The sequence below is a fragment of the Passer domesticus genome, chromosome 2 (genome assembly GCF_036417665.1).
Source record: "Passer domesticus isolate bPasDom1 chromosome 2, bPasDom1.hap1, whole genome shotgun sequence".
NCBI classification, from domain to species: Eukaryota; Metazoa; Chordata; class Aves; order Passeriformes; family Passeridae; genus Passer; species Passer domesticus.
The window spans coordinates 59,315,549-59,376,496 of record NC_087475.1 but is presented as its reverse complement, the minus strand read 5'-3'; the positions used below and the strand labels follow the sequence as shown (position 1 = coordinate 59,376,496).

At 36.8% G+C, this 60,948-nt stretch overlaps 1 protein-coding gene and 2 long non-coding RNA genes across 4 annotated transcripts; 2 read left to right on the top strand and 1 right to left on the bottom strand.

The window, feature by feature from the left end:
* The first annotated feature begins 434 nt into the window (after positions 1-434).
* On the top strand, positions 435-8,560 carry LOC135293955 (uncharacterized). Its single transcript, XM_064408657.1, has 2 exons — positions 435-610; positions 6,816-8,560. The coding sequence occupies exon 2, from the start codon at positions 6,837-6,839 to the stop codon at positions 8,136-8,138; it is 1,302 nt and encodes a 433-aa protein (XP_064264727.1). The 5' UTR covers positions 435-610; positions 6,816-6,836; the 3' UTR covers positions 8,139-8,560.
* A 7,539-nt stretch (positions 8,561-16,099) lies between these two features.
* LOC135295454 (uncharacterized) lies at positions 16,100-22,005 on the bottom strand. Its single transcript, XR_010357559.1, has 3 exons — positions 21,891-22,005; positions 17,326-17,387; positions 16,100-16,203 (listed from the first exon to the last, which is right to left on the bottom strand). It is a non-coding gene; the product is annotated as an uncharacterized LOC135295454 (long non-coding RNA).
* LOC135295453 (uncharacterized) lies at positions 21,398-32,176 on the top strand. 2 transcript variants are annotated; one of them, XR_010357558.1, is made up of 4 exons: positions 21,398-21,516; positions 25,735-25,849; positions 27,818-27,972; positions 32,052-32,176. It is a non-coding gene; the product is annotated as an uncharacterized LOC135295453 (long non-coding RNA). The 2 variants fall into 2 exon arrangements; XR_010357557.1 differs by lacking the exon at positions 32,052-32,176 and having other exon boundaries at positions 27,818-28,618.
* The last annotated feature ends 28,772 nt before the right edge of the window (positions 32,177-60,948 follow it).

Here is a 60,948-nt window from a genome sequence, read left to right as displayed (position 1 = left end):
ACCCCTAGCCCTGCCCGGTTCGGCAGAGGAGAGCTGTCCCTGGACCCTTCGCGGAGACCCCAATAAAAGAACCCTGCGGAACCCATACAGCGCTGCTCCTCTCTCTCTGCGTCTGCTGCGGCTATACCCAGGGTGACGGCCCCAGGCATGCTGAAAGAGCTGAAATCACTAAAGAGCTGAGCTGCAAATCACTATAGCTGCCTGGGCTGCCTGAACCCCCGCTGGGCGATCCTGGACCCTCGTTGAGCTATCCTGGACAACCGGCCTCCCCGCTGGGCTTCTGCCCCTGGGGGCCATAGCTGGCGGCCCGAACAGAGCCGACGCCCGAACAGCGGGGGGCCCCTGGGCCAACATCTGAACCGCCGCGATAGCCTGGCCGCGGAACTGAATGCCGGACCTGGCATTTCAGAGGAGCAGCATTTCTTCGTGAAATTGTCACTGCCTCCGCTCGCCAGAGATCCTGGAAGGAGAAGCTCTTCGTTTTAGAAGGACTCTCCTGGACAGGACGTCAGCCGACCCGCAACAACGACACCTGGGCACGCGAGTGTTCGCGGAGGCTGATGAGCAGACGACCCCCAGCAGAACTTTGACCCACAACAGGCTGAAAAGTGTAAGTTTAACACAGCCTCTCTTGCGCGCAAAAAATATTTTTCCTTGGGTCCTTTTTTTTTGGTTTTTTTCTTTTTTTTCTCTTTTTTCTGCTGGCGGGAACTGAAAAATGGGATCAAAGCTTAGTAAACGATCCCAGAACGAGAGAGATTTATATTCCCTAATCCTAGAAATCCTATCTTCTAACAACTTTTCTTTTTCTAAAGGTAACCTTTCAAAAACTAACCTGAAACGTTTTATAAAATGGATTCTCTGCCACTTCCCAGATACTAATACACAGACTATTACCTTAGACTCCTTTTGGGATACAATTGGGACCACGATATATAAGTTTCAAACTAACCAAGACTTTTCTGTAACTCAGTTTTTACCTATGTTTCACGCTATAACTAAAGCTGTAGAAAAAACTAACAAAAAGACTTTAACTGCAGGGCTAACTTCTGTCGAACGAAACGAAAAGTTCTTATCTCACTTAACAGAAGCGCCTATTTCAAATGCTAATGGAGGAGATAACACCCCCTCCACCCTGGATTCCAGCACTCCGCTGGGTCCTAGGGTCCCGCCATCTGCGCCGCAACCACCCGACCCCAGGGCGCCCACGGCCCCTGCCCACCCCCTCTTCCCCCCCGCCTTCCCCTCGGGAGCCACATCCTGCGCGCCTCCTTGCTCTGTGTTATCTCCGAGAGCATCTGCGCCAGTTCCCGCCGGGACTGACCCAAACCCCACCCCTCCCCCTGTTCCCCCCGACCCTACTGGGGCCACCCCCACCCCCCTTGCCGTCCCTCCTCTCCCTGCCGCGCCCGCCCCCACTCCCTCCGCCGCCCTCGCCCCCCCCGCTACCATCGCGTCTTTCCCTGCCCCCGGCACCGTCCCTGCTGCGGCACGGGATCAGCCCGCCTGGGTACCCGCGCCCCCCCCCCACCATCGCGCTTTTGCCTGCCGCCGGAATCGTGCCCACTCACGTATCCGCCCCTGACCCAAGCCACCCTGTATCCGCCGCACCCTCTTCCAGTCCCGCCGCCTCTTCCATCCCGCACACCCCCTGCCCCCATACCCTCGCTGCGCAACCCCATACCCACGCTCCGCAGCCCCCGGTCGGGACCCCCCAGACTTCCCTCAGTTCTGCCCCCCCTCCCCACGCCCCCCAGTCCTGTGCATGCTGTATCACGCATTGCACGGCCACCCCGCCATGTGCCACGTGTAGCCACGTCCTGCCATGTGCTGCCTTATACCCGGTCCAGCCACAGGCACCTCTGCCAAATGCAGCTCCAGCCAGCCATAAGAAACATAAGGCACGACCTGATAGCTCTCACTTCTCGTCATCTGATGACAGCAGTGACAGCGATTCTGATTTGGAAATAGAATATGTAGATCCTTGGGCAAAAATAAAAATGGAAGCCACACAGGCAGGGGACTGGCAATTAGCTCAGAGAATTACTGCCTTTCCAGTAGAATATAAGAAGGGAAAAAAAGGAGGTGCCACTAATAGAAAGACATGGGAACCTATTACAAATAAAGAACTTGTGCAATTAAGAAATACAGCCACAGAACATGGTAGAAGTTCACATATTTTTAGAAATTTCCTAGAAGCTACGTTCTCAGCACATGTTCTGGTACCCCACGATATTAAAAATATTGCCCAGTGCCTCCTTTCTCCCGCCGAGTACATGCTTTGGGAAAGGCATTGGAAAAAGCAATTAAAAACATTATCAGATAACTATGCTGCAGATGCTGATAAGCCAAATTTTACACTCGAACAGCTGGCTGGTGAAGGGGATTTGCAGAAACCCTCTGACCAAGCTGATACTTTACCTAAGGCAACATTACAAGACGTGGCTATAGCAGCAAAAACCTCTTTATTTCTCACCCCAGATGATTCTACCCCTACCCACCATTTTTCTACTATCAAACAAGGAATAGATGAAAGCTTTATCAAATTTGTGGATAGAATTAAGGATGCTCTGGAAAAACAGATAGAGAGCACAGAGGCAAGAAAAGAACTGTTGTGTAAACTTGCCATGAGTAATGCGAATGAAAAATGTAAAACAATTCTGAGAGCCTTACCCATGGACATAGAACCTACCATAGAGCAAATGCTGGAAAGCTGCACACGCCACCTGTCCACTGAAGACACAGTGGCCCAAGCAGTTATTAAGGGTATTGCAGAAGGAGTTTCTAGTGCATATGCAGTAATAGCTTCTAAAGATCAGGTCCGCTGCTACCACTGCGGAGATTTTGGACATTTTATAAAGGACTGTCCAGAGAGGTCACCTCCCAGGTACCCTCACAATTTCCACCAAAGGCCCCAGAATCAGCAGCACTATCAGCCGCGTCCGGGAAACTTCCATCGGAGCGTGGTGGGGCCCCACGCAAGGACACCAAATCAAAGGCCACCCAGACCCAGTCACGCACCATCCCAGGAGATTCCAGACCACATGAGGAGGATCCAACACACGGAGCAATACCAAAGGGAACGCGCCGTCAGCTGGTAACTGCACTGTCCATTGACTTTAAAAATAACAATGTTTATTGTGTTCCCACAGGCAAACGTGGACCAAAAGGAGGTCCTTCTAACATCCTAATTATAGGTGATTCTCTCCATAGCCCAAAGGAAATATTTGTTGTTCCAGAAGTACAAACAGTGCACCCGGGACAAGAAATCTTTGTCCAGGTGTACTGCACAGACTTACCATATTTTCTTCCAAAGGGTACCCCATTTGCACAGGCCTTTCTACTCCCTAAGAATCACAGGGAACAGCTTCCTCTCAACCCCACAGCAATGTGGATACAAGTTGTGGGACCGAGTAAGCCTGTCATCGAGTGCGGTCTTACCTGCAGAGGAGAGAAGTTCCACCTACCAGGGATGCTGGACACCGGTGCAGACGTGACCATCATCGCCCGCTCAGAATGGCCAGCACACTGGGAGCTACAACCTGTGGCAGGCATGATCACAGGGATCGGTGGAGCTACAGTTTCCATGCGGAGCAAGAACAACATCCTCGTCGAAGGGCCTGAAGGCAAGTTGGCAACCATCCGCCCATTCGTGGTAAGGGCCCCCATCACCTTGTATGGACGGGACATTTTATGTCAGTGGGGAGCCTCCCTACGTATTCCCAGTCCGGATTTCTAATTGGGGCCACTGAGGAGCGCGCACTGCCAGACACTCCTCGTCTCACCTGGAAATGCCATGACCCGATCTGGATCGAGCAGTGGCCCCTCTCTAAAGTCAAACTGCGCGCACTACATGCCCTTGTGGATGAACAGCTCGCCAAAGGCCACATCGTAGAGACCACCAGCCCTTGGAATTCTCCAGTCTTCGTACTACAAAAGCCTGGAACGGACAGGTGGAGGCTCCTCCACGATCTTCGAAAAATCAACGAGGTCATCGAGGACATGGGTCCCCTTCAGCCTGGCCTGCCCTCACCATCGATGCTGCCTAGAGACTGGACACTTGCTATCATTGATATTAAAGACTGTTTCTTCAGCATCCCGCTGCATCCCCAGGACGCTCCACGGTTTGCTTTCTCCGTTCCCTCTCTTAACAGAGAGGCTCCACTCAAAAGATATCATTGGCGTTTTCTTCCACAAGGACTAAAGTGCAGTCCAAGTATATGCCAGTGGTATGTTGCTCACATCCTGTCTCCTGTTCGGAACCTATTCCCAGGTGCGATCATCCATCACTATATGGACAATATCCTGGTCTGTGCACCAGAAAAAACGTACTTGGACAAAGCGGTTAAAAGGACTATTGAAACCGTAGAAAAGGCAGGATTTGAGATCCGTGAGGACAAAATACAGTACACCAATCCATGGACTTACCTTGGACTCCAGATCCGGGAAAGGACCATCGTACCCCAGCAGCTCGCCATCCGAGACGACCCAAAAACCCTGAGAGACTTACACAGTCTGTGCGGATCCATCAACTGGGTACGTCCACTGCTAGGAATTACAACAGAGGACCTCGCTCCACTGTTCAGCCTTCTTCGGGGCAAGGAGAATCTGGACTCTCCATGCACTCTAACACCAGAGGCCCGAGATGCCATCACCAAGGTCCAAGAAGCCCTGTCTTCACGCAAAGCCCATCGTTTCGAGCCCAGCCTGCCTTTCCAGTTCGTCATTCTGGGAAAAGCACCTAGGTTCTATGGACTGATTTTCCAATGGGACACTCAACTTCGAGACCCTTTACTAATCCTGGAGTGGATCTTTACAAATAACCAACCCACAAAAACCATTACCACCTTCCAAGAAATTATGGCACATTTAATAAAAAAGGCTAGAACTCGCCTCCGTTCCCTTGCAGGGTGTGAGTTCACATGCATTTATTTGCCAATGACCACTGGGGATCTGGAACATTTGCTCCAGACCAATGAGAGTCTCCAGTATGCCTTAGATAGCTATACAGGCCAAATTTCAGTGCATATCCCAAAACATAAGCTTTTTAATCGTGACGTGACATTTCATCTGACTCCAAAATTAGTCCAAAGTAGGACACCTCTCAAAGCTCTAACCGTCTTTACAGATGGCTCAGGGTCATCCCACAAGTCGGTAATGACATGGAGGGACCCTAAAACCCAAAATTGGGAATCTGACATAAAAATAGTGGAGGGATCTCCACAGATTGCGGAGTTAGCAGCTGTTGTCAGAGCCTTTGAGAAATTCAAAGACGAACCTTTTAATCTGGTCACAGATTCAGCTTATGTTGCTGGCATAGCTATGAGAGCAGAACATGCTCTTCTCAAAGAGGTTTCCAATCCAAAGTTATACCAATTGATTTCCACATTAACACGCTTAATTTCCCACAGAAAACAACCTTACTATATAATGCATGTGAGGTCACACACTGACCTCCCAGGTTTCATTGCAGAAGGGAACAGGAAAGCAGACACCTTAGCCATGGCAATAGAAACTGCTAATGTCCCTAACATCTTTGCCCAGGCAAAGTTGTCACACTCATTTTTTCATCAAAATGTGCCTGCCCTTATCAGAATGTTCAAGCTCTCAAAAGATCAGGCAAAAGCTATTGTTGCCACATGCCCGAACTGTCAAAACTACCAGATACCATCTATGGGGACGGGAGTCAATCCCCGAGGTTTAAACAGCTGCCAGCTGTGGCAGACAGATGTAACCCACTTTGCACCTTTTGGAAGGTCAAAGTACGTGCATGTATCGGTTGATACATTCTCAGGAGCAGTATTTGCATCAACACATACAGGAGAAACTGCGCAGCACACCATAAAACATTTTCTCCTCGCATTTGCAACCCTGGGAGTACCAAAGGAGATCAAAACAGACAATGGACCTGCCTATACCTCTCGTAAGTTAAAAGAGTTCTTCAGTGAGTGGGGAATACAACACAAGACAGGTATACCTGCAAACCCCACAGGACAATCCATCGTGGAAAGGACACATCAGACTCTCAAAAGAGTCCTCAATCAGCAACAGAGAGGAACAAAAATCACTTCTCCAGTTGAAAGACTTTGCAAGGCTCTCTATGTCATCAACTTCCTGAACTGTACAACCTCAGAGCCTGATCCACCAATACTTCGCCACTTTGCAAATACCACCCAAGCAAAGCTCACAGAGAAACCACCTGTGCTGGTGAAGGACCCAGAAACACATAAAGTCTCTGGACCTTTCGATCTCATCACGTGGGGAAGAGGATACGCGTGTGTTCTGCTACCATCTGGTCCAAGATGGTACCCAGGGAAAAACATAAAACCATACCTAGGCACTGCAAATACCACTTCCACAAGCAGTGACAAGAATCCTCCTGAGTCAAACACAAGACCTCCTCAAAACCAGACCAGCTCGGCCTGGAGACGAAGACGTCGCCAAACGTCCACAAGTGGAGGAGACGACTGTCCCATCACACAGCAGCAGACAAACCAGAAAGCTGAACAACATTCTGTGGCATCAAGCCCTAGACCAGGCACAGCCTGAAAACAAAACTGTTCTTTGAATTAGATGTTATTACCCTTTTTACCCTAAAAAACCCTATTGTCCCTTTTATCTACCCTTACCAAAAGCCTCTAACCTTTTACCCACTCCCCCACCCTTAGTACCATAGAAAAAAAACAAAAAAAACCAGTAAAAAACTAAAAATAAAAGGGGGGAGGTGGAAGGAACAGAGGAAAGGAACAAGAAAGGAACCCTAACCCTCCCCTCCTACCATAAAAATAACAAGTTTTGCTTATATTCCCTATCAGAAGCCCCATTCCTGCCCAAAGATGAAAAATATCTCCGTTGGCGCTGTCCTCACTGCTGCCTGGATGTTCCTCACCGTGCCGTGTGCCGTAGGTTGGATCGGCCCACAGCCGAGCCATAATGTCTGGGTAACCTTAGCAAGAACATTAAAACAGGATAACATGTGCTTATCCATGGGGAGCATTGATAACCCACTTTCCACATGTCTAGTAGGAATTCCTTTTGTAGCCGATGATTGGCCCGCCTATAATTCAGAGCTTCTCCGCACCACAGGTAAGAGACCCCACCAGGTAGAAACTTGGGACGAGTGGACAAAAATACTGCCCAATGCTCTTGAGGAACCTCAAGAATTGGATCTATTGGGGTCCTCTAAGGCCACATTCTGTGTCAAATTTTACTTTAGACGTCCAAAGAATAATTTGCCTGAAATTGATCTGAACAAAAACACATACCGAAAAGACATATCACCAATTAACAAAGCCTACAACCCTCACGATTGGTGTAATTACACTGCTCGTGTGATCTCTGTGTCCTCTCTCCATCCCAAAATTCTACCCAAGGGAACGTTTCTCATCTGTGGTGACAGAGTATGGGCTGGAATCCCCTCACGACTCCAGGGAGGTCCCTGTACCCTAGGAAAACTTTCCACCCTTACTCCAAATATCACCTTGTTGCACAATTGGAAAAAAGAGAGCGAGTTAAAACGCCACAAAAGGTCCTACACAGCATTTGATGAAAATTGCGATCCCAAATTATACGATTGGAACAAACCTAAAAAGATAGCGGTCTCTATATTCCTACCATGGGTAGCTGCAGCTAAGGCCCTGGGTGACATAAATCACCTTGGGTGCTGGCTCAGTAAGCAGGCTAACGCTACTTCTGCTGCCCTGAGCGATCTCTTAAAGGAAGAAGAAACCACAAGACACGCCTCACTCCAAAATCGAGCAGCGATTGACTTCCTGCTGCTTGCCCACGGACATGGCTGCGAGGACTTCGAAGGGATGTGCTGCTTCAATCTCTCTTCACGCTCGGAATCCATCCACGCCAACATCCAGAAACTGAAGGGACTTGTGAAGGACTTAAAAGTAGAACAGACCCCAGACTGGGTCAATGACCTCTTCGGTCAATGGGGATTAACGGGATGGGTTGCATCTTTGGTTAAGGGAATGTTGTGGATTTTTCTTGTAATTGTCATCGTGTTACTTATGTTCTCATGCCTTGTCCACTGTTTTAAAAGAACCATAGGGAACGCCTTTTTTCTAAATACAGAAAGTGGAGTTGTAGCAGGCACAAGGCCTGCAAGGCCCTGGCGAACAGAAGCCTGAGCTAGGAAATACCAAAGTCAGCATGACTAAGGATTTTAGAAGCCCCTCTCTTCCGCCTTCGGACCCTGTTATCTCTCTGTAGACTCATAGGCCACTTTTTCCCCTGACCCTTACTATTGGACAGTTTTCAATCCCCCTATAAGGTATAAAAACCCCTAGCCCTGCCCGGTTCGGCAGAGGAGAGCTGTCCCTGGACCCTTCGCGGAGACCCCAATAAAAGAACCCTGCGGAACCCATACAGCGCTGCTCCTCTCTCTCTGCGTCTGCTGCGGCTATACCCAGGGTGACGGCCCCAGGCATGCTGAAAGAGCTGAAATCACTAAAGAGCTGAGCTGCAAATCACTATAGCTGCCTGGGCTGCCTGAACCCCCGCTGGGCGATCCTGGACCCTCGTTGAGCTATCCTGGACAACCGGCCTCCCCGCTGGGCTTCTGCCCCTGGGGGCCATAAGGGACTCCAAAGGGGGGAAAAAAAACAAAGAAAAAAAACCAAAGCAAAATAAAATGTTTCTCAAAAAGTTTTATGTAAAATAACTGCTGTTCAAGTAACATAGTATGCAGAATATAACAAGCATGTGCAGCTTTAGAAAAGATATTATCAGCTTAAATATATCCTTTCACATCCCACATAGATTTTAATGGAATGCCTGTCAGGTGGGGTACTTTCCTGGAACCGGTTGCATTCCACAACATTCTCATGAGATTTTTTGTAAGGTGACACTCCACAGATGTGAAAGATTATGTCTATGAAATAATATCACATAATGTGAAAAAAGAAAAGGCAGGATCACAATTTTATCTAAACAGGTACACAGCAGTAGCAAACCAGTGAGCAGCAGTAGGGCATGTACATTGGAAAACATAGCTTCCACCATTGTGAAATGCTAATTGTATTGAAATACTAACAAAGCATTATTCATACAGGGACACATAAAGTATATTTGCCTATTTAGCACCTGTCAAAAACTAAGTTCATACACTTAGTGCCCAAATGAGTTCATTATGCATTTTATATTTTCTCTCCAAACAAATCCTCTCTCCATAGATGGTGGTGTATATGTGTGTCAAAGAGGGTAAATTGAAATATTTGGTGTTATAAATCAAGTGTAAAAAGTGGTAAGACTGTACAGTCTAAATACAGGTAAAATTATTTTTAATGTTTTTTCTATTCTGATCTATTATATGGGGTATTTACCTTAATGTAAAGAGTTAATACCATTGATTTTATAACTACTACTAAATTAGACAGAGACATAATTCCAGTTCTGAACTTCTGACACAGGCATAAAGTGGATATACAACATTTCCAAGAATCATACTAAATATTTGTTAAATGTTTACAATTCTTACAAAGGATGAAAATTTATTTTGTACCTTCTGCAACTGATGTTGCATTCATGGGTGGGAATAAATTTAGCTTTCAGCAAATGAGTCCTTTAAAATAGAGAAACTAATATTAATTCTAATATTGTTATGCATAACAGTGGAATTAAAAACAGAGCCCTTGATGCACAAACAGAACTGTTATTTGTGCCACAGAAGAGCTCATGGACTGAGAAACATCTATTTTAACAACATTAGAAGTTAAAATGCCTGTAAATTGCAAAGGTCCTGTTCTCAATTTTAGAATTCAGTTTACAGAGAAGTATAATTTACTACTCTATTGCTTGTTTCCAGAGATGGAGGACATTAATATGGATTTAATAGGGATTTTGGAATGAGTGAGAGTGTTTTTCCCAACTCAATGAAAAGAACTGCCAACACTTGGCTGATGTGATTACTTTACTGTTGTTTGGATTTCGTTGTACATATTTACAGTGAATAATATGTTAGTGAAGCTATAGCTATTCCTAAGCGTCATCTTAGTATTTGAAATGGAAATAAAAATTTAAATAAAATAATTTTTCCTTTGAAATTAGAAGTGCTTTGTTTTCTAAAAGTAATGAAATAACTGAATTTAAAAATGTCACGGAAGATGAAAGGTGGTTAAAGGACTCTGGATATAGCCCCTTATTGGAGGAAGTTCTGTTGCTTAGCAACAAAACTCATAAAGTGTTAGGTTCATAAAGCACTGATTAATTAAAATACTTAGTAGATAGTGAACAAAGTCATAAATTGCACTTGAAAGGCTGTATTAAACAACTGGGTGAAATATTTCAGGTAGCAGCTTCAACATTCACTTAAAATTGGAGCCTATGATCAGACTTCCACGACTTCCAGTGGGGGTCTAAAGCTGGACACTGCTGCAGATTTCAGTGTAAATTTATCTCTGTTGAATATCCAATATGATAAAGGCTTACTATCTTACTTTGAAAGATAAATCTGGCTACTGTGAGTTTTGAGAAATTAATTCACAAGGACTGCTTTGCTAAGATCATAGAAATATGATACCTGATTTTTGATTATAAGTCAAATAAGAAAACTAAACAAAGGTTGTATTTTTATATATCAGTTTCATATTCTGATGCTGAATAAGCTGAAAACTGTTGTAGAATAAGAGAAGAATGGCTTATATTGTAATTCAATTGAGTAATTCCAGAAACATTTTAAAAGTTTCAACTATGTAGGAGGAACTTAAATTGAGGGAGCTTCAGACATAAAAAGATAATAAATTAAATACACTCTGGGGAAAAAAAAAAAAATTGGTTTTACAGTATCAAATGCCACACAGGATCATGAAAAATTAGCCAAGGAAGCCTTATTAGAAGCCCTGTACAGAAGTCTGATTCTGCTAAACATTTACATCACTGCAGGTTCCATAATGTCAGAGGAAAGAAAATGGAAACGAAAGGAAAAAAAAAAGCACTAAACATAATTGTTAGCAATTGGGGTAATTCAAAGATCAAAATGACATGAACATGAAAATGACAACAGACTCCTAGAAACCTTCATTGAGATAGGACTGCTTCAGCTATCTGTATTTGAAAAAACCCAACCCAATCCAAAACCAACAAACAAACCAAAATACCCACAAACACAAGCTCTGTGTGTGAAAGATTGTTCTTGCAGCAGGTAGATACGTATGAAGTTTTGGAAATTAGTCAGGCCACAAATTTGGTGGGCGGGAGGAGTGGTGGGGTGGAATGTTAACTTCTTCACAGCCTTTTCCTGTAGAAGACAGAAACCTCTACTTTGGGTAAGAGATAATCAGGAACTAGTTTTTGTGATTTGTTACCAAATATGTACAAAATATCCCTAGATTCTCATTACAAAATCAATGTAAAAAGAAAATGTGATTAACTCCACTAGTAGGCTACCTAGTCTGCACATAGACAACATTGGCAGTTCAAAACCTCTTGGGGAATTTCAGAAATGAAGCCAAACACCTGTTGAGCAAAGTAGTTTGAGTTTTGACATTTTGAAGTAAAGAATTAGACTCTAGATGGTATTAGACAGTTATCCTCTGATCTGAGGTCAAAGAAGGAGACATAAAATATGCCAAAATTTCAGAGAGCTAAATAAGAATAATGGTAATAATAATAGTAATAGTAATAATAATAAATAATAGTAGAACAATAAGATTGCATTATATATGCAAAAAAATATCTTCACAACCTCCACTACATCTTACCTTCAATTTCAGCTGACATGAACTTCAAAAATTTTTAATTACATTGTCTTCTTCAAAATAATGAAGAATTAAAATGAGCTTATGACGGTATATACCTATGAGAAAAGTATTTATAATTTTTATTAAATTATGCTATATTGTAATTGTGTGCTAAACTTCATAGATTAATTAATTAACTGATTTTTCCATCTATATTTTTAAACTTTAGTAGGGACTGCTTCAACAAAATTATCTTGAGAGAGCAAACCAGGAGCTCTGCAAACACTTGCAGCTGTACTTTTTGCACTGTCTAGAAGTATACTGAATAACATACATTGGCTTAAAAATGAACTACAGCATCAGCTGAATTGGCTGTTTCTACCTTGGTAGAATTCTGCTTATTTTGTGCTTGAGAGACTTGGGAACTGAAGGGTGGTGAGAGCAAAAGGGGATTGGAGGGATGGTTGTGTGTGGAAGGCAAATGTGAGATAAGCAAAGCTTGCATTCCCTTCCACTGGAATCTGTGCCTAGTTTCTTCATCCTTTTGAAATAAGTTTGCACTGCTCAGTTCTACAAGCCTTACGCCTGCTGAGAAGCACTTAATAGTGAGAGGAGGCTCCTGGGTATCAATGAAACTACTCAGAAGAGCTATGCTACTCAGGCTGAGTAAGGGCTGCAGAATCAAACTCACAAGAACAAGCCCTGAAAGATGTGCTGTTAAAGCAATTAGACCTGTAAGCAGGATAGCTCCCCTTCTGGGATTTTAGTGTGAAAATGAAGGTCTAATAACATTTGTTTTCATCATGTTGACTTGCTGAGCCAGTCACCATGGAAAGACATGATAAAAAAAAATAAGGAGGAAGACTAAAAATAGTGCTAGGAGAACACAGTGGCAGAGACTATCTTAAAGCTTCTGGGAGGGAGGACACGGTTGACTAAATCAAGCAGTGTGTTCTCACTATAGTGCTAATAAATAGTACAAATTTGTGACTATTGTTTGGGAGATGAAAAATAAACTGCAGGTGGGATGACTCTTGCTTTCTGGAATATCTCTCCTTATGTTTCCATTTCTTTTATTAATATATCTGCTATTCAAAAGTGTACATGAATAAATATAAAAATTAAATATTTATTAAATAATTGCCTATTCTTTCTTGGTTTCTTTTTAACAATTTTGCTCTCACTCTTTAGTAGTAACTTTAGTTTACTGTATTGCATTACATGCTTATTAATATTCTACAAAATGGAAAAGTTAAAAAAAACCCAAAAGGTCCATAGGGATTGACACCTTGAATGCCACTAACTCAGACAATGAATGTTTAGAAGATAGTGCCTGCTTTTAAATACTGACATTACTTTTCATATATACATATATAGATGTCTATAAACAGTATATATAGACAAATATATGTTCACAGAAATACTTGCAGATACTGATTCTTATCATATTAAGCTGTGTAGGTGACAAAAAGGACATGCTTCAAGGTATGGAAGCAGAGGACTTAAAGTTATAATTCTGTTATGGAATCAACAGAAATAAACAACAATAGAATTTCATGGCAGCGAGGTCCAGCAATGTTAATAATAATGATTTTGCATCATATCTTATCAATACCTCAGCACATGCTTTCTGATTAAATATGTGAAAATCTATACTTCAGCAGCTTTTTTTTTTTACTTTTGAAAAATGTAACTTATTTCAATAAATCAATGAGTGTTTGGTGGAGATTTTGTTATGTGAACCAAGCAGAATCTTAAAAAGGGAGAACAATATGTTAAAAGAAATTTGTTCTGAAAAAAGAATGCTTTGATACTGGAGACAAGCAGCACAGCAGGAGCTTAAACAAACGAAAACAACCTTGGTGTGTGCTATTCTTCTCTAGTGACAGCTTTGTGGAGGGCATCTAGCTGTTAGAGAGCAATTTAAGAGAAGGATCTGGCAGCATGTAGCATCATCGTATCACAACAAAGAAAGAAAATGAGATCTTGCTCTTTTTTTTTCCCATGAAATTCATACTGATAGTCTCTGTTTTCTATGCTGAATGCATTTATTTGGTGCATGTGTGCAGTGGTGTAGGGGGATACTTTTGCAGTAGTATGTATTAAATTTATACTCAAGAGAAGTTCCTGCCCTTCTGGAATTGTTTGTACTGGTTTGTTTTTAATGGAGTCACTCAATAAGGAATTTGCGGTTGGAAAGATTGAAAAGGAGAGATACATTTCCCAGGGAGGGAAAGCAGCTTCAGAGGCAGAGACACAATGTTCCTTCTTTTAACCCTGCAGAAAGAAACAGTGGGTGACTCAGGGGAGAACATGGGCATACTTCTTACTGGAACACTAATAACATTCCCCCATTTTGCATCACTCATTTGCTTGATGACAGTTGTTTCTCCTCAAGTGTTGCCAATCCTCCCTCTGTGCAGGGGGGACACAGTGTAATTCCCTGCAAGAAGCAGAAGGAGTAAGGATGAAATTTCTTCACACCTTACAGTTTTTCATATGGTACCTTTCCAAGGTCTTTGCCACCAGGGACCTGTAGCATAATGCAAGGCAGGAATGATTTTCTCCTCTCTTTCTCTCCCAAATAATGTTACAAGTATGCTGCTTTGCTGTCTGAAATTTCTTGATTTTCTTTCTTTTATTTGTTTATTTCCTTCCTAGCTTGTTAGCAGATGGTGTCACACTACCCATAGAATTGCTAGTCCTGCTCAAATACATTTTTCCTTTAATACAAGCCACCTCTGTCCCAATTCTATGTTACAGTTAGGAAAAGAAGTGTCATTTGTAAAAAATTATACACTATTTCTGTAAAAAGAAAAAAAATACTTTAAATGTTTTTTGCAAGAATCCAAGACATACAAACAAACCTCTTTAGTAATGCTGATGCTATCAGTCCCAATGAAGTTGTTACAAGTTTGAGATAATACTAGAGTTTACTGGATATATTGATTATATAATTCAGTTTTATAATTTCTTTTCATGTATGATTTTATCAAGAGTTTTATGCATTGCAGTTTCTTTGCCTTAATTTTTTAACCTAGAAAATAACAGCAATCAGAAAAAAATTAAAATAACAAATTCCAGCTCCAAAATTAATGGGAAACATTAAAAATTTCCTTCATTTCTTTGAGGCTGGTATAAGATTTTTACAGGTATCTTTAATAATTAGGGTAGTTTAAAAAGGAAGGAAACAGCAAACACATGCACTATAAACTTCAAATAGTTTTCTAAGACTAAAAAAGTTAATTTTTTCCATGAGAGAGGAAGTGGCGGAAGGAAGTGGCGGAAGTGGCGGAAGTGGCGGAAGTGGCGGAAGTGGCGGAAGTGGCGGAAGTGGCGGAAGTGGCGGAAGTGGCGGAAGTGGCGGAAGGAAGGAAGGAAGGAAGGAAGGAAGGAAGGAAGGAAGGAAGGAAGGAAGGAAGGAAGGAAGGAAGGAAGGAAGGAAGGAAGGAAGGAAGGAAGGAAGGAAGGAAGGAAGGAAGGAAGGAAGGAAGGAAGGAAGGAAGGAAGGAAGGAAGGAAGGAATAAGCAATGTTTGTTTCCTCAGACAATCAGAAACACAAATGTGGAGGTGGCATGTTCAGATTTCATCTTTGGCGACAAAAGAGGGTAGAAGAAGGGTTATGGTCCTACTGCAAATTGGGAAGTGACTGTAAATATCATGAAGCACGCTGCATCTTAAGTATTGTCATATTCCCCAGCCTCTAAGCATTTTACTTTAGAGCTTTCATTGCAATTGCTTCCGATCTGCTAAAAACTCTGATATTCTTCCCTTCACAACAGAATGTCCTGGAAGAAGACATAATTTTGGCTGCACCATGGTCTTTCTCAAATCTCTGTATGACTAATAGCACCAGAAGTTAAAATGAAATTACTAGTTTTCATTGATTTTTTTTTTTTAAATCTTTATATCTCACTATACAACACACATATTAGGAAACTATTTTTCACTATTATTTATATTGTCTTTCATAACTCCTATAACTGAGTATTAGAACTGAGGAACACTTAAGTATATTTAGGTGTTTAGATCAAGGGCCTACAATCATAAGGCTTACATTTAGACGCATTATGTATCATAATTAAATTTAAAAAAAGCTGTTAAAAATATTTAAAATTAAGCATGATTATTACATTTTGTGAGCTTAGAGATTAGATTTTTTTTCATCCTGAGGTTATTTTGTATAGCTCTGTATATAAAAATAATACTGATAAATACAGAACTAATGATTTCATTGCTCTGTAAACTGTCTGTCAATGTTCTTCTGAAGTCTTAGGAAGAGAAAGAAGAATCAGACACAAAAAAACCCCAACAAAAACAAAAAAGAAAAAAAAACCACAAAAAACCCCCCAAAAACAAAAAACCAACCAACCAAAAAAAAAAACCCCAAAAAAACCAAACAAAAAACCCCCAACAAAACATGTCTACCTGCATTTCCTCTTTTTTTGGTCAGATCTAATTTTTTTTTTCAGTGCAACAGGAACAGTATAAAGATGCCCATGGGAAACCACCTGACTGCAGGGAGGAAGAAAAAAAAGCCAATTTAAAGATTCCTACCTGTTTCTGTTGTTATACTTTATATTCTAGATGAATCCAAAAAACATGCCAAGTCTGAAACATAAAACCTCAAATATGTGATAGTTTGTCTTCCAAAAACAATGGATACATAACCTTAAATATCTGAATTCTTTTTTTACATATTAATTAATGTTATCAGATTGAAGAATAGCAGAAGTATTTTAGATCATATTTCTTTATTTTTAAGCAATAATTCAATAGAAGTTAAATATTCAGAGATAAAATTCAAGTGGTATGTTGAAAAATGACACTAGATATTGTTATTCTAGATAGAATAATGTAATGCCCTCATTCTTCTGTGGAATAAAGTATGGCTCTTGAAAATATTTTCTTTTACGTGTTTGTCCCTGTCCTACTGCTATTTTTGATACTCAGGGAAAGGTTTTAGCACATATCATCTTCCATTTAGAAGCCTTTGTGTTGTGGGCTATAGTCAATGATTTAGCTAGTTTGTTGCAATGCTTGGCAGAGCATCCTCAGGCTTCTTTTCACAGCTAAGCAAGATTTTGCTAGATGGTCTCTGAATTCACAGTCGTTTTCAGACAACTCAAGAGGGAAAATTGCTGATTATTTGGAAAATGCTGTGGTGCATTTATTGGGTTTAAAAAGCAATCTTTTCTTAGGATGATGTGGATAATTTATGTAACTCAACACAGCTAAAAGTTTTAAGAAAATGGTGGGGGTTTTTTAACCATTACAATATGACTGCAAGAGGCTAGAAATAAATTCCTACCTGCTTGAATTTGACCTTAGCAATTTTATACCATGTTAATGTTTCAGTATTAATGACTTCTGATGCAGCTTTCAAAGCAAATTCAGTAAAGGTCTGACTCCTAGCAGATCTGCAAAACAGAAATTCTCCAAGTAGTATATTTGATTCCAAGTCACATTTCTTGTCAGCTCTACTCCTGAAATACATTCCTTCTTTTGATAATCTTATTTTTGTTTTAATTTATGACACAGGAACTGGTTTTAAGCGAAATAAAAAATCATCTCTGGCAAGCGTCATTCAAATGAATTATCATGTAGCACAGCCACATAATACATTTTGTTCTTTACCTGCTCTCCCACATCCTGAGTGCTCTAACCATTGTGCTATAGCACCAAAGAAAGGCATCATCCTGTGAAAAAAAGAAAAATGAGACACATAAAGGAAAAATAGAGAGAAGCAAGTAGAGCAAAAGGACCCTTATGGAGCAACAAGAAAGCTATAGCAAAGAACTTTTGTGCATTAATCCAGTTTCACTACTTCCTAGGAGTTATATTAATATTGCTTTCTATGTAAAGAATCATTCATGTGGGAAAAAGATATTCACACACCTTCAGAACTAAGTTTTGAAGTTTTGGGGAAATTAAGAGGCAAGTCTGATTGATTTTGGATTGCTTTTTAAATTTTTTTTTGTCCTCCTCTTGGAATATTTCTGCAAACACCGACGGTCCAGACCAATATTTATTCTGGACAGCAATAAAAAAAGAATGGGCTTTTTCAGACCTAGAAAATCAAAATCTATTTAACTTCAAGATCTTTTTTATGAAAGTTCATTTTGATTCTTATACCATCTTGTTCATTCTGCTTAATGCTGCATTTCCCTCAGTTAATATTGGTGCACTAAATTTCTGAAATTATTCCCTTGTACAGGAACCTCTATCAAGACAGCTTCCAACCCTTTCATTCACTGGATGTGCATGAGGCAGTAAACATGTCTTCATTGTTGATTGTCAGTGTTGCAGATACATCAGGGTTTGTGTATTCTGTCCAGGACGTCATCTCATTTCAAGTTTTTAATGTCTGTAGATTTGTTTCCAGTGAAATCCAAGGACCTTTCAGACCAGCTATTAAAGTATTTAAGGGAAGGTATTAAACTTCTGAAAAGGCAGCTGAAAACAAAAACCCCCAAACAAATAAACAACAAAAAGATGTGCATGGTTAACTGTAGAAAACAGAAAGCTTGGAAGCCATACTTTGCTATTGTTTATACATCCACTCCAAGACTATTTAAAACCTTCTATGTCTAGAAAGCATTTGCAGTGGGAAGTCTGTTTAAAATTCTGTTTTGGAATATTTGTACAGTCATTGCACAGAAGCTGATGCTGTCAAAGGATAAAATATCTCCTTCAGCACAACAGTATTTTCAGTCCTCCAAAAAATTCCAAGCATTACAGAGTCTATAATACCCATTTTGACCATTGAGAATTTCTGAATAGATTACAAAGGCTTGTGATTTTTGTTTCTCTAATAAATTCAAATTCAACTGATTGCATATTTTTTAACAGTTTCTATAGTTTGTGGATTCACTTACAGTGATTAATGTTAATAGCTGTGATCCTTTATCAACAGTGAGCTTTCATTTAAGACAGGTTTTTATTAATCTGATTTCCTTAGACATTTTTTCTGTTTAGCTGCAATGATCTAAATTCCTCTTCAAGCCTTCAAAGTCAATTATGTCATGTCAGGACTAATCCTTGACCAGGTCCTCAGTTATCAAAGGTATGTGTTTTATTCACAGTCAATGTGTCTAGAGAATGTGACAAAGTCTTTTCAATTCCACTGCTGCTGGCAGAACAATAAGATCACGCTTTAGGTCATCGCTTAATAGTAATTTTAGCCACATTCCTATTGCCTCCTCTTTTATTGTTTTTCTTTTGAGTTAGAGAAAGACAATGCCTTCAAAGGAATTTAGATGTTTGCTTCATCTAATATTAATCTATCGTGTTTAGCATTACAAACTAGGGGTTAAGCAGCATTGTTGAAAGACTATTACCAAATCTCCTTCCTGTACCAAAAATAATTCTAAATATTATAATCCATGTCAAGGTGAAAGTGACATTTGTCAGGTTTTATTTATATGCATATATATGGTTATTTTTCATAGCTCAGAAATAAAAAACAACTTTGAAATAGAGTGTGTCTTGTTCCTCTTTCATTCTTTTTAGAATCTGACTTCCTAAGGCCTGAGAAGTTATCCCAAAATTCTTCATTCATGAAATTTCTTTTATTATTTTCTTTACTAAGAAATAATTGTAATCTTTTTTGTTTGTTTGCTTTTTTTAAATTTAGGTCAGGGTTTTTTTAATAGTACTCTATTCATTTAATTGCAAAAGCTATATTTTTTCATACATTGCCATTTGATCAAATCTATTTTTTCAGAGAAAAATTAGGTCTTCAGTTAAAATTTCATCAGGAGAAGAAAATGGAAAAATATATTGATCTTGCGTATTAATGTTGTACAATGGTTGAAATAAATGGCAAATATAACTATATTGTATCTTATTAAATGATAGACAGTAACTATTTTAGGGATCTGCTTCATATTGATTTAGATGAAAAAAATTTCTAAATGCACTTGTGGGTTTAGACCTCAAATTTTAAACGAGAATAAGTTGCATTTTTACTTTATTAGGCAAAGCTGAAAATATAATTGAATAGATTGTAGAGTCTATGCAGCCTGCTTTACTTCTGTGATACAGAAAGTTGCATATAGTTGTAAATATTTTAAAAGAAATATTTATTGCTATATTATTTTTTAACAAGTCGCAATATTTTTGCTTTATTCCTAGACTATAAGAGCATGGTGAGATATTTACTACAGTTGAATATATATTTCATTTTTAGCATGTGCCTCTTAACTGCAGACTTAAGTCTTAATGATGGGAATTCACTATCAGGCAGGAAAAGTAAATTGTCACAGATAGTTCTGTGAGATGGAGATACAGAAGAGGTATAATGTTATAGGTTTATGATTAGGTAATGAAGAAGTTTATAATGATGTAGAGCTAAGAGAGGGGGAGTCCCAAACCAGAGAAACTTTTATATGCATTTAACCCCTCAGCCTTGTGGTTATTTGAAATGAGCATCTGAATTCTTTGAGAATTACTAATTTCCTGCAAGATTTCAAATTTAGGATTTTTACGAATATTTTCTGCTAAATTTCGAGGGATTTTTTTGAATGTCAGACAACCTCAATGCTTTATCAGTCTTAAAGGCATAGTATTCCTGTACTGTTTTCTGTAGACATTTTCCTATCATAAGTTGGAGCTTGTCAACTTAAGGAAAAATGGAAGCCCACTTCTTTATTCTGTGGATGGAATTGAAGAGTTGAGGGTTCATTACAATGTTGCTCTGTTTGTCTCCATTAACTCGTTCTCTACAGTTGATTGAAAATGACATAAATATTGCCTATTTTGTAACAGATTTCCTACCTAATGCTTAAAACTATCAAAGTTTCTTCATATATTAGTTTATTGAAATTTAACTTTAATTAAATACATGAATGTCAACATTTTTCAACAAAGACCTGACTCTTTCTATGTTTGAATTACTTGGGCACCCCAGTGCAGATGGCTGCAGCTGATAGCAGTATGATGAGAAGTACAGATTTAAGAGATTTGGACTGTTCTTTACACATGGATAACTGTACTTGCATGACTGAGGTTAAGGCTGAGTAATGTCATAAAGCCAGTCTTTGTGATCATGGATTTATGAGCAATAAAGACTATATAGAAACTATAAAAAATGGACAAAATGAGATGCCTCAAACAGCAATTTTCAATGAAATTTATCACGTGTGACCTATAAATCATGAACGTGTTTTTGGGCCTACATTGTCTTCTAACACTACTGAAGCAACCCAAATTCCTTGAAGTTCAGAAGAAAATAATTTGGATTTAAAATTAATTTTTAAAATTATTTACAGCATTGAAAATGTGATAACTGAATAATCGAAGTTATTCATATCTGAGTCGAACAAATACAACATTGTAGCACAGAAAAAGTTTAAGATTTTGTATGTGAAGGTGCCAGAAATATATCTCTCTATCTCATGCTTGTCATTCCTTTTAATAACAAAACCAGGATTAGGTTCTCAAACATAATTAGCACTCATCTACAGAGTTATATCCATAGTAATAATGAAGATAAGGCTAATGGGAGATCAGTAAGCAATTTTAGACCAAACAGCTATTTTAGATTGTTTGAGGATTACGTCTACGTGTCAAGGAACAAAGATAAAATAAGTATGGACAAAAAAGACACTTCAAAATAACAGCATACAATTTCAAGAGCACAGGTTCCAAGCAAGGCTGCAGGGTGGGCAGTGGGGCCATGCTGGTGCTCAGGAGATATGCCAGTGAACTCGGGGAGTGTGGGGTGTGTGTTGCACTTGTCACCCTCTGCCTCTGCAGTGCAAGAGGAGGAGGGGCCGTGTTCCCTGAGTGCCTGTGCCTGCTGTGAGTCCTGAATGGAGGTGCTGGGTCAGTAGCTTCTCTGTGATTGTCTGTGTCCGTGCCCTCCGTGTCTGCTTCTGTGTCTCTGAGATGTGTGCTCAGGTCTGCTGCTGGTTGAAGCTGCAAAGAGCAAAGTGGCAGCTGCATCCCTCCGTCTGAGCAGACACCACAGGGCACTGGGCAAGAGTCCTGGGCAGCAGTCCTGCTGGAGAAGGTGGCTATTCTTAAAATCCTTAATATCCTCATCCAGTTCTCACCATCTGTGTGGTAGGTTGACCTTGGCTGGCTGCCAGGCACACAGAACTGTTCTCTCACTGCCCCTCCCACACAGGACAGGGGGACAAAATAAGGTGAACAATTCTGTGAACATAAAAAAACCTGAAGAAAGAGAAATCACTCACCAGTTATCATTGCAGGCAAAACAGACTTGGCTGAAAAAAATTTGTATTGCCCAGCAATGTGTGATCACAGCACAGAGAGCCAACCACCAAAAAACTGCATCAAAAGCAGCTTTTGACAGCCAGCAGGTGGAGGGAAGTGATTTTGCCCCTTTGCTCTGCCTTTGTGTGACTTCACCTGGAATGCTGCATCCATCCCCGGGGCTCCTGATATAAGAAGGGTGTGAATCTGCTGGAGCATATCTAGAGATTATGATTAAGAATTACAAAGATGATCAGAAGGCTGGAGCACCTCTGTAAAGAGAGCTGGAGTTCAGCCTGGGGAAGAGAAGACTCCAGACAGACCTTTGAGCAGCCTTCCAGTGCCTAAAGGAGGCCTACAAGGCAGTGGAGAGGGACTTTTTACAAGGGCATGTAGTAGTAGGACTAGGGGGAATGGCATAAACTGAAAGAGAATAGATTTAGATGAGATATTAGGAAGAAATTCATTAGTGTGAGGATAGGAGGCAGTGGAATAGGTTGCCAAGAGGAGCTGTTCCCTGAAAGTGCTCAGTGCCAGGTTGGATAGGCCTCTAAGCAGCTTTAGAGGAAGGTGCCCTGCCCACAGCATGGGATTTGGAACTAGATGATTTTAAGGTATCTTTCAAGCAAAACTGTCTCATAATTCTATCATCCTATGACTTAGAAAAAATTAATTCATTGCCATGAAACGTAGTATTTTGGTGAGAAACAAAGATAAAATTAAAAGAAAAGCACTACTCCTTGCACTTTTACTGAAGCTCAGCTTTACCCCTTTACCTCCGCAGAGAGCAGTGCAGGCAGATGAGGAATGGGGTTTGTGATTACTCCATAACAGCTCCTCTATGCAGCTCCTCTTCCTAAGACTTTCTCCATGGTCCTTAGCTTCCTCCAGGACCTATCCACCAGCTCTGACATGGGGGTCTCCACAAGCTGCTCCATCACCGTTCACATACTGCAAAAGCAAAACCATGCTTCAACATGGTCTTGTCAAAAACCTGCAAAGAGACTTTCTGCTCTGGAACCTGGAAAGCCTCCTCACCTCTTTCTTCTCTTTTTAAAAGTCATTATTATTTTTCTAGATGAACATATACATTATACTAATACTGGAGTTTCTTGCATGGGGAAAAAGATTGCTGCTTATTGGCTGTAAAGACTATGTAACATTTGAAAAACAACATTGCAAAATTAATCTCTTTCTTGTTGAATTTATGTGTTGCGGTAGAGATTAAGGATATGTTATTACTTTTCTACCAATAGCCCACAGTGAAAACTAAATCATTGCCACATGTGTCTATAAATTAAGTAGATTTCTGAGTGCTTCTTTCCACCAGCATGTTTAAATCTGAAGACAAAGGCTTATGTATACCTTTTCAGTTAAAGAATTTGAGTTTAAAATCTGGACAATGCAGACTTCAAATTTTAGGAAAAATAGCCTTGTACTTTTTTTCCCATTATCCATTCCATTTTATTTGATTATCTGAGGTTTACCCTTGTGCAGAGAAAATGAGAGTTTCACATAAAAGTGCATGAAATTTTAAGCAACAGAGAAGGGAACTCTGGGTCCTAAAGAAATTTTACCTAACACTAGATACTTACCTGACCTAGACCTTGCAGGGAAGAGAGGTCAGAATCTGCTGTGAGACTATTACAGCCCTCAGATTGTTTCATCTGAGCCTGTTTTTCCTTATAATTTCCTTTATATTAAAAGGAAAATATTGCATTGAAATAGAACATTAGATAGCAAAAGGGTGTTCAGAAAGCACAGAAAACTAGGTGAAATATACTGAGGAAATTTCATCCATGCTGGAATATCTGACTGCTAATGTTGCCTGGAAGAGCAAATAATGCTCCAGAACTCTGCTATTTTTGATTCTGGAAAATGAGATTAGCAAAATAAAAACAAAACAAAGCAAAACAAAAACCAAAAAGCAACAACAACAAAAAAAAACACTAAATGAACAAACAACAATCAAATTAAGAAGGGAAACTTCCCCTGAAAATGTGAGGTAATTCAGACTTTATGTGTCTATGATACTCAGCACCTCCTCTCTGCCATCTATCCAGTGCAGAAATTGAGACTAAAAAAATTCATCCTACTCCACCAACCCATGAGTGACCAACACAAGTTGTATTGTCAATGAGAAAACTGTGACAGACATTAAAGGGGGATGCACTTCTCCAAATGCAGGCATCTAGTACTGTATGAGATGCCCTAGGATATCAAAAGAATCCATATAGAGCTGCTAGGCGTGAGGTGAGACATCGGTACTACTGTGTCCTTCCCATGAAGAAACTGCAAGTGATACTCTAGGGCACACTGGATAGTATTGTATATTAACGTTCAGGAAAATGTGAGGTTGTTTGGGTTGAATAAAGGTTCAACAGCTGACAAGCTGAGAGGAAAAAATATGAAATAAGAATTTTGCAAGACTTGAGAAAAGTTTATTTTATAAAAGTCATCCACAAGGTCTATTTTAGGAGTACATGATAGCCTACAATTTCAAGAGCAGAAATCAATATCAAACCTCATTTCTGTATCGTTACACACTATATGCAGAAAAAAAAATTACTTTTTTATCTAATTAGGCATATAACAGTGAAAATTTTTGTTTGATCATTTGTTTTCTGCTGTTTCTATTTTAATGCTTTTTTTCTCCTTCTATGTTCCTATTTTGGGAACAGTTCACATTATTGTCTTCCAGAAGAAGTGTAGACCTACTCATTGACTCCCAGCAGAAAAGTTTTAGGATATCAGACTTTCTTTATGAACTAATATCTTGAAATTGGCAAGGAATCTTGCATTGTTGCAGTATGTTTGAAAAATTAAAAGTTATCATTAGAACTGTCTAGCCTATGAAAACTATGAAACAGCACAGAAAATTAACTTAATGCCATTTTACTCTAACACTACTTTCTTCTGATAATTTCTTTTAGTCTGAAACCAGTATTATTCAGCATTTACTTTTGTGACTTCATTGGTATTTATACTCTGCTTTTAAAATGATCGTTTCACAAAACATTTTGGATTAGCAATGAATTAGACACCACATGTGAAATGATGCTTTTATTGGACAGTCAGCAACACCCTGTGCACATTTATGAATTTTTGCTTTTGTGGTTGGTCTCTATTAATAGTTGGTTATGTCAGCAGATGATAACAGAAAGGCCCTTTCCCAAAAAACTCTTCACACATCAGGTCCTGTAAGAAATGGCATGCACAAACTCACTGCTGTGCCTTTTGAAATTATTCCTTTTGCTTTCACATACAAAGCATTTGTAAGGATCATTTATCACTGTTTTGCAAAAATCATGCTACTACAAACTGTGCATCACATATAATTTCTTCTTGTAAATAAGTTTAAGAGGATCACAGAATTATAGAATCATAGAATAACTTAAGTTGGAAACAGTCTTAAAGATTTTCTAGTTCTAACCTTCCTGACATGTTCAGGGACACCTGGCCGTGAACACTTCCAGGGATGGGGCATCCACAGCTCTGAGCAGCCTGTTCCAGTTCTTTACCAACTTCACAGTAAAGAATTTCTTTCTAACATCTAATCTAAAACTACTCATTTTCAGTTTCATTTTATAATAACTTGTCTTAAAATCAATTAAATATTATATTTAGGCAACTTAAAAAATCTGATTTTTTTTCCACAATCTGCCAGTACTAAGAAAACTGGAGATCTAGCAGATCATATGGGGTGTCAAGACACCTTAAACATGGTTGGTATGTACTACTTTGAAAAAAAACAGTCAAAACCTCATTGCTTTAGTTTCCCATTTGCAGACTGAAGAAAAACATTATGCTTTTGTTTGTTTACAGAACATCTGCTTAGTACTCCAAATACAGGATGTTCTTAAGTCAAAGAAACTATGAGCTCGAAAATCTTTTCTGCATTACTTAAAGGACAGCTTTGGGATGATCATAATTTTCACAGGTAGGTAAAATCCATGAATCAAAGATGCCAAAATCCCAGGGGTCACTGGTAGTTAGAGATGATGCTTCATGTGAATAGATATCCATTTTACTTCTCACTTTAATATCTTTGGTAATTCAGTTATGAATAAATAAAAAGGCAAAATGGAACTACAATAGTAAGATGCTGTTTAGGGAAAATTCAGCAAATCATTGTTAGCTAACTGTTTCATGCTTCTTTAATGTTTCACTGTAGTATTTTGATGATCCATTTACAAGGAAAATATCTTTACAATTTTGACATATCACAGAGAAAATGTTTGCTACATGGAGATTTGTATCAGAATAACAAGTTTGGGTCAGAATAACAAGTTTTTTGACAGTAATAGAGATTTGCATATAAAGAGACCAAAACAAATACAGTTACAGAGAGTAATAAAAACTATAGTTATGAGATGACCTTGGCTATTTTCCAAATGCCCACTAAAGCTACTCCCCTCCTCACAGGGAAAGAAAAAATCCAAGAGTCCCATGGGAAAAGGACCAGGAAAGATTACTCAACAATTACCATCACAGGCAAAAGAGTATTGACTTGGGAAAATTAGTTTAATTTATTGCCAATCAAATCAGAGTAGAATAGTGAGAAATAAAAGCAAATCCTACAACACCTTCCACCCAACTCTTCCTTATTCTGAGGCTCAACATCACTCAGGATTTTCTCTACCTCTTTGTGACATAGTGGTGCAGGGGGATGGGTAACAGGGACTCTGGTTACTTCATCACACTTTTCTCTGCTGCTCCTTCCTCCCCAAGGGGAGGAGTTCTCACACTCTTCACCTGCTCCAGTGTGGGGTTTCTCCCACAAGAAGCAGCACTCTATGAGCTTCTCTAGTGTGTCCTTCCCATGGTTGCTGTTCTTTGTGAACTGCTGCAGTGTAGGTCCCTTTAAAAGGTCACAGTCCTTCAGGAACAAACTCTTCCAGCATGGGTATCCCGCTGGGCTTTGGGTTTTTGGGGTATCCAAAAAAAAACCCAAAACCCAAAACAAAAAACATAAGGGTCTTTAACCTGCAAATTAATTTACTGTCTCACTCCTACACACATCTTCTGCATGTTTAATTGCAAATGATTTGCAGCTGCTCCTGGTTTATAAACTGTACACATACAAATGGAAGGAACTAATCTAAAACATGGAATGAACTTCAAGAACTAGAAGTTTTAGGAGTGTGAATTTAAAGTTAAATGGGATAGGGTGAAAAAATAAATGTAGAAGATGGGGGTCATGAATCCCATCCTGGTGTTTTAACTCTGTTACTAGTCTTGTATTTTGACCAAAACTCTCTATGACATGAATAGTTGAGAGAAAAAGTTTGAAGAGTTCTGTGAGACCACATTTTCCTGGAATTTGCTCTTGGATTATAACTTTCTGCAAATGTCTTCTTACTTAAATTCTTGACAGAAAAAGAAGACTTGCTGATTTTCTGGCTTTCAAACCCGATATAAACCACACATTTATTATGCAAAGCTTATTTTTCTTCCTGTTTCAGCTCATAGCTTTCATTCAAATAAAAGTGCAAAGCCATAAAAAAATTGAATATTTATTTGGTTGTCTTGTTTAACTAAAATAAAAAATTGCCTTCAAAGCTAGACTGTGACTCTCAGCAGTAAGTTGAGAGAACAGAAAAAAAAAAGAAAATATTCAAAAGATAAAGAAAGCAGACAAAATAGATGAGATTTTATTTCCACTCTATATCCAAAGTAGACCTATAGAGAAAATATATGACTTAGTAATAGCCAAACAGCCCCGGAATCAAAGATGTCTAACTTTATTGTGTCTTGTTTTTAAAAAACCATCATGATCTGAAGAAGTAAAAAGTTTGTCAGGCATTTTCTTACTGCATCTAGTTAGCAAATGCAAAAGATCTAAAACAGTGTACATGAGATACTCACATGATGTCATCACCATTTAAATTTTGTTTTCCTTGGACAGGGTGGGAGGAGATAAAAACCAGAACAAAAACAAATGCCCATTTTACTTCTTGAAAGGAATGGAACGTATTGGTATCATATTTGTTTTCACCTTCAGGAACAGAGAAGATGCAAATGGGTGGACAGGTCACCAGGCAGGAAGGAAAATAGATTTAGGTAACCAAACACCTGGAATAAACAACCAGTTTTCCTTACAAGCATACTGGCCTTTGAGTTTTAGGTACTTCGCTTTCTTGTATTTTATAAAAGACTGTTATACCTTGTAAATAAATGACAGTAGATATCCCATCATATCCTCTACTGACAACATCTAGATATCACAGTGTAACTTAACAGTGTTGTGAGATCTACTTAGAAGACACTGTTTCTGGAACCTCTAATACCATTTCCTGCAACACATGATGTATCCTTGGAGCTCTGCTTCCTCGGTGTTGACCAGACCCAAACTGGGTCTGGAACTTGCTTTCTTAATGAAATTTGACAAGGCCACAGATATAAATGTATCTGCACTTGGGTAGGTTTTTGCTCAGTAAAAATTAAATGCACTGAAAATGCAAGGCTGTCAAGTAAAGTACTCAAGTTTTGTATGTTGTTGTCCTTTCCTATTAAATTTATACTATTGTCTGTCTATATACTTGGGAGAAAAAGGTACAAAGAGGTAGATATGAGAAAATAAAAGAAGGTACAATGTTCTTTTGAGTTGTTTCAAAGGCAAAGTTTTATGTAGCTAACTTTGATTATATGATTGCAATTTAATTGTATTATAATTATGGCTATAATTGCTGTTTTGTATGTTTCATTAAAGCTGCATACATTAATTGTACCTAACTTCTGTTGATGAGCTTAACTAATAAAAGCAGATGTTTACAGCAGAGGAGTCTGGTTAGCCTTCTATTGCAAGGTGACTATCTTCAGGAAGCAGGCAGCAACTGAATATAATATTGGCAATTTTCAGTTTCTCCTTTATTCAGTTTGTAATTTTACACTATATACACACACATATACATATATATTCAAAAACACATATTCATGTGCATACATATAAAGATATTTTAAACTTAACTCTCAGTCTCTGGTATTACAATAATAATAAAATTGGGTTTTACATGTTTTACAGTTTACATCTATATTTTAAATGGGGAAAATGATTGCAATATTTGTTTGAATAGGAAAAGGTAAAAAAACCACTTTTTAGTCCCAAGTAATGAAATAGGGAAAATTTCAAGGGGGTCTAATTTTACCTGAGTGCTTATATTTCCAGTGAATTAAATTATTAGAAACTGTATTTTCTAGCCACAACTATAATTCAGGAAAAATTTTGCTAATCATTTATATATGACATATATAAAACTGTGAAAAAAAATTGGAAAAGTTCTTTTCATAAGACTAAAGTATTGGAAGTCCAGCTAGGGAACAGGTACATTTTAATTGATGGACACTATGTGTAATAAAAATATTGCTCATATATTATTGTTGAGTATTGTCAGAGCCAAACTGGAATCCATAAAGAAGTTATGTCCTAAAAAAATTGAATTTAGTGTATTTTTTAATGAATGTTAAAAATATGTAAATAATTCTAACTGTTAACCTTTATAATCTTGGTTTCTGTCCCTGTTCATGCTTAAGTTTGGCAACACAGCATGTTTTATAAAATGTATTTTCTTAGTACTTCAGAAATTGTGGCTGTTCTTATCTGATCATAATTCAGAATGTGCAACCCTTACTCATCATGGAATGCATTTGCTTATCATATTGACTTTGACTAAGGCAATTTAAATAAGCAAAGATGAACATACTGCCTTTTTTTTTTTAATTATAAGACTGTAGAGTGACTGTCATGATTTTTTCTGTGAATTGATATAAATACCAGTGGAAGATGTCTCACAGGATTTGCTCTGTTTGCCCATGAGTTGTCATTCATGATCAGCTGATCCCAGTATCTGGTCCTTTCAGAATTTTGTGTCTGAATTGCAACACGTTGTTTTAAAGAGAACTTGAAAATGTTCATTTACTATGACATTTAGAGACTTCTTGCAATTTTTGTGAGGGAAACAATATCTTGATGCTACTCCTAATTTGGAACTAATGGCTATGAGGAAAACTCACAGTCAACATCCAAAACCATTTTTCTGGCTCTTCAAAGCTGTGCACCAGAGAGTCCAATCCATTTCTTTTCCTTCCTCTCAGAGCTTTCCCTGGCTACCCACTTAATGTCTAGGCACCTCAATTTCTGATCTTTTTTTTAGATGAAAAGTAGATTAAGCTGGTACTAAATTAACCCACAAAACTTGGGGCGAATGAAGGAGCATTTCTGTGGCAAGAGAGCTTTGAAAAATCTCAGGCAACTGAAAAATCTGTTAGGTGAGTGAGTGTTTCTCTGTGTATTGGGCAAGAGGTGAGACAAAGTATGGGAGAGAAGCTGAGACACTTTATATGTGTATTAGAAGGAGAAATCATACACACCTGAAAGAGAAACTGAAAGAGGAATTCAAATTTCAGTAATGCAAGATGATGTTGGTGTAATTTACTGTACTGGGAAGAAATTTAAGGCCCTTATATAGAACAGCCTGAATGTAGGAGGAGAAGAGATCTGCCAAATACACTAACAGGAATTCATCGTGCTGAAATCCCCCATATGTTTGTTTAAATATGTTTGTATATACACTGTATATTTAAACATATTAAATAAGCAACATGAAATCAACACCAGGGATTTTGGAGCAAAACTCACAGAAAACACCCCAACCCTGTAAACTTGACACACTGTAATAGCAAGGTGTGGACTATATAACCTAAAAAGTTATTTTCTGTTTTTCATTCCTCTGTGATAAACTTGTCACACATTCAAACATATATCAGCTCATCCAGGAGACTTTATCTTAAATCTTTTTATTGTCCCACAAACTTCTAGGCAGCTTCGACTCCAGTTGAGCTTTGGTCACACAAATCTCCAAATGTCCCTACAGTGATGGGCAGCATCTCTGTATTCCTCCCATGTCACTTGACCCTGCCATATGGCCAATTGGCTATATACCTACAATACTTTTGCATAAGTTTTAAAAGATCCCTGTTCAGCCAAGCTGCCTTTCTGCCTTGTCTGCTTTTAATATTTTGGAATGGGCTCTTTCTTTTCCAGCACAGTAGCCTGTGTTGAAATTTTGGAAGATGACCTGTTATGCTGTGGTTTACCACCCTCCCTTTAGTGAATCCCCGGACTGTGGAAAAGATGGAGGTTTTTTCTTGTGTTTTGAGAAGGTGATTAGCTCAGGAAAAATGGAGAATCAAATTTCCCTAGAATGATGTAGCTTTTGAAGAGCATCACAGTAAAAGGTTTGAAAAAATAAATTGCTCCAGTTCCCATTACACTTCTCTTGTGTGCTGGGATTTATCTCATTTATCTTTAGTTCACGTAAACCAATAAAGAAGGAAAGTATTCATCTAAGCTTATTTAATTGGCAACCAAGTCTGAGAGCTACATCCATTCCAGTACCCCTGTTTTCAACATAGAAATTAAGCCAGATAGAATAAATTGCTTTCTACTGTTTTCTGGAGGTACTCATATGTCTTTGTTCACTGGTTTTGTCAACCAACAAGATGAGAATCTTAAATTGCATGTTCAGCTTTTAAGTGACGTGAAATGACTACATGATATTTAGGAATCAATAACATAAAATTAATTTTCTATGTCATATATTTTTGTGGCTGGGTTTATTTCCAGGCCCATACTTCCATTCCATGCTGCAGATGAAGTGCGTATTTTTTTAGGAAGCCACAATAACTTCTCTGAGATGAATAAAAGGTCCAGCTGCAGAGGTTTTAGGAGGTGTTCCTTATGTTCCTTGAACCCTTTCCACCCTTGTCAGACCTTTCAGTCTCAAACGCCTCACTGCTGTGCAGCTTGCCAGGGCAACTCTCCCTGTCCCTTTGGCACTAAGCTGTAAACAAAGTGCTTTGGTTCGAACAATGATATATACTATATGAATCATTTTAGGTTGTTTCATTAAATATGAAAACAATTACTGTGTATTATGGTTACATGGCAGCACAGAGAATATAGAGGTGATTTGGGCTCATTTTTTCATTTCATTTAGTTCATAGCAAATTTGATTAGGTACATAATAAACCTGTGAAGAACACTGGAGTTACCATAGAGTTATTTGAATGAAGCTGAGTTCTGAGCATACCTTGCTGGAAATTCTGGTGTAAAAATGTTTTTAATGTTTTACCTTCCCCAGGAGAAGACGGAATTTGGAATTAAGCATCTTAAAATACCTTTCCCAAGTGGAACAAAACCCTAGGAACTTCATAATCCAGTTACATCCCAAACCCCAAGAGGCTGGCAGGTGGTTTATGAATGGCTGGAAGAAATTTTTTTGCGGATGACTTGGCTGCTGACATACCTGAATTGCTAATGTGTTACAAAAAATGGCTCCACCATTCCACAAGCTAGTTCCAGTACCAAACCTCTGGGTTGTTCTCTTGGTGTCTTTGTAGGCTAAACTTTTTCTTCATGGGCTGAGTGTGTGGCCCTAGGAAGGGCCTCAGAGCTTAAATATTACTTTGGTCACATATTTTACTTTTTAAATTTATTCTCACTCTTTACAATACATACACAGCAGTTTTCTTTTGTTTACATAGTTGGTTAACTGATATTAACTCTGAGTAATTAATTTGTACTCTAAACCAAATTTATTTAATCTAGATTAGGGAAACATCAATGTTTAATCCTTAACTGCATTTGTAGTCAATGGAAACACTTACAGCAAGTGAATTATGTTTTCCCATTGTAGTCACACATAATAAGTTGGATAAACCTAGCTGAAAGTGTTTTTACAGACTGGTAATATTTATGGGTCTTTTAGGTATGACAATTTCTAAGCCTAGTTTTCATTAGACATTTTCTTGCATCCAGACAACAATTTGGATAACATGGTGAAAGTCAGAATTTTGACTCCTTTCTGAATGAAACTGCAATCCTTTTTGAAGATAAAGAAGTGAATTTTCACTAAAGAAGTGAATTATTGTCACATAGTTTACATCAAACTTAAATATAAATTGCAACAATTTTCCTTTTCTCTTTTCTCCATACTCACATACTGCATGCTACTTATACACATCTGTCTCATCTGACAGAGGGAGAGGGCCTTGGAAACCAAACCAGTCTTGGACATGGGTGAAATACTTTCACAGCTGGATCTCAAAATTGAGCTGTATATTTTTGGGAGGTCTATCTCCTGAGTCAAAGTATGTCATATATATAGTCATAATTTTGTGTGTTATTTATTCTCCTGTCCTATATATCTGTTGCTGTGAAGAACTTACATATTATCTGATGTCTGCTTTGAGTATTTTCAGAGGCTAAGTGAAAATGTGATTAAATACAGGTTTTTTTATATCCCTTTAGAGTCCTGTACAATTTGGTCAGCCAACACTGAGGCATATCTTAATATTATATCCATAATATGTACTGCAGTCATGGAGGGAGAGTCAGAAAAGAAATGTTTATCTTTTATTTTATCCTTCAAGGTAAAAACTTTCATGAAACTGACATTTGAAAGAGAAATTACTTTTGTTAAAGAAGCTTCCTTTTTTATCATGGTTATTTAATTATTCAAAGAAATCATACTTAAAAGATTTCACTTAAATAAAGCTTTGTGTATAAGAAATTTGTTCCTATTTTGTACCAAAAGGTCCTGTGAAAGTTCACCAAAAGGAGATACAGGGTCACAATATGATGGAACAAATCAGATCACGGTGGTGGTTGCAGACTGATGGCTCCCTAATGTCCTCTGTAAGAATGAACAATATTATGAAAATAAATTTACTTGCCTTTATTTTCTAGCATGATTAATATTAATCAGTTTACTGTGCAACAGTTTTAATCAAGCTACTGGTATAAAATATCTGTGAAGACAGAAGCATGAATGCAGCAGACAGAGCCTATTCCTCTACTTACTAATCCATGTTCAGTATCAGGTTATTCTTCACAAATATGTTCCCTTGCTTCCCTTTCTCGCTCATTTAAAGATGTCTCTGTGGAAGTGTTCCTGTGCTGCAATGTAAAATTCATTTGCTTGGGTGGAGAACTAGTTGAAATATAAGACAATCATTTAAATTGTCCAGTAGCAGTTGAATACTTTGGTCATTTCCAAAATGTGAACAGATTTCACAGTGGGAAGGCATGATGAAAAGGTTTACTGAAAATATGCACAGAATTGAGACAGAGGAGTGTCTGTATTGAAGTAAGGTTTGCAATTTGAGTTCAACCATGTTATTAGATGCCTAAGAATCCTACAGAGGAGAGACTTAGGAAATTAATAGGAACTTTGCCTATGGCAACAAAGCTATGAATTTGTTTTTTCCCACTCATATGGCAAATAGTTGCACTTGGCTTTAGGGACACACTTTATATTCACATTTAATAGTCCTTTAATAGATACTGTATTTTATGCTCTTCCTCCACCAGAAAGCTCCTATCCTTTCAAGCTAACTGATATGAACTCATTGCACTGTTTATTTCAAGTTCCATTTCGCTGCTCTTACCATAATGGCTATTTAGGATTATTATTGTGATTCATATTACATTATGAGCATCATATGCAATTAACTCTCTGTGGCAGTATCCCTTCTCTACAAATAGATTTGAAATAAGCCATATGCCTATCTGATAATGAGTACAATTTCTCCATCATATATATGTTGCATTTTGGGTTGGATATTTCTGAATTGGATAAGAAGACCTTCAACTGTTATTTCATTTTGTTGAAGCCAAATTTCATACATTTAGCTTTTCCTTTTCTCTGTCTCTCAGTCCTGATAAAGAAAACAAAGTGTGAATCCAACTGCAGAAAAAGTACAGGGAGCAGCTACCCTTGATATCAGCTACACATAATTTACATTTATCACATTTCATCAGAAAGTTTTATTTTCCTGAGCTTCTTTTTATTTTCTAGTTATTTTCTGAGAACAAGTATAAAGAAAACTTATAAAAGGAACAAATTATGACTCTTTGGTTTAGCACAAATAATTGTTTAACAAATGCTGGAGAACTCATTAGATAGTAGACCACTTTGTACAACTATTTGATACTAAGGTAAAAATTTGAATGGTATTTTAATGAAAGATACAAAGAAAATTAGCAACTGTACACATTTATTTAAGGTTGACGATACAGCAACTAATGAAGATTTATTGGCTCTCATGCCAATACCCCCGGAGAATTATGACTAAGTACATAATTGGTTAAGTTTCTCTAAGCATTTCCTTCACATAGTTCTTCATAACTCCAACCCTCAAGATTATTTTTAGTCGCTTAGAAAAAAAATAATACCCGTAACAATGGTAATAACAAATTACAATGTGTCACAGCAAGAGAGCAGGAGAGATCCAGGGTATGTCGTTCAATAGAAGGGGATTTGTTATATGAAAATGCCTGGGTAGTTGTGGGAAATAGGTCAAAACACACAGAACAGGGAAAGCTAAAATGCTTTCAACTGCTTTTATAGATTTCCCTTGGGGAAAACTCCCGATTCTCAGACGTTAGATTAAATAAACCTTGAACATGCAAATTTATTAGAGCAATAATTAAGAGTTTTGGGAACTTACTTTCTGTGAGAAACAAGTCTAAAGAATAAGAAATTTGGCAGCTTAATGAGGAGACTATATTAAAAGCATAATCACAGATCACAAATACTGAAAAGATAGGAAGTTTAGAAAAAAAACACAGCTTGGGTAAAGTATCGACTCTTCAAGTATTTTAATTGCATGAAGGCAGTATACAGAACACAGAAGAAGAGGTCAAATCATTAAGGACAAAATGAGTGGAAAAAAATTTGTAAAAGACCAAAATGTAAAATAAGACACAACTGGTAAGAGTTATAAAGAACAACAAGAAGACATTCAGTAAGCAGGTTAGTATCAAGATGAAGATAAAGTAAATTCTGAACAGAAGAAGGAAGAACTGATTATGATACCAAAAAAGCTGAAGTGTTTAATGTTCTTTTTAGCTTCAGATATTGCTAAAAAGATTGTCTGAGATTAGACAGCTGACACATAATCAACAAGAAAAGGCTAAAGATTCAGATTTCTGGAGAAAGAAAAAGTACATTAAAGAGCTCTAATGTAAGTTAGAAGTTTTATGTTGGATAGTCCAATTGAATTTTACTCAGAAAACTTTAAAGATTTGCTGAAAACACATAGACTTCATGAAAGGTTATAAAGTTTTGGAGAGCTGGGTAAAAAGGAAAATCATGGTTTGCATCTTCAAAAAGGTGAAAAACTAGGAATTGAGAATTATATATGAGTTAGCTTTTGTTCCTTTTGTAAAAAGCTGGAACAAATATTCAAACAATTTATAAGCACCTAGAGATAACATAAGAGTAGGCTAACTGCAAGCACAGTTTTCTTGGGAACAAAGCTTGTCAGAATAATCTAGTTTCCTTTTTGTGATAGGAAAACAGTCTTACAGATAAAGGAGAAGAAATGTATATGTTAGATATTTTGAATTTACAAAATCTTTTGAAGCTGCTTTATGTGACACTTATAAGGAAAAGATAATATTAAGATGATTAGTATTAAAGATGTGCAAAATTATCATGTGCCAAAAAGTCTTGAACAGTGATTTACTATCAAATCAGAAGGTAGTATTTAGGCAGGTTCTGCAGAAGTTTTCTCATGTCTTGTACATTTATGGTTTTTCATAAAAGATGTAAATGTTGAAATACAGACTGAGGAAGTGATCAGAAAACAGACAAACAGATAAACTGATAATATTTAACAAAGAAAATTTAGAAGTTTAGGACAAGGTTCAATGGGTACAAATGGAAACACTTGAAGTTCCATCTGAATATGAGGGAAAATTTGTTTATTGCAAAGGTGACAGAGCACTGAACTAGGCTGCCAACAAAGAGTGAATTTGCCTTCCCTGGAAATACTGAAAACCCACATGAATGCAATCTGTGAAGCCTTCTGTAGGTTGCAAACTGAGTATGTTGTGATGTTCTACTGTCTTGAGTTGTAGAAACAGAAGTTCTGTGCATAAATTATGTAAGTTAATCTTTCTGCACTGCTTGTCTCTAATAAGACCATAACTAGAGTTCTGGTCCTGTGCTGCACCCTGACTGAAGGTGAAGGTAAATCAGATGAACAGAGACTCTCAAGTCCACCACAGTGTAATGAGAATGGGCTTTAAAAGTATAAATAGGTTCTGTGTATTGTTTTGTTCAGTCAGACAGCAACAAACAGAAAAACAAATTATGACTCTTTGAGGAGGCATAATCACAAACTACAGATTTATTTGCTTTATTGAAGAATCACATTCCCACTGCCAGCAAAATAAAAGTATAGCAGTAGGTAATTAGAATACCTTTTCTACACAAAAGATTTAGTTTGAAATTAAATAGGACAAAATATTATTCCTTAATTCTTGTAAACATTATGTTCGGAAAATGCTATTCAGTAAATTTTATGCTCATATCTGATTTTGTTCTTCATGGGTATTTTGTCTAGAAGTCTGACAAATCTTGACAAGTGGAAGTTTCCTTTCACAAAGAGTTCCTATTAGAGAACAATGAAAGAACAAAGCAATATTGTTTGGAAAAATGAACAGAACTCATCTAAAGTTTCTAGATAAATATCTATTGGTGCTGTAGACAATGCACCTACAGATCTAATCTTGACAATACAGGAGAAGCAGAAAACTGTTGGAAATTTTATAGGAGTGTCTTTATTGCAAGCTTCTTTTATTTGTGTAACTCTCTCTTTTCTTGCACCTTGCTCCCATTGTCATGTAGGCAGGATGTCACCCACATCATCTAAGATGACATGTAGTCTGTGCTTGTGCCATGTAAGGTGTGATTCTCTCAACTCACACTCATGTTGGTGGAGCCAAGGAGTGACACAACTCTCATCCACATTCAAAATTAATTTGCACAGTTGACTTGACATTGAGCTCCTGATAGTCCACCAGAGACATGGCATAGTTTCTGACCCTGTCTTCACTCTCAGGGATCAGGTGAACCACTATTTGGCTGCATTGCTGCTCATATTTCATAGTGCCTCAATAAAATTTTGTTTATAACCTGTTGTCAGACTCCATTACTGTTCAGACCACAGAGACACAGTTGTTCTCTGAATAAGCTGGTGGTTTGTTTCATGTTGATTAGCAAGAGTGCTGTTGAAAAGAGATTAGGGAGCCCCATCATTAGCAAAAAAGATACTGATTATTACCATTGAATAAGAATACTTATCAAAAAAATGTAAGATTATGTTCATGCATTAATATTCATATCTGGCATTATAATTAATTCTATTTGCCTTGTATATTATTATCTGTCAGTACATGCAAAGAGAACTCAAGTTCAAAGAGATGCCTATCCTTCATCACAAAGCATAAATAACAACCACTAAAACCTCTGTTTTCAGCATGAATATAGGGCAAATAGAGCTTTTTTGAAAAAATACACAATCATGACATTCAGTATCAAAACTGATGCTGATATGTTTAATGTCACTATTTTAGGCTGCAGCATTTTCAGGAGCAAAATATGATAGTTTCTTATTCCACATACATTTTTTGAGAATGTTGTCATACATGTTGTGATCACTCAACATGCCCTGAGATTAGTTTATAATATGTGAAAATAAATGCTTATGAATTTTGAAAAATGACATTCATGGACATATCAATGATACATTATGCAAGAAAGTATGCATGCACATACTCCAAAACAACACCAAAATTTTCTGTTTGGTGTCATGTAATCCAATGAGTGGAAATTTTGATGGAACTTTCTTCTGTTTTCTAACACAAAACAGGTGCAACCAATGAGTAAAAATGCATGTTTCAAATAGGAGGACTTTTAATCCCTTAGGGTTTTTTTTTAATAGAACAGATGTATCCAGAAAAAAACAAAAAAAACCCCAAACTAAAACAAAAAGCAAACAAACCAAACCAAACTAAAAAACATAAGAAAAGAGGAGATTGATTGCTTTTTACAAAATCGAGTTAAGTGATTACACTAAACAGAAAACTGAAATTGACTATGTAAAGGAATAAAATCAAAAGTTTAGGCAGGTAAGTTAGGCTGCAGATACATTTCTATGGCCAAAATTCCTTGTGGAATGACTGAAACATATCCTATACCATTGCACACAAAGTACTAGAGGAGATATTTTTCTTCTACATGCTTTTTTTGTATGATGCTCTTCTTCAGCTGTCATCTAGAAGAGCTTTAGCACAAGTTAACAGTGAAGTTCCTATGTTTAAGCATGAAGTTAAAATTACAAGCATGGGAATGATATACAGCCAAAAAATATACTTAGCAGCTTGGGGAAAAAATGCACAACAAGACTATTAACCCAGAATGTGAGTAGAATGGGTCAAATGGACATTCATCACCTCCCTACTAGATCCCATCTGAAGACACACAGTTACATCTCAATAAATTCTTTTGAATTAAAATCTCACTTCAGCAAGGCAAGATGACCTTAGCTGGAAAGCAGTCTTTCAGTGGTGGAGACTCTTCCAAAGAGACTTACTAGTCCCTCACTTCACCTGGTCACCTCCTTGGTCAACCTTTAAGCCATGCTAGCTCTGGCTGCAGAAATTCATTTCACTGTGTACCCCTTTAGGCTCAGATGACAAACACAAATGTGTTGACAGATAAAAGGCATGCAAAAACCCCTTCAAAATCCTCTTTCTGAGCTCCTTTTGGTTTCAAGGATTGTAAGTTAATGACATGGAATCCAGTCCAGATGTGTTTTTAAGCGGGTTATGTTCCAGTTGATTTTCCTTGAGACACAAATTGTGATTTTTCAATGGGTAAATAAGAGGCTATGGGTAAGTACTACACAGATAACCAAGTCTTGCTTCATTTGTAAAGAATTATTTGCAATAAATGCTTTCTAGACATTTCTTTTTAAGAAACAGCAATCAGGTGATCATATAAAAAACTGGTGCTTGTCAGATCTTCCTTAAGGATTTTGGGATACTTATGTGAAGAAAGACTACAAAAGAATCAGAATTCAGAAACTCTGATACGTTTTTAAGGAAAATAATTTTCTCATTTTTGTTCATGTAGAAAAATAATTGTCACTTTTACCCTCTAAACTCATTTTTTGCTTGTAGTTCATAACCTTCTCCTGTGGACCTGTCTGAAATATATTTCGTCTAGGAATACAATCAAGGGGGAGCAAGATCCTTTAGTGTATGCTTCATCTCACTGAGTCAGGTGTGAAGTGGAGTCAGAAGCTTTTGCATTGAAGATGATTCTCTTGGGACAATATGAGAGAAAATCTCAAACTATCAAGACCAGAGTAAGAAAATTGTGTTAAAACACAATGAATAGCTTATGTGACATTGCTAGTTTGAAACCAGATGATAGTCTGCCAGTGAGGCAGAGTTGAGCTTTAAGTTCAGACAGCTTTGGAGAATATTTCTGCTCCCTGTATCCCAAGATATTTTCCTCCAGGTCAAGCTCAGTTATACTTAGTGTTTTATTTAATCAAAATGTGTTATAATTTACTGTCAAATCAAAAGATTTTATAAAAGCATCTCACCATATCACTGTATGAAAAGGTGCACCATTCAAGGGAAATGAATCAATGATTTTTGAATTTTTTCTGATGTGTTTTGTTAATTACTGTTATTTCTAGCCATTTCCCCCATTTTTCCTATTGTAAAAAGTCCAAGACACTGTTCATTTTCCATTTATGTTTGTTTTTTCCCTCCTGTAGCAATTAGTTTGCACATGAGATGTTAGATAGAAATTAGCTCTATCTCTCTCAACTCTGTATATATGTGTATGCCTATGCATGTCTGAGTGTTTGTGCATGTTTGTGCATATTTGTGCTTCAGCTTCTTGAAGATACAGATATGATCATTCCTCTTCCTACTTAAAACAAAACAAGATTAATTTTTAGAGACCAAGGAATCTGTCACATTGATATCACACAGCAGGCAGATAAGAGTTCAATTTTACATGACACCAGTGTGATTGTACCTGCAACAAAAAGTTCTATTCTGGGAACCACAATATTACACGTATATTAACAAATAACAGGGAATTCATAAAAGTGCAACAAAAAAAAAAAAAGTGTTCAAAAAGAATGAAATGTAAAAAAATAATCACAACATGGCCAAGAAGTGGTTAATATGAAAATCAGCATGACATGTAAAGAAAAGTAGTGCCAACAGGAGCTTTTAAAAATTATGTGTGCTAAAGGGAAGCTTGAGGAAATATCAGATACTTCTGGAAGAAGAAGCTAAGGTTAATTCAACAAATATGATATTACAGATATATTTCCTACAGTTTTGAAAGAAATGTAAGAAAGGTACCATAAAAATTATTAGGGTGGAAGAGACACAATAGGCCATCTGCCCAATCTACCCAAGCTTCTCATTAAAGCAGGGATAGCTTTGAATTTAGACTCTTCATTAAATACATTAGATTTGAGAATTTCTAGGATAGTTGGATATTTCATGTATTCCATGGATCCAGTTCTTGACCACCATCACCATGAAGATTCTTTTTTTCTATATATTGTATCAGAATTATATTTGCGATAGCTTTTTTTTTTTTTTTTTTTTTTTTTTTGGTTGCATCTGTCACTGAACATATCTAGGAGAATCTGGATGCCTTATCTTCAGTCAGCATGGGTACTCCATTGTTTCAATCTTTGTTTAATATTCTGCTGATCCTGACTCCTTTGCACATCACATTCCTAGCCTGTCCTGTCACATGGGTTGACTCCATTCCAGGTGCACAACTTTACATTTGTTTTCACTGAGTTTCACTGGGTTACTCAAGCTTTATAAAATGTCAGTCCTACCCTTCAGTACATCCTCCTCTTTTCTCCTGTTCTTGTTGTTAAAGCATTTTGGTTCCATGTGGTCTGGTCCCATGGACTTCATTATATAAAATTTGCTATAGCAATCACTAGGACAAGATCCATCTAATTGTCTTTTGGTATCTTCTGAAGCACTTATTCACCCTGTAATCTGCTACTCAGGACAGGGACTTGGATAGCTTGAGGTACAGAAAGTGCTGAGTAGATAAGATGCTGAGTATTTCAAGTTTTTGAATATCCTATATATCTAGATATCTTTCACATTCAGCAGCAGACACATATTTTGCTTTATGCCACTTCTATTTCTCTAATTACTTATAGATTTTTTTTCTTGTTCCCTTTCACACCTCCTGCCATTTTCAGTGTCAGCTGAACTTTAGTTTTGTTAATTCTTGCTCTGGACACCTAGGCACTGTTTCTGTACTGCTCCTTGGATTGTTCCCAACTCTACCCCATACTTTCTTTTTGGGCTTGAGCTCATTCTGGATTTCTGTACTGAGTTACCTGGGCCTCTGCTACACATTCTTGTTCATATTGGGATTTACCTCCTTGTGTTTTGTGTTTTTCTGAGAAGAAAACCTGATCTCACCAGTCCCTTTACTGTTCAGATAAGTTTCCCACGGGATCCTGCCTATCAGTCTCCTGAAAAAAAAGCTGAATTACATTCTTATCTTCATTACTGAAACTCAAACTTTCTATTATGCCACACTAAATGGATGAATAGAATTCATGTCATTGAGATTAAAGAGACCAGAGCACAAGTATCCTTGGAACTATTCCACTGGTTCTTTTTTTCATAAAAACTTTGTATCAATCCAAATGGGCCTATCAGGAAATGAAATTTATAGCTGTGAAATAATAATAAAAAGTAGTGACCTTGAATATTTTCTTTGAATATTGATTCACAAATTAAATCTTAGGTAATGGATGATACTTCTACTCAGTAATATTCATTCAAATGCCAATAATAATTTAAAGAAAAAGCAAGTAATACTATTGTCATTATCAACATTTGTTGGATAGTATTAACTCTTTTGGTATTATTATAAAATATTAACTGAAGTATTACAATATTTTTAATAATGTATTCAAATTTAGACATCTACGTAATAAATCTCAGAAAACCAGGAGTAAGAAGGCATTGAAAGGTCATCTGGTCCTTTTCCCTGCCCTAAGGCAGAATCAGTTCTCTCTATGATTCTTCATATACATTTTTCGACTTCTTTTAAATTCTTCTATGACACAGATTCCCAAAGCAACCTGTGATGGTAATTCACTACCTTACCTTTTCATGTTTCCCCAGTGTCTATACTGAATTTTCTGTGTTGATTTTGAAGCTCATTAATTCTTGTCTGATACATCAAGATTACAGAGGACAATTTTACATTCTTCTCTGTGGCTATGGGTATCCAATCTGGCTTAACTCCCCGCTGTGTCATTTAACCACATTTCCCTTATTTTCTTAAGACAATGTCATGTGCAAAGAGCAATAAATATGTTAGAAAAATTAAAACTATATGACACATAATTCCCTTTCTATTTGTCTTTGTGTAGAAAGATTAGGTGGTTCAGGCTGACTTTACCCTGGCTATTCTTCATAGAGCTGCATTTTGCTTGCTGTGTACTCCATTCTTGTCTCCTATGTACTTGCAAATAGATTTTTTTATAAATTGTTGCTGAAATTTTCAGAAAGTAAAAGTTAGGGTAACTTGCCTATACTTAATAAACTTCTTTGCTTTAGTTGCCTGACTTCCCTCTTTGCTTTTCTTTTTTAAAGTAGATGTTAAATTTCCTATTATCTATAACTCATTAGAAAGGTTACTGAAAACAGTTTGCTTATACTGAGTCAACAGAAGTCATCCAGTTAATTTGTGATTAACTGTATATATATCATTAGACATTACTCATGCATACCAAAGTAATCATATACTGGTAATATTTTTGTCATATTACTAAATCATACCTCTAAACTGAGAGAATCTTTCTGGTGGTCATAATAGTTACAAATGAAAAATGAGAAAGTGGTAGTCTGTCAATAAGTTTGGTCAATAATGACCAAAAATTTCTTTTTGGGCTTCTATGAGTTATATAGAAAATTAGGTATAGTAGACCATACCCTCAGCTGTATTAAACAAAATCAAACCAAACTTAAGCCCAGAAACAAAAATACAAGCGGGCATAACATTACAGAAAATAAGCTAGACAATAAAAACCACTCTGGAGCACTTTAATTTTGCACAGCACTATTCAAATTATACACAGACTCAGACCTGGTGTTCAGTGTGTGCTGCATTAAACCTGAAAAACTTTGCTCATACAAAAATTATTACTGTGCCATGCCTGTGCTTGGGTGGAGTGTTCCTTTCCATTCCCAGGGGAAAGTTTTTGATGGCTCATGAGCCACCATCAGTCACAACCGTTGGATTCATTCTGCGTAATAGATAGTACAGACAGCATATGGTGACACTAGTTTGGCTGTAACTACAGTAATGCAACCGGGTTTGTCTCTGGGCAGTAAGTATTAAAAAACTGAAAGGAAGGGAAAATCTGGGTTTAAAAAATGTTATCAAAAGAATAGCAAGCAATTAAAGGTAGAAATAACTTCACTACCTGATAATAATGCATGGTGACCACTTGAAAGACACACTTTGTCTTTCAAGCCAGTGTGTTACAAATTCCCTCACTTCAGTTTCTGAGAAATCTACTGGTTTCAGTTGGGGTAGAGTTAATGTTCTTCCCAGCGGCTGGTATGGGTCTGTGTTTGGATTTGGGCTGAACAGAGGGTTGATAATACAGATATGTTTTTGTTATTGTTGAGCAATGCTTACACAGACCCAAGGCCTTTTCTGATTTTCAGACTGCCAGACTGCCAAGAAGTTCAGGGTGCGTTGAAGGCTGGGAGGAGATGCAGCAAGGACTGTTGACCCCAACTGACCAAAGGGATATTTCAGACTGCTACTAAGCATTTATATGCTTAGTATATAAAGTGGGAAAAGAAGGATGAAGGAGAGGACGTTTGGAGTGATGGTGTTTTTCTTCCCAAGTAATCATTACATGTTATGGGGCCCTGTTCTCCCAGTGATGGCTGATCACATTCCTGCCCATGGGAAGCAGAGAATTAATTCCTTTGTTTGCTCTGCTTGAGTGTGCAACTTTTGCTTTGCCCATGATAATATCTTTATCTCAACCTACAGTTTTTCTATCTTTTGTCCCTTCCGTTTTCTCCCTGATCCCACTGGTGGGAGAGTGAATGAGTGGGTGGCTGTATGGTGATTGGCTGCTGGCTGCGGTTAAGCCACAACATATGTTATTCAGTTCTTTTCATGCAATAAATTTTTGGAAAATCACAATTTTCAAAGCTGTTGTTAATAGAATTTTAAGACATGATCATCATCTCTAAAACAGATAATTTTTTCTTATACTAAAATATTAATTTTAGTTCTCCAATTAGAATCTGTCATTTGAGTGGAAATTGTTGGAATATACAAACTCCAATTAAATTATGCATGACAAAGGGGTTTGGTTTAGTTCTCATATTAGCTCGTTGTGCATAGTTAAAAATAACATTCATATATACAGGCCAACATTTTATCATATTCCTCATAAGCCTGTTTCTATGCATAAAAACAATCCTGTGCCCAAACCTTTTCAAATTTAAAATAATTTTGAATTATGCACAAGAAATAAATAAACTAAGTAGTGGAATGAATGCTGTCTAAAATGGACCTATCAGACAATCATCCAATGAAAAGATCAGATGATAACAGAGTGGATAATATCCCACTTGCATCTTTCCTTTTTTCTCCCCTATATTTAAGATTCTGCAACTTTCTTGAATGTCAGTTTGGAAACTTTCAGATGTACTAAATTCGTTTAAACTCTGACAATCAGTGAAGAAATGAAATAGCACTGAACAATAGCAGCACTCTCTGATGTTTACAAATACATTTACAGGAGGTCGTTCCTCCTGTGAACCCATTGTACATGCCAATTTGTTGCAATCTTCATTATAATGAAAAAGCATGGGTAACAATGAACTGCAAACCTTATTTAGAAAACTCATAACTTACAAACATCAAAAGACAACTGGGGTCATCTCTAAAGCAGATTTCCTAGTTTCCAATGAGTATTTTGCTGCTTTCATTAAATGGACTTTAAAAGGTTTTTAATTGCGTTTCTTATTTTGGCTAACAACATGATTCTGATAATATTATGTTTGCAGCTATTAAGCTCCAAAGAGCATTATTTAGGCCCAGGAAAAACTGCTTACTGGAGCTATTGAAGTCTAGACTAAGTGATCTTTCTGAAACTGTGGAACAGACTTCTTTCAAATACTGGATTGCTAAAATTTGCTCACGTCTGTTTACACTTAGCTTGTTTCCTCCATGATATTAAGTGAGTATGAGTACTATCTCCTCTGAGTTTGCAAAGTGTATGTTACAGAGGAGACACAATATGGGGAATAAATGCTCAAGTTAGGTGAAATATGCTGTTTGGTGAGGGCACAATTTGGGCTTATTAGGCACACAGTTCTGCCAGTACTGAATAGTTTATATGTTGTTCAAGCCTAGGAAAAGTTAATTTCCTGTTCTGAGTAATGAAATCATATATGACCTGAATATACTAGAAACAGTTGATGCCGTAGTCCCCAATGTATGCATGCAAACTTTCAGAGATTACTCCAATTTTAGAAATAGGCCTAAGTTTCACTTTTCTGGAAATAGTTAACACAAACATGGGGAATTTATGTCTAGGGAGATAATGTTTTTCTGTTTTATGTTTCTATGTTCTTTTTTCCTGCTAATGAAAATTAGATAAATGTCTTCCATGGGTCAACAATACTGCTAATTCATTTGGAAGTACTCAGGAGCGTGTTTTAAGTTGATATAATGAAAGAGAGGAGGAAGATCTGCTTTCTATATAAGCGTATGAAAAAATAATAATAGCTCTACTCTCTACTCAGTTTTTATCTGGCTTTATTTTGTGGAATATGTGGTAATTCATGTTGTCATAAACATAATATATAAAGCAAAGGTCAAGCCAAAGTCCATGGTATTATCATATTCAAAAGAGATTTGGTTCATACAGAAAATCTTTTCCAATGTTTGTCTATAAGGAGATGCCATGACAAGACTGTCCAAGTCTTTGTAAGTGGTTGCCTCTGAGTATTTGTGTGTGGTTATACAGGAGGAGTAAAGGGCTTAAATACTATGTATGACTCTTCATTTGATTAGAATAAAAATGGTAGAGAGTATAATTGAGGGGAACCTAAAGAAAATGAAAAATTGCCTTAAAATATTTTGTATTGTTTTAGTTCAGTTTTGAGTTTTGTGTTCTGGGGTTTTTTAACTGTTGTGTTTTTGTCTACTACTTGAGAAAAACTTTTAAGAATGTAATACATGCTTATTATAAATCTGTCAGTGTATTTTGAAAGCATAAGAATTTTTGTCTCCAAGAGTCAAAAAAGGGTTTATATTTTTAAAAGGAAGGCCTAAGAAACTTTCAAAATCATTGTCAAATAATATATAAATAAATAACATTTAAGTAATGATAAAATACTACTGATTTAGAAATTTTGCTCTAATATTCAATAGATGAATGTTTTGACCCATTGCTACAATTCACCTAATTCACTGAGGGAAATTATGAAGACTCAATTCTTGCTGGTATATAGGAAAGAAATCTATTCATTTTCCTAAAGTTTGAATTAGTTTCTTGATTTTTTCCTTGAGAAAACTGTATAAGTAATTGGCATTTAAAACATATTTTGCCCCAAATTTCTCTATTTATTCTTCTTTCTCTGAGAAGTTGACTCAAAGTTGTCACAAGTAATTTTTGAACTGATAATAGAGAATAATTTTCTGGACTAAATGCTTTTAAGATTGGTTTATGATAAATCATCTTATTAGGTACACAGAAGCGATAAATCTATAGCAACACTTGTCCAAGATATGAATACTGTTGTCTAACACATCCTAGAAATTGACATCTGGTGCCATTTTAAAACTGAACTTGCATCTGAGTTCTTCATCACACGTAGTGTGGATTGACTTGGAGAACTCAATCATTATCCAGTTTTCTATCAATATTTTCTCATTATTTAAGGTATGCTTTATCCATAGGAAGAGCCTGGCCCTATGTGTATAAGTTATTTCCTCCCACTGAAATGAGAAAAAGCAGAACCAGAACTCTTTGTGACCAGTTCTTTTCTGGGGAAAAATAAATAAAAAGTCAAAAATATGTATATACGCCTTCACAGTATATACTTCAAGTAATTAGATATATTGAAAATCTTATAATATTTTTTTTAATTTAGATCACAGAAAAGTGTTTTGGCCCTGGCTGAAAAGGAGTTAGTTTTCCTCATAGCTGTCCTTATAGTTCTGTGCTCTGTCTTGGTAGCTGGAAAGGTTTTGATAACACTCTAGTGCTGATCAGGACTGGTGCAATATCAGCGCTGTCCCCCCAACATTCCACTCTCACCAGTAGGCTGGGTGTGGGCAAAATCTTGGGAGGGGACATAGCCAGGATAGCTGACCAAACTGACCAGAAGGATATTCCATATGATGAGTACTCTTCAGCACAAACTAAGAGAACTGAGTCAAGACATTTGTTATTATGGTGATTTTCTTACAGAGCAACAAACACGGAAACCCTGTCTCCTGAGCTGTACCTTACCTGGTTTTATTTTACTTTGCTTCCTCATGCTGCCTTGGCTTTTGCTTTTATTTTGATCCATGAGAGTTTTTCTATCTAATTTTCTTTGCCCTCCCACCCTTGCCCTGCTTAAGAGGGGAGTGATAGAAAGGTTCTGTGGGCGTCTGGTATCCAAGCAAGGCTAACCAACCACAAAAAAATGCTTTTAGAGCAAAATTACACAGAGTGGTTTATCATACCTAGGTTGAAAACAAAACAAAAGCAAAAATCCGTCAAACCCTGCAGAGCTGTTTCGACAACTGAGGCTTGAGAAAGTGCAAAACACAACCTGCTACATTGTAAAGCTACTTTGCTTTACATTTTCATACCAGGGCAGTTTGCACTGAATTATTTTTTAAATGTTTCACACAAATCAGAAAAAGGTATTGATCATCTTTAACTGATGACATGACCATAAAGTCATCAACAAATGTGTCCAATTCTGAAGTACATGCAGATGTCTAAGATAATGGATTATAGCACAGCGGCAATGATAGATAAGATTTCTTAATGTGTTTATTTAAATGTTGGAAAGCAATTTCTTAATTTCTTCCTATCTCATTTTGGTGCAAGTTTAAAAGTTTAGACATCATTAATAAAATTTTCTTCCCAACTTATCTAGGGAACTTAAAGGTTGTTGCAAGCTTTAAATTATTTTTCCTGGACCTCTATGTATGGATATCTTATAAACTTAATAAGTTTAACTGGTCCTGGAACTCTAAAATAGCCTAATTCTGCATAATTATTCTCCTTCACAGTAAACACAGAAACATGGTGATTTTTAACAATACTAAAAAAACCCCAAAAAACCAAAAAGAAAACAAAAACCCCACAAACAAACAAATAAACAAACAAAACAAAAACCCAAAAAACAGAACACAAAATTCTTCATCTAAATAACATTTTCCCAAAGCTGGGTGTGAATCTTTTACCTGTAGTTTACCCAAAAGTCACATGGTCCCTAACCAAATTTAAAGCCGTCTACAGTGACATTTTTACTCCTGCTGCTTACTGTGGTTGGTGAGAAATGTTGAAGAACTGTCATTACAGGAAAAGAAAGTTCTGTATTTACTAGCATTTTATGCTGAAAATTGCAATGCTAATGCTCAGCCCAGCACATTTCCCACAAAATTTCAGTGACTCAAAACTTCTATTTTTACTCCTGTAAAGGTTGTGGGGAATTTATAAAAAGGTTCTTTTTGAGCATCCTGACAAGTAGAAACAAGACTAGTAGAAAACAAAAGCAGAAAATCCACTATCTTTAACAAGGGCCTCCTTAGGAACACATCATAAAAAATAATGTGGTCTGACTGACTTAGCAGGGAATTCGCACCAAATCTCCATGCTTGACAACATCAACGATGGTCCCTTTGGACTCAAGTTCATTCTTCTGGAAGAATGTAGTATGTTGCACAGGCCAATCACACAGCCACTGCTTCTTGTCCATGTCGGTGGTGATCTGACTGACAGTGGGTGACATATTGTGCATCCATGGGGACAGAAGAATTCTCACACAAGGGTTGCTGATAACCTTTCCTAGGAGTATCTCAAAAAAAAAAAAAAAAAAAAAAGCAAATATAATGGGATTATATTGATTAGGCTAATGACAGAGCTGATGAGTTGAAACCTCCTTTCAGAGGTCATTTAGGGTGGTAGTGTACTGATTAGCTAAAATTATTCAGCAATCTAGAATTAGCAGGAGACTTTTATCTTTTTCAATCTTTTTTTCCTTTTCTTTGCTTCCTTTTTTTTCTTTCTTTACAGCATATGCACAAACCTGTGTGATGGAGTTGATGACTGATGATGATGACAGTAACAATAATGCCTGCTTGATTTTTTTTTCTTATGCTGCTATTCACTAGTCCTATGTACTGAAGGCATACGGTATACACTAAGAGTTCATTAGAAATTTCTGAAATGAACAATTCCTTTTTTTTCATTTGAAAATAGCTTTCATCTTCATTTTTGATTCCCCCTCCATCCTGTAGAGAATGTCAAATAAAAAAGCAAATTTCATGTCTGGGCTTATTTTTAAAACAAGGCTTTAAAATAATTGACATTTGAGAAACAAGGGAAAACTCTTCTATATGTTGTACATCCTTGTATTAATCTGCGTCATTACTGATGAATTGAAAGAATTCAAGAGAGTAATTATGTTATGCATACTACAGCAGGATCTACATATGTTTTTTATAATGGGACAATATAAAGTGAAGTTGCCCAGAAAATAAACAAAAAATTACACATTAAATATTACTTTAATCACTAACACTCTGTGAAGCACAGCACTGAGCATTCTGAATCTCAGACTCTCAAGGTTAGGACCAGAGATCTAGCTCTTGTTTCTCATAAACCCTGCTTATGAACACATGAACCTGGAGAGGTGTTGCTTTTTAAAATATGCATCAGATTCCGCAATCAACCACAACTGATTGATTGGTCATTGGTCTCTAGCACATAGATTCTCTACTTGCATGTAAGGCATTTATTTTCCATTTCAATGTTTAGTCACAGACAATAAAGGATAGAAAATACAAGAGTACTGTGTATCTACTGAATAATCATGCATCATAAAATATTTTAAGTCAATATATAACAAGTTGAGTTGACCATGAAATGAAGAACAGCAGTGGAGAGATAAGGTTGTTCTCTGTTCATACAAAAAGGGAAGTGAACTTCAGGTCATTCCTACTTTATGGCCACTAACTGTTATCCTGCTGTTATCCTGGAGGTGTTGTGCTTGAGAGATTTTGTCAACAATACTTTGTGGCTATTACTGGGAAATCCGGAGAATCACATTACCATTTGCCTCAGAGGAATTTTTCCACATGTCATCCAAGACAGAGGTTAAATAGCTATAAGAGAAGTTATGGAGGAAAGCTAATTAGAAAAGGGAAAGGATGATGGAATCGAGTATAAAAATAATTTTTAAAAATTCATTCTTTTCAAAGTTGTAATGGTATATGTCCTTCTGTGTATTTCCACCTCCTTTCCTCTGATGTCCTATGACATTCTCACATTTTGAGTTACATTGCATATTCAATCAGACAGCAAGCTTGGAGGAATATTATGTCTTCAATTTAAAAAGAAAAAAATCTATAGTATAACTTTTTCATGAAGGTCATTCCTGTAAGTTAAAAAAATAGGAGACTTATACTATATAAAATGTATTAAGAAAGCCCAGGTGTCATAAAACATAGGATTCAAAATACATATGACTAGAATCTGACCTGTTTAGATATGATGGATAGGGTGTTACATGAAAGTGTTTATCTTCATGGAAGGTCTTTCACATATCTTCTTTCCCTGAAAATTAGATTGTGGGAAAAATCCTACATTGGATTGATTTTTAGTTTTTATTAGAAGGTTTTTTGGGGTTTTTAGTTTGTTGGTTTGGTTTGGGGATTTTTTTGTTTGTGGGGTGGGGATTTTTTTTTTTTCCTATTGGTTTTGACTTTGTTATTTAAGGTTTTTTGGTTGTTGGTTGTTTGTTTTTTTTTTTGTTTGTTTTTGTTTGAAGAGTGGGTGTCACTATAGATTTCAGCAGTTTCTTCTGATAGATTCCTTTATCACAGAGCAACCAGGTTTCCACAAACATTTCAACATAGCTCACGTTTTCTGATAAGACTACATAGTTTGATTATCTTAAACATAGGCACTTCAGGAAACCACAGAAGAGCTAATCACCTAAGTCTGTCTTTATATTTAAACAAAAAATATTTCACTTTTAGGACACAATTCCTTTTGCTTGTTCTACAAGTTTATCTTTAGATGAGGTTATTTTATTTCCCCTGAGAATGAGTCTACTGCCACTCATTAGTTAATACAGGTCAAACAGTTTTGGGGTATTTTGAGGAAGTGAATTGATGATTTCAGTGCTATAGATATCTATATTTGATCATGTGTGCTCAGTCCTTGAAGACTAAATAATTTCAACATTTTATTTTCTCAGAGGGAAAAGCAGTGAACAGAAAACTGCATGAACTTTCCTGTGATTTTAGGTAGATAGAACTTCAAAATTCGTACCCACTACCTTTACTCATGCTTTTAAAAGTGTTTTGTTTCATCTATAAGCTGCTCAAATTGGAAGTAATTTCCAAAGTTCTGTATAGTGCAGAACCTGTCACTTATGAAAAGGTCTTAGTCCAGCTGATAAGATACTGCTGTGATATACTGAACATTATATTGGTGGGCTGAGCAAAATGGTGAATCCCTATTGCCTTTAGAACTTGCTTCTCTGATAGCTGCTGGAGAAATCCACGTGGCTGGAGGGTGAGACAATTATTTTTTTTTTTAATGAATAGTGTTTCTTGGTTAACTAGACTTTGTTCAAATAGCTGTTACCAAGTTTTCTAATGGTGCATTTAAAAGACATTTCTAGCAGGAGCACTTGTCTTATTTGCTATTAGTGAGATTGGCATATGGGGTTTATAATTTTTTTTAAAGAAAACTGGTAACTGAAAATCTGTATTATAAAAGTGAATAAAGTAATGTTTTCAATTTTCCTAAAATTTTCTTACTCATTTGCTGTCTGCTGTGATAAAACTCAAGGTAGTAGATGCTTAATAAAATGACTGGCAGGCAATATAATGCAAGTTGCTAGTAGCTGTGCTAGTTCTGTAGCACACACTTCAGTTCAGACTAAGCCCTGTATCTGTGGAGAATGATAATTAAAGAAAAATAAATATGAGATATTCAAAAGACCAGTTCACTGTCATTGAACAGGCACACTGCTGTACATAATTTATTTTTAATTCTTTCCTTTTCCCAAAATTCTTCACTTTGTAATATATATTCTGTTAACTCTGAGTACCCAGTACTAAGACGTGATTATTTTCCTTAAGTTTAAATTGTGATATTTGCCTTGTTTTCTCAGCTGTCTGTAGGGTTGCATTTAAATGAGATATTTGTAATTTATACCTTTTACTTAATAAATAAGTCCTGCTGCTGTAACCACATATATATGGGACATTTTTAAAAGACAGAAAAGCCATTCAAAAAAATGAATGAAAACATAAAACCACCTCTTTTGTTTACTGATTTTTTCCTAAATGAAGATAAAATTATAAGCTTTACATTACCATACTTTCCTTTAAAACTTAATTAAAACTCAAAGATTTGGTAAGAGTTATACCAGTGGCCAGGGAAGTAGCATGTTTTTAAGATAAAACAAAATTCCATGTAAATGTTTCCAAGCATATAGACACAGGTGTCTCTGTGTGTATAGATAACTGGTCAAAATACCTTTCCCTGTGGGCTGGTAGGCCAGTTGGATACAGACTATCAGGCTCTCAAAATATATAGGAAAGAAATTTTCTTTTTTCCTTTTTTACCCATTTTATTATTTAAAAAAGTAAGTAATTATATAATAAAGATTGTTCTTCCACAAAAATACCTTGTGAGAACTTTAGTGGTTTTGTAAAAACCCTGTATTGAGATTTAAACATTATTTCTCAACCACTTTACTCTGGTAGAAGATCACATCAAAACTAGTCTCATGCAAATACCAGATGACTCTTGTATCTCAGCTAAAACCAGACGTGAACAAGGCATCTTTTGTATTTACAAAGTACTGACATCTCAGTGCTCAGAAGAGAATAGGTCTAACAGTTTCTTATTTCTGTTCCCTGTTGGGCCATTTCTCTATTTTCCCATAGTTGACCTTCCTATGAACTAATCAGAAGAAGTAAGTGGAAGAGAAAAAATGGTACCTGCTTCTGTATACTTTTGGATGATTTCCTCCAAACAGTCCACATTTCTATTCCCCATTTAAAAAAAATACAGCAGGGTAATTTTTTGCTATGTAATCTCCCAAAAAGTATACTGAGATCACACTGGATAGGGAATTATAAAACTGTACTGTACCATTTTTTTGATGGATCTGTATGCAATTTTCAGAAGCAGACAATTTAGTATCACATCTATAATCTAGATGTGTATATTTAGAGAGAGAAAATGGAACCTTATCTTTTCTCTTAAGAAAATAATGTTTCTATACTCAACTTTTCTAGTGATGTGAAATTTTGAAATACATTTAAAAAGCCACTTTGTGAAATAAGTAATTTTATTTAGTGTCCATAACATTTTTTCAGACTGCTGCGATGAATTTCTCAGTGTGGTAAGCACTCAGATGCATTTATGATGCCTAGAGTAAGTGATATCATCATGTAGCTCATACCAATCAAATATTATTTAAGGTATAATAAATCAGAACAAAATTACCTGTCTGGTATTCAAAGGTTATGAGCAATAGAATTGTCATTAGTACAAAGTCATTGACAAAAGGAGAAAATCAGTACTGCAGTCATGATGCAATTATCGAGTTCTAGACTTCTTATATACAAAAAATAGGTTGTAACAGTTTAATGAAACACTGATAATAATTGTAAGCTCATATATTTGTCTTCAGATTTGACTTTTCTAGGAGGGCAAAGGAACAAAATTAATTAATGACAAGAAGCCACCTTATGTTACTGTGTTAGAAAAGATCTGTCATGATGTCTAAAGCCATATGACCTAATCAAAATAAAAACATCATTGTGCAAAGTATAGCAAAAATGACTCAATTATTTTCTTTCTTCATGACATCTTAAGAGTTATTAGTAGCATTTAAACACAGGCAACTGACATGGGAATTTCTGATCACAATCAGTTAACTTCTATAAGGTTTTTGATGTGGATCACCCTTCAGAAGAGTTTCTCCCTTCTTCCAACATTCTCTTTCTCCTTCTCTCTTTCTCTTAAACCTGTCTTATTTTTCTCTTTTTATTCCTCTTCCCCTCTCCCACATCCTCCATAGGTACTATAAAGCAGCAAGAGTACTTCTAAATTACTGTTACAGTAGCATATTTTTACTATCCCCATTTTCATGCAAAATTAGAAAGTGTATGTTTAGATTAATAACATTAATTAGAGTAAAATACTTCACAAGACACAAATGTATTCTTCATGCAAATAAAAGAGGTAAGTACCTCTGATTACCATGACATAATCAGAGAAAATTTAGCTCTCACTCTCCTGCACAAAGTATTTTTTGATGAATCATGAGTCTCTTTGGTTATGTGGAGAGTTGGACCAAAACCAAACAAAATGCTGATGGTTCATTTTTTCCCATCTCCCAGAAGTTTAAGATAGGGCAAAATTCATTACTCCAAGATATTCTAATTTGTACCTTTATCTGAAATGTGTAAACTAATATCTATGAAGAAGTATCTGCAAATTAGTTCATCAGAAGTGTAGAGACCTATTATGTGGGAACTCCCAAAACAATTTTTGAAGTCATAAAAGCCCTTCAATTTAATGTAAATTTATTGTAAATACTTTCTAGTTGATCTTGCAGTCCTTTGGCAGGCAAAATTCTCCTTGATGCCAATGGGAGTTTTGCCATTATGAGAATTTCAAAGATGAAATCTTCTACAAACAACCTAATAGTCTAAAATATTACCTTTTATTATCTCCATGAGAACTATAATCCTTATAAACTTAGTGAATAAATTTGTTCTTGACTTGTGACTCTGAGAAAAGTAATACAAATATAAGACCATATCTAAGTCTTACTTATTTTTATAAGTAAGGAACTAAGTGCAATGTTTGTGCCTTGCTGATTTGCTGTCTGCCACACCCCTGCCCAGCTGTCTGCTAGTATGTGGATGCATTTGATCCTGTGGGAATAATGATTCTGTACATATCTGACTGGGAATGAAGGTAACTTAGATAATTTAACTTGCTAATACAAGGACTAATTTTCTTTGTATTAGGATATAAATCTTCTATGAAATCTCTAGCCAGCCCTGTGTGATGCACAAGGATTTCTCTCTCTTATGAAGACAGGCTGAAAGAGTTCAAAAAAAGGTTTTGGGGACACCTTTTAGCAGTATTTAAAAGAGGCAATAAGGAGGCTGGAGAGGGACTTTTGACAAGAGCATGTAGCAATATGACAAGGGGAATGGCCTAAAGTTAAACAGGGTAGGTTTAGATTAGGTATTATGGAAAAATGCTTAAGTATAACAGTAGTGAGCCACTGGAACTTTGACCAGAAAGGTTGTTGCTTCTCCATTCCTGGAGGTGTTCAAGACTAGGCTGGTGAAGCTTTGAGTAATCTGGTCTAGCAGAAGGCATCCCTGCAGGAAGCAGGGGCTGTAGAAATACATAAACCTTAAGGTCCCTTCTAAGCTAAACCATCCTACGACTTTTGTTTCATATAAAAACTTGCCAAAAATCTTGTCCTAAGCAGTATCTTCAAACCAACGAGGCACACGAAAACAACCATTGTCCTATTATTGTCTATTCAGCCTGGATGTAATAAAAATTATTTTTTTATTCAGTGTTAGAAGAACTATGCTTGTTAAACAACAAGACATCAAACTGGGTAAAAAGCTTGTCAATGTAGTGTATAATGATAAACATTTGAAGTACTCACAGTAACCATCCTATTGCACAGCAATCTCCCTGTGCCTGATTTTCTAGTCACTTCAAATACTATCATGCAGGATAGTTCTCCACAAAACCTCATTTCCCAGTGCCATGTAGCTGCTGTGAAATGAGCCACTTCCCCTCAAAAATGAGTGGAAAGTTGTAAGAAAGCAGTTAGATACTTACCAGTGATGTGCATACAATAATAAAAAGGGCAATGCTGTTATTGTAGCCCAGCCTTTACAGACAGAAAAAGTGTAGCTTTCTGAACTGTGTTCTGGTCACTCCTATAAGTCACTGAGGATGGCTGGACCAGATCAGTTCTTGCAAAGTAAATTCCAAGAGAAAACCAAGTCTATTAGAAACTATTCTGTGTTTCTTCCCAGACTAGCTCAAAATAAAAAATTCCATTTCGGTTCTGACATAGCATGTTTTTTCGTCTGTGTAATATGCAGGAGGAAAAAAAAAAATCTAAACACTAAAAGCTACAGTTACTCCAAGTGGAATATTAAGGATATCTAACATAACATATGTCTGAATGTCTCAGCACTCTGGCCAAATGCCATTCTTTGATGATTATATGTTATCAATAATATTACAATTATATTATATTGAACCAATTTTTACTTGTATTAACAAATGAAACATTTGTGCTGGTTTTTCATCATTGTAATATGTTAATTCAGCATAATTTGAATTGGATACATTTTATCCTGTCTGTGCTGCAGATGAAAATATATGCATTACAAACACTTATATTAAATTACATTACTTCCACAAATTAGTAAGGTATTTTGACACTCTCTGTGGAAAACCTACATTGATTTTGTCTGTGATTTCAAATGTATTCTAAAAGTCAATGAGCAGTGAAAGGATAACACAAGTTATTTGAATCTCCAGAGCCCCTTTAATTGGTTGCTTCTTCCGGCTGACATCCTTGGTTGTTCAACACACAGGATGCTGATACCAAAACATTGATCAAAACCTTTTGACATGAATTTCACAGTGGAACTGAATATGAGATTGTCAGTTTATTGGAATAAGTAATTTCTCAAAGGAAACTGTTCACTGTAGAGGAGACAGAAGACAATCTGACATCAGGGATACTGTAGTCCAGAAAAGTGGGCTTGTGCTTTTTTGTGGCATTCTGAGTGAAGTGTCCTTCAGAACCACTAAAGGTCTGTTCTGATGCCTGCATTATCTGGAATTTTCCATTAAGATTTAATACTTGTAGCTTATGATAGCATAATCAGAATAAGGTATCAAACATATTTTAGAACTTACAGTTTGGGTGCCAAGTTCAGGAAAAAGTTTACTCAGCTCTGTCCAGAACAACGCTGAAATACTTCCCTCTGCTCTGTTAGTGTTTCATATCACTGTTCCTTCCCATCACCCTACCTAAAAAACTCTCCTATATGAATATTAAGCTGTGAAATCTTCAGTCAGATTTTCTGACTTATGGTAATGTTTTTGGAACAGTTTGCTATAGAGTCCTAAATTCTGATCCCAGAACTATACAATGAATTCCATTATTTCTAAGATATATACATTTATTTATCTCTGTTCTAGCAAAAAATACTTGCTACAGCTTTTGCAAATATTTCTCAAGTTCTAAAAGGAATATTTTTATTGATTTTACTTTCTTTTAATGAGTATTCAGAAGAAACACAGGAAGCTTAAACTAGCCTACTTCAGCAGAAATTCAATTCCGAGCTACAGAAAATGTTTTATCCATAAACCCCACAAGAGGTAAGATAGAAGTAAAACCAGTTGTTTTATTTTTTATTTGTATTCAAATCCGATTTGTTTAAATTACATCATTGTAGTGCCTGATTCAAATAACTTTCAATAAGCCTCTGTATATCCAGATGTACACATAAACATCTTCCTAAAAAACTCTGTCTCTGAATGTATGTATGTATGCATATACTGAGGTCTGTGTGCACCTGTACATAGTTACAAATATTGGTAAATTCAATTATGTTTCTGTGTTTATACACCCATATGTGCACAAATATTTTTACAGCTTGTTGAAAATTCGTAATAAATCTTTGGTAAAGGGATGTTAAAGATATTGATTTTCCTCATATCTATTTTTTTGAAATCTACATTCAAAACTAGAAAGACTGCAAAGTCACCTTGAAAAAATCTGCATTTTAGCTAAAGAAATTTTCTGTCACCTAAGACAGGACTTAACATTTCTCTTCTTGTGCTCCACGAGGTTCCTCTCAGCTCTTTTCTCCAGCCTTTTGAGGTTCCTCTGTATGGCAACATAGCCTTCTGGCATATCAACCACTCCTTTGGGCATTCTTTGCTCAGTAAACTTGTTAAGGTGTGCTCTGCCCTGTCATTCAGATAATTTATAAGGATGTTGAGCAGCTTCAGACCCACTACTGATCCTGGGGTACACCATTAGTGACTGGTCTCCTTGTACCACTGCCCACTGTCCGCTGGACTGGGTCATTCATATTTTTAACCTATTCTACTGCCTTCTCTTCCAACCTGTACATCAACAGTCTCTATTAAGAACTTTAGTGACACAGTGTCCAAAGTTTTACTGATATCAAAGTAGACAATATCCACTTCTTTCCCCTCCTCTACCAAGTTTGAATCAATATGACTCAGTCAGAATTGTTCAGAACCCACAATCTCCATACTTCACAATTTCAATTTATTTTTCAAAATTAAAATAGAAGGTTTTCATTATAAATGGTTATTTCAAAATCCAGCATTTGAGCCTTTTTGTCTCAAATACTTTCCTGATCCTCATCCCACTGCATACAGAAAAAAATGTGAAGAATCATCTCTCTCTTTCCTCTACTTCTTTATCTAGCCCATAAGATTTTTGTATTGAGTTTAGTCATTTGCTTGGGGTTTTTTTTGTTTTATTTTCTTTTCTTGGGTTGGGTAAGGAGGTTGGAGGCTACTTGCCTTTTTGTGGCTATATGAAAGTAAAATGCATATATATGAAGCTTAAAGGAAAGCTACAGAGAAACAATTACTCCTGCATTACTTATACAAATACTTGCATGCATGACAGTACCTCTTCTTCACAGTTAGATGTCCAGATGCTGTCAGATATTTCACATGATCTTTATTCCATTGGTCAAGAGTTTCAGAGCCTCACTCAAATGTTATGCCTTGGAAGGTCAGGATCATGCAGGGAAAGACAATTTTTCTGCCAGCTAGTGCCAATCCTGTAGAGAGTCTTCATACTAGAGGAGAATCCTTGATTTGGCCTCTGAATTTCATGGGGAGATAATGGACCACCGGGGTGATGTGCTCATCATGACCTCTGCTGCTAAGCAGATGAGCTAACATGGCCTATAATACCTGGAGGCTTTTTTAGGTTGCTCTGTGCATTATTCAGGGCAGCATCTAGAAGCTGGGTTTCCACGTCTCAGTGTAAACACCCTACTGCATTATCCCTTTTTAAATATTTTTAAGGAATCTTTTAAGTTTCATAACTAAGTATTCAAAAGTTTTACATTAAAAATATGAAGCAGAAGGTCTATAATAAATCTTCTGGCTTAGATTAGCCAGAAAATCAAAACTAAAATATTTCAGTAAATTCTAAAGGTGTGTCCCAATCTTCAAGTTAAAATAGCAGTCATGGACTGGACCTAACAAGGGTATAAGGATCCCATTGTCTGCCTTTTTATTATCCATACAATAAATCACAACACAACACACTCCTAATGCAGTGAATGAAATGTCAGGTTGCTGGAGCATGGCAATCCAAATAACCTAGACCCAGAAATCAGCAAAATAAACATTAAACAGAAAGGTGTTCATAAGTACTTCCCCCTGTTTAGCTCTCTAATTAATTTTTCCCAGTAGGCATCTTCTTTTATTCATGATAAGAATGGTGGAAAAAATTCTTAGCAGTAGAAACAGTATTCACCTGTCCAGATATAATTTAATCCTTTAAAATCCCTTATAAACTCAGAAAAAAATAATTATTTTAAGAAGCAGTTAATTTCATCTTGAAATATATTTATAAAATATGGCAAACAAATTGTATCCCCTTACTTTTTGTTGACTATAGAGATAGCCAGGCAAAAATGCTTATATTGAAAATATCTAAACACAGTTTACATGTACTTCTTGGATGTAGGGGACAGGATATTCTAGATATATGGGAAATAACATCAAACAGAAATTTATGCCTTGGAC

Coding starts and splice junctions, on each gene's coding strand:
- LOC135293955 (XM_064408657.1), top strand. CDS start 6,837: ATGAAAAATATCTCCGTTGGCGCTGTCCTCACTGCTGCCTGGATGTTC.